The sequence below is a fragment of the Amaranthus tricolor genome, chromosome 2 (genome assembly GCF_026212465.1).
Source record: "Amaranthus tricolor cultivar Red isolate AtriRed21 chromosome 2, ASM2621246v1, whole genome shotgun sequence".
Taxonomy (NCBI): domain Eukaryota; kingdom Viridiplantae; phylum Streptophyta; class Magnoliopsida; order Caryophyllales; family Amaranthaceae; genus Amaranthus; species Amaranthus tricolor.
The window spans coordinates 36,124,315-36,196,403 of NC_080048.1; the positions used below are offsets into that span (position 1 = coordinate 36,124,315).

Here is a 72,089-nt window from a genome sequence, read left to right on the forward strand (position 1 = left end):
AAACAATTAACGTACAAGAAACTTTTGCTATTGTTATTTAAAAAGAGCAAATGGTAGTATCTTATATAAGTAAATAACAAAATGTAGTAAATAAATCGTTAGGTGCGTTTAATTTTACACTCCACTTATCATTTATTTTACATTATTAATATTATGAAAAAAAAAATTTGAAAATGAGTGCGATACAAGAATATAGTTATAACATGAGAACTTGAGAAATAAAGAATAAGGTGTCCTGTGTGGCTTATATGTCTATGACTCAATAGCTAACTATTTAATTTACATTAATTTTTATTTAGGTCAGTTTATTTTGTAATTTTTTTTAATAATAATTTTTAGAAATTTAAATTTTCTTTTAATCTCATTTATTCAATTTTATACCTACTACACTTTAGTCTCACCAACTAAAAATTAATTTTTACAGAATTATAAAAAAAAAAAAAACAAATCAAATACAACCCAATAACCACAAAATGCTTTTTTTATTAGTGGCGTTACTTGTGTTACATTTAAGCCTAAATATATTTTAATAAAACAAGTTTTGCTCATTTCTCACTCCATTATTGAAAGAGACGACCAACTTCATATCATTTTTTTACTAACTGGAATAATAAAAGTACCATTTAAAATTACGCATCCTTTAGAGTTGCATGCATATGTACGTATTATATATGTAGCTTTTAGCTTTTGCCATTAACAAATTGAGGATATAAATGAATTTCAAGTATCAATTTTTTTTTAAATTTTAATACATTATTTAAAATAGCATTAATTTAAGAACTTATCATTAAATCCAACATCAAAATATATTATTCTCTCTAATACATTAAAATTTCAAATCAAATGTCTTATTTAATTTTTGCACACTTATTAATAATACAATATTTCAATTAAATAAAAAAAGATAGTGGGAAGTCCTTTTCCTTGCTTAATGGGAAATCAAAAATCCAAATAAACTTTTTCTTTCCCTAATATGATTTCTCCCCTTTAAGGTTCACATGATTTGTGCCAAGAGATGAGTTGTTAATTGCAACCCAAATCTTGACAAATTACAAGGGGCCTCTAAGAAGTATATAGAAATATACCACCAAAAAAGTGGTTGTATAATTAATCATATCACACATCAAATTATTTTATTACATAATGTATATTTCTATTTGCATTTTCTTTTTGCATCTTTGTAACACAAATGATAATTTTTTTTATGCTACTCATTTCACTATTTAGTGCCTAAGAAGCAAACCTTATTATATCAACAAGTCTCGTATGAGATCGTTTCATCATAAGACGAGTCTAATAGAGATAATTATATTAGTGTAACTGTGTGAGATCGTATCACCTTGAAATCGTCTCATTTTAGAATTTATCCCTTCTTATTTATTCTTGTAATAGTACTAGGTAAGATGTGGAAAGGGAAAGAAACATCGAATATTTAATCTAGAATCTTATTTAGAGAAAATTATATTTATTTCAATATAATTGAGATAAACTCTTATTCTCATTTGTTGTGAATTTTAATTTTATTATTAGAGATCATGACGCACCTCATTTTTATTTTTCAATTCACATGGAAATAATTTAATAATGTCGAAGGTTTGTCTCTGAACTGATTAATCTACTAAGTTTAGCAATATAGGCCCTGCATGTCCTCGTCATCTTTAAATTAAAGGCTCTGGATCAACCAAGAACAAACAAAAAAAATGTGAAAAAATTCAATTAATTTCGAAAAGAGTGAATTATCATCATTTGTAAAAATAATTTTAATATTTATCTGTAAATTTTTTAGACAAAATAAATTTGATTATTATCTGTAAGTTAGACATGATAATAATATAATAATAAATTAGAATTTCAGCAGGTTTTATATGAGACCGTCTCACTTATGCTAATCCTACTTTGTGTGTTTTGCTACAATTTTCTTTTTAGACGTCTTATAAATTAAAAAATAATCGCATCACAAATATAGACTTCCATTTTTTTTGGGTTAAACATCCTTGATTAGGGAAATTTTTTTAATTTACTACTTTTATTTAATAGTCGATTTCGTTTTTTTTCTTCAATTAATGTTTTCTTTTATATTTTCATGTTGTAGTTTTGTTCTAATATTAAAGGGTAAAACTTTAAGATTTATTTCATAATATATATATATATATATATATATATATATATATATATATATATATATATATATATATATATATATATATATATATATATATATATATATATATATATATATATATATATATATATATATATATATATATATATATTATGACTAATGCTCACATATTGTCTTAGGATAGTATATATGTTAAATAAATCCTTTAATACGTTAATTTAGGGTTTATTGTTTGATTACTTTAAGATTAGGTTGTTAGATCATTTAAAGCAAGTGCCAATAATTTTAATGATCATGTTCACTTTGAACATATAGTCGAACATGCTTTGTCTTGCACTTTAGAGAGGGTCAACAAAAATGTGTCGTACTGCGATGATTTAAGGTTTGGAACCACCGATGAAGTGGTCGATATGAGACAAATGAAGCTTCATTAGAGGTGTGAACCATGCCTTGAACGAGTCAAGGCATGGCTTGAGGGGTCGGTTGATCAAAGCAACAATAAAAGAAGCATTTGGAGTAGCTCGACTAGGCTGGTCGTTCGAGCAGCAGGTGAATCAGCAAACAGTGTGGTTTTGATCTCAGTGCTTGTTTGAGCATGGTGTGGCTCATTCGAGCACATTAGCGTAGGATTCCTCTGGGCACTTTTGTGGTCGTGTATAGCATTGAAAGTGGTTTAATGCCTTGTTTATTGCTTGTTTATTGTGTTATTTATGATCACACTAAGGGGGTGTTTGGTATATTTATTATAATGGAAAGGGAAAGGTATCCAATGAGAGGATGAAAAGGAAATTAATTGTGTTACTTTAAAAAGTTGTTTTGTTTAGATAATTAATGGAAACAAATCATTCTAATTGTTGCAGTGGAAAGGGTATTCATGAGCTTTTTCAATTAGGGAAGATGATGAGCTTTTGTTTCCACTACTTCATAAGGAGTAACAAAGTAACGGATTCCAATACTCTATGATAACCAATTCCATTACTTTCCATGTCAAACAAACAAGTAGAAAGGGTATTCATTGATTGTTTTCATTACCTACATGAAATTTTAATAAACCAAACATCCCCTAATCGTGATGGTTAATTATGGGGTGTTTAATTGTGTTTGAATGGTGCATTGAGTGTGGCACTAAGCAAGATGTTTTTCTTCCAATACAAAAGGGAGCATTATTCGTAGAACAAAGTACCACAAACACAAACTTATTGAGAGAGCTATACTTTGTTGAAACTTAAGTGTTCATTTAGTATTAGGCTATTAGCATTTTGTGATCTTGAGAGAATTGTTCTCAAGATAAGGGGTTGTTCGTTTATTATACTTGCAATTGTTGAATTCAATATAATAAAACTACATTTAAGGGGGAGGTATCCAAGATACCCAATAAATACTTGTGTTCATCTTTGTTCATTGTCTTCATTTTGTTTTTCATTGTTGAATCTCGTTGAGGCTTTCATTTTCAGATCATGAAATACATTCAGTTAACTTTTAACTGTGATATTTTTAATATACAATTAATTATTCCTGAGATAATTCATATATTTTGATCTCTAATCTGTGATGATATATAATATCTTCTTATTGATATCCCTAACATTCTATATTTGTTGTTTATAGTTATTTTTTTCGAGTTGAGTCAGTCTAAAGTCTCCATATTATATCTTAATCTCTACCTAACAATCATATTTGCATTATCAGCCATCTAAATTTGCACATAAGAGAGTTAGATTTTCCTATGTTCGACCCGTACTTACTCTAAATCCCAATGTACTTTTAATTTTCAAATTATACCTGTTATGATTGGTGTGACTTGAGTGCACATTTGGTGTAACACCTCAGAATTTCCGACCCCTTAACGAAACCAAAACCGTAAAGGACGGGAGGAAATTCGGGTGTTACATAAAAGAAAAAGGAAAAGAATTTAGATAAACTTTAATTATTAACTTTTAAAAGGTGAGTGGAAATTTTGGCAGCATCTGCCTTAAAACTGTGCGCCTTTATAGAAAAACAAAAGTTAATTAAGAAGCTAATAAAGTAAAGGCACTAACGGCTTATCAAAACTATATCACGGCAGAATGATTCGTCGCCGGCTTCTCAAATCAACATGCCAAACATGGATCGTGGTTCCAGTGTCGACGTTTGCGTTTTTTAAAAAGACTTAACTACTCAAAACCATACAGAGTTATAAACTACGCAGCGGAAATACAAATACACGTGGGAGGACACAAGGCCTCATAACAGAACATATACAACCGAAATTTACAAAAGATAACAAGAGATACAAAATCGAAAGATAGGGTAATGACACAAGTTATGCTTCGCCCTCATCACTTTCCCCAAATGCAATGCAATGCATAAGAAGCTCCAGTACCTGCTATGCTGGTCTATGATCCCCCTGCTGCTCGACATTAGACCAAGGGCCAATGTGTCATAGCAGGACAATCATAGAAAGTCAACAAACAAACACAAACACAAACACATACACGTCAGTAACTAACATCAAATAGAATAAGGCCAACTACTAGATAGCATTATATCATAAAACAAATAAGATGATTTCATAAAACGCAAGCACGGATAGTAACCGTTTATCGGCCTGTAACGGCCCGGTTAAAGTGACCCGGAAAATCATGTGAAAACATGAATCCGGTTCACTTACGGACACAAATAAACACATCCTTACTCGGATCGTCAACGTTCCAACGGTAAAGGAATATGGTCAACAAAGAAAACAGCGCCAAACAAAACAAAACCAAACAAAACAGCGGAAGTCTTTACATACAACTCGAGAGCCCACCGGCCTCTAGACTAGCTAAAAGTTGTACGAAATAAAAAGAAAACATCATAAACTTTGTTTACATAAACTGAGGTATTTAGACTCATTACAAAGTAAGTCTAGACTTGATAGTTACGGGTTCTAAGCTGAATCCTCACTCCAGCCCCCTCCTGCAGTTAACCTGCTGCACGTCATATGATAACACGTAGCAGGTTCCAAAGAACAACCAATACACGTCAGAGACTTCATACATATACAAAACAGGTTGAATACAAGCATTGTGTTTACCCTAGCATGCAAAGGCTCTATTATGTAATCTTTATTCATTATTTCCAAACCTTGTAACGTTGCCCGTCCTGTTCGGGTCGTACAAGTCATATTCCAAATTTGTTTTGGTGGAATACACTTGGGAGAGCAAATCCCAAGGCAACCACCTACCTAAGACGTTGCCCGTCCTGTTCGGGTCGCCAAAGGCTAAGTATGCATACCCCCATGGTGACCATAAAGATCCCTGAATGCCATGGGAAAAATAGTTGATAGTTTTCCAATTTATTTGTTAACCCTTCTGGGTAACATATCCATAAATTCTCAATTTCCACATAATCATTTCATATTATTTGAGGTGTCTAAACCTTATGTGATTACAATGCCTTGATTAGGAATAAAACAACATTACTTGCACAACCATATAAACAGTATGGTCTAAGCGTGTACCTTTAAACACTGCAAATCCAAACGACGTTTAAGCACGACAGGAATTTCACCCTCTTATGAATCGAGGTCCTAATTAACAAACACACAGAACGACCACGTTTAACGGGTTTACACACACAATCCACTCCATACTACTAAAATATCACAAAAACTTGATAATTTCAAATGTTTTCATCCAACTCATGATTGCTCCAAAATTCCCATTCTGACCAGAAACTTTTATGGCCAAATCGGACAGTTTAGAAAATTCAAATTAAAAATCCGACTTCACCGCTGCGTCCGGAACGCATCAATTACCTTGGGTACCAATTTTCATAATTTCTAGCATCCGATTACTATTTTTAATCATTTTAAGCGTTTTAACGAGTTTTAAAGCGCATCGATTAGATAAAACAACAACGAAACATACCCAACACTCGGATCGGGGCGCCACTACCGAGGCAGCAGCAGCTGTCCGAAACTCCTTCTACTTAAATTATTTTTATTTTATATATATTTTTTTCTATTTAAATTATTTGATCCTTTTTAAATCTCCATACCAAAATACACCTAACCAAAAATCGAATTTACATTTTACTAAGATAAAACAAATAAAACCAAATCTCCTATCACACAATCCACTTGATATTTCCACACATCTAACAATACATCAAATCCCATCAACGATCTAAACCATCATCAAAACATAAACTAACAACTTTAGTCATACTCATCCTCAAGATCTTCAAGAACATTTAAAATTTCATAACCATGATAAGTAAATTAAATATTTGATCCTCTTATCAAATTTAAATTTTGTAGAGAATCATAAACCAACATTTTTTTTAATTTTAAACCGAACATATATATATAAGGACAATCCTTTAAACAAATCAAATTTTGTTAAAGGATTTGTAAACTCATGGATACTTACATCACTTAATCCACACACTTAAAATTTCATCTAACAAACTAAAATCTTGTTAGAGAAATATAAATCGTAAAATAAATTCAATTTAACATTTGAATAGACTTTATTCTTATAACAAATTTAAACTTTGTTAAAGAATGTAAATCAAGGAAAATTTTGCATAACAGAAATATGATTTAACCCTTTTAACAAATCAATTTTATCAAAGGATTATTAAAGAAAACTTATATAAAATACTCAATCCTCCTAATAAGTCATAGGATATCATCATATTGAAAGAAATATTATATAATCTCATACTAGAATTTCTTATAAATAAAATTTATAAATAACAACTCAACTTACTTACCCTTTGATTTGAAGATTGGATTGAACAAAGTTTTTTTTTTTTTTTTTCTTGAATACCGAAACAAGAGCAAGAAAAGAGGAAAATTTTCTGAATTTTGTTCACTTTGAAAGCTTAGGAAAAGTGAGGAAACTCAAATGATGCTTAAGGATTAATAGGCACTTAAGAGGTGAGCTTAATGTGCCATAATACTCACTTATGAGAGGAGTTACAAACTCCTCCCATTCCTCCTCACCACAACCGGCCACCCCTTCACTCCCCTCTCAATTTTTATTTATTTGTTTTTTATTTAATTTAATTAATTAATTAAGTCATTATTATATTATTGTTAAAATAGAAAGAACCGTTACGCGATAGCCTCGTACGCGATAAAACTCGTTACCGTTAAAATTTAACTCACTTTATTTCTTAAAATTATCTATGTGGAATAATATAATTTAATAATACGTATTTATTTTATTTTATTATATTATTTCTTAAACCCGATAAATTACGGGGTGTTACAAACTACCCCCCTTAAAAGAAGTTACGTCCTCGTAACTTATGTGACAACGGAAAACATAGAACACATCTGCTATCACAATTAACTCCACATCATAACTCATGAGTAAAACACGACTACCAAAACAAAGATTTAACATTCCTCGCGCGAAATTCCTATCGCCCTCTACCCCCCTTAAGAAGTTACGTCCCCGTAACGCTACTAACCTGAAAAAGGTGAGGGTACTTTTCTCGGATAGCGTCTTCTGTTTCCCAAGTAGCCGCTTCACGCTCGTGATTTGACCACAGGACTTTTACCATAATTATATCCTTCCGTCGAGTGCTACGGACCTTTTTATCCAAGATTCGAACCGGTTGTTCAGGGTATGACAAAGATGCATCCAAATCTAAAGGTTCAGGGTCTAATACATGAGTGGCTGCGGCATGATACCGCTTTAACTGAGACACATGAAATACATCATGTACCTTTTCTAAAGAGTTTGGAAGAGCTAACCGATAAGCCACTTTACCCACACGTTCCAAAACTTCATATGGCCCAATGAACCGAGGGCTCAACTTTCCCCGAGCACCAAAACGTACTACTCCGCGCATGGGTGATACGCGAAGTAATACCTGTTCTCCCACGGTGAACTCCTCTGGCCGTCGTTTCAAATCAGCATACGACTTTTGGCGATCCTGTGCCGCTTTCAAACGATCCCTTATCAATCGTACCTTCTCATTCATCTGAAACAACAATTCAGGTCCTAAGGTCACCGCTTCAGTAAAATCGTCCCAATAAACCGGACTACGACAACGACGCCCATACAAAGCCTCGAATGGAGCCATCTGTATAGAAGCTTGATAACTGTTGTTATGAGAAAACTCAACTAGATCCAAATGTTCATCCCATGACCCTTGCCACTCCATGGCAATAGCACGTAACATATCCTCCAATACCTGATTCGTTCGTTCTGTCTGTCCATCCGTCTGCGGATGAAACGACGTACTATAGAGCAACGTTGTACCCATGGCCTGTTGCAAGGTTTGCCAAAACTGTGACAGATATCGTGTGTCTCTATCTGACACAATAGTACGGGGTACACCGTGGAATCGTACGACATACTTAATGTAGGCTCGTGCCAAATGTTCCATTTCCCAGCGACAGTTCATAGGGATGAAACGTGCCGACTTAGTCAAACGATCAACTATAACCCATAGTGCATCGTTACCTGCTTTCGTTCGAGGTAAACCCACAACGAAATCCATAGAGATATCATCCCACTTCCACACTGGTATCTCTAACGGTTGCAATAACCCTCCTGGTCTCTTGTGCTCGCTTTTAACCTTCTGACATGTCAGACAGCGTGAGACATATTCTGCAATATCCCTCTTCATCCCAGACCACCAAAACATTAACTTGAGGTCTTGGTACATCTTGTCACCACCCGGATGTACTGAAAATTTCGTACAATGGGCTTCATCCAGGATACGTTCCTTCAAAGATTCCTCCCCTGTCGGTAAACACCAACGACCCTTGAACCTCAAGCTTCCATCTTCATGGACAAGGAATCCCTCTGATGTTCCTTCCCGTGCTTGGTCCTTTAATTTCAAGAGTTTCGGGTCTTTATCCTGAGAATTCAAAATTTCCTCAAAGAACGAAGGTCGTATAGCCAAGGCATTCAAACATCCCTGTAGTTCGCCTTTACGTACTACTTCCAAGTTCAGCCTAGCAAAATCCCGATGCAACTCTTCTACTCCGTCCAAGGCAGACAGCGAGTGACTAGACTTTCTACTTAAAGCATCGGCCACCAAATTCGCCCGCCCCTCATGATATACGAACTCCAGATCATAATCTGTCATCAACTCTAACCACCGACGTTGTCGCATGTTTAAGTCAGGTTGTGTATAGAGATATTTCAGACTCTGATGATCAGTGTAAATCCTACACTTAACGCCATACAAGTAATGCCGCCATATCTTGAGAGCGAAAACTATAGCGGCTAATTCCAGATCATGGGTCGGATAATTAACTTCATGTACCTTCAGTTGTCGTGATGCATAAGCAATCACCTTACCGTCCTGCATTAGAACACAACCCAACCCTTTCTTTGATGCGTCACTGTAAACAGTATAATCCAACTTAGGGTCAGGTAGAGTAAGAACAGGGGCCGTAGTTAACCTTTCCTTCAAAGTCATGAAGGCCTGTTCACATTCATCCGTCCATTCGAACTTCTTCTCTTTCTTCATTAACGAGGTCATGGGCCGAGCAATACGCGAGAAATCCTTAACAAAACGACGGTAATACCCGGCCAAACCTAGGAAACTTCGTACCTCGGTGACGTTCTTAGGTGACGGCCAACTTCGAACTGCCTCCACCTTTACCGGATCCACCGAAATACCTTCCTTAGAGACAAAATGACCCAAAAACGATACCTTATCCAACCAAAATTCACACTTTGACAACTTCGCGTACAACTTATTTTCTCGCAGGGTTTGCAGGACAAATCGTAGATGTTCCTGATGTTCTTCTCGGTCTTTCGAATAGACCAATATATCATCGATAAAGATAACGACGAATTTATCCAAGTATGCACTAAACACTTGGTTCATTAAGCACATGAACGCGGCTGGAGCATTTGTCAACCCAAACGGCATCACTGTGAACTCATAATGCCCATATCGTGTTCTGAAAGCGGTTTTATGTATATCCCCTTCAGCTATTCTTAGCTGATGATAACCTGATCTTAAGTCAATCTTCGAAAAGATCCCGGCTCCTCTCAATTGATCAAACAAGTCATCTATCCGGGGCAACGGGTATTTATTCTTAACTGTTACCTTGTTTAACTCTCTGTAATCAATGCATAACCTTAAACTACCATCTTTCTTTCTCACAAACAGAACTGGAGCGCCCCAAGGTGAAACACTAGGTCGAATATAACCTTTATCCAACAATTCTTCAAGTTGAGACTTCAATTCCTCCATCTCCTTTGGAGCCATACGATAAGGGGCCTTAGAAACCGGTCCAGTCCCCGGTACCAAGTCGATCGTGAAATCAATTTCCCGTTGTGGTGGCATTCCGGGAATCTCGTCAGGAAAAACATCCAAAAATTCATTCACCACAGCAATATCCTGGGGATTCCCCTCTTTCTTATCCCCCTGGCTGATATGACATAAATACAAAGGGTGTCCTTGCCTCACAAGCCTTTGCAACTCTAAGGTCGACACCAAATTCGTCCTGGGTCCCTTGGGAAACTTCCTGTATCTAACGCTTTCACCTCTTGGTCCTTCCAACAAAACTCTCTGCTCTCTGCATTCAATAGTGGCCTTATACCTTCCCAGCCAATCCATCCCCAAAATTACTTCTAAACCTTCCATATCTAACACATACAAGTCGCTAAGAAAGACAACCTTTCCTATCCTTAAGGGTACATCCCTATACAGTTTTTCACAACTGTACAATTTTCCCGATGGTACAGCCACCGTATAAGAAACTTTTTCAAAGGTCTCCAAATTCAACTCGTTCACCTTACTCTTTGCAAGAAATGAGCATGTAGCTCCCGAATCAAACAATACATTCACAGCTATAGAATGAATGGCGAACGTACCTGTAACCACATCTGCTGCCTGGTCAGCTTCTCTTGCACTGACCGCAGATACCCTTCCGCTCGCCGGCTGTACATTATTTCCTCCCACGTGATTTCCCCCGCGCTGCATTTCTGACCCTTCTACTCGATTTCCATCTACCCGGCCTTGCCTGCCATAAAAAGGTCGCTGGAATCTCTGATCAGCATTACCACGATTTCCATTCCCGTGCTGTTGACTGGCTTGACTACCAGCGTTGTTTAAATTTTGTTGCCGGTTTTGACCATTCGGATGTTGACTTCTCCCCCCTTTCTTTATGTAGCATTCAAACTCTCTATGCCCTCTTTTGTGGCAAAAGTTACATTCGATCAGATTTCCTTCGCAATCTTTTGCCGGATGATTTTTCTTGCACCTCTTACAAAAATACTTCCTCTCATTGCCATCTCTGTCCAATAATGGCTTAGTAACCTTCACGTTGTTCCTAATTCCTGAATTCGAATTAGACCCGCCTCCCTGAAAATTTCCAAAATTCCTTGCTTTCTTCTGATAGAAGCCCGACACATTCTCCAAAGCCTGGCCAGAAACTTCTTTCCTTTTCTCAGGGACATTACCCTTCTCTTTTTCCTTTTCTTTCCTCAAAATATTCCCTATTTGTGACGCTCGCTTGTACATCTGCTCCAGTGTGTTATATCGGTCACTCTCAATATGCTTTTGAATATCGAAAGATAAACCTAGCTCAAAACGTTGCATCTTTTTCTCCTCAGTGGGTACATCATCAGGACAATACTTGAGGTATTCCATAAATTTGTGATAATATTCGTCTACCGTCATACTACCCATTTCCAATCGCGCAAACTCGTTCGATTTATCCTTTCTAACATGCAGCGGATAAAATTTCTCTCGCATAGCTCTTTTGAACAAATCCCAATCAAAGTCTCCCTCAGCTTGCTCTAATAACCCCGATCTACTGTTTGCCCACCAGTAGTCGGCTTCCCCCACCAAATAAAAGGCAGCTTGATTGACTTTTAATTCTTCTGGGCACTCGACGACATCGAAAAGTTTGTCAAATTCTCTTAACCAAAGTTCCAGTTCTGACGGTTCTCCCTTACCATCAAAGGTCGAGGGTTTGCTCTGACTAATCCTTTTGCTCATTTCAGAGGCTAATTCCGACAAAGACTTCTCTCGGGGGTGCATTTACATTTGTTAACGCTTTCACCAGATTTCTTATCGTACGGTTAGCATCACTTCGAGACAGTCTCTTCCTAGAAATTGGAGGCATCTTCTGCAAGCGAAAGAAAGGTACAAATCAAAAGAAAGTCCTAAGATTCATAACCTTTGGAGAAAGAACAAGGTTTGCTGGGTAAACCTAACAGTCGCTTACTTGTTTGTTTATCCCTAAATATATATACATATATATATAGGTATTGTTATTTTCATTATTCGTTATTTTTACTGTTATTGTTATTAATATTATTATTATTATTATTTTTTTTTTTTTTTTTTTTTTTTTTTTTTTGAGTTGAATAGCTTACAAAAGGAGAATTACATGTATAATACACGAACTTACAACACCAAAAGAAACAGCAAACACACCTCAATATTTTATAGATATCTGTTGATACATCAAAAGTTGTCTCATACAAGAGTTTACATTATTACCTTATCGTTTATTTGATTAAAAAGATACAACTAAAAAGAAAAATAACTCAAGGAAAGATGCGAAAACAAAACAAAAGGAATAGAACATCTAGCGCCAAGCATCCCAAGTGTCAGCACCCTCATCGTAACTTGCTATATCGAAGTCCTCATCTTCCCCGTCTTCTCCAGAATCAGAGCTGGAATCCGAATACGATTCTTCTGATTCACTACCACTATCTCTAGGGCTGCTTAATTGTAAATCTTCTACCTCTTCCTCAGGATCTTCCTCATCAAACCACCCCCTATCAAACCCAACCTCAAAGCCATATAAGTCGTAATGCGATCCCCAGTTCTCTCTCTCATCATCATCGCTGGAAATTTCTATATAAATAGGCGGTTCACGACTAGGCTCCCACATCTCAATATCACTCTCTGTCTGAGCCTCGGTTTCCACCAGTGGGGAATCCGGAAGGACCCGCTCTCTTAGTGGTTCCATGGTCCCATTGGTGCCGCCCGATATTGGAGGCTCGCCCTTCCTCTCAGGGGTTACACTCTTCCTAGATTCAGACAAACGGTGTAACCTATTTAGGTCCAAATCTAAGTCGTAACATACTCTATCGGCTTTTTCCTTAACCATAAGCATCCTTTCCCTATAATCTTGGATACTTTCACCACTCCTTATTTTCCATATGTCAGCGTTGGAAACTTCCCTCCAGACAGATTCAGGGTCAAACCTCGGTACCTCTCTTGATTCACTGGGGGTGCGTGGGTCCATAGGTGTCTTTCCCGTATACATAATCCTGAACACATACACATAACGAAAAGGAATCAAGTAAGAAAAATTGTTAACTAAGGACACCTAGACACTTTATAACCTAATGGTCCAAAGCCAGCTACATCACAACAAATACATTCAATGTTGTTTTTTTTTTTTTTTTTTTTTTTTTATCACATTCGACCATTCCCCGTCTCTCATTCCTAAGGTCTGATATTCCTTTATCTCCTAGAGAACGTTGGCTCTGATACCAATTGTAACGGCCCGGTTAAAGTGACCCGGAAAATCATGTGAAAACATGAATCCGGTTCACTTACGGACACAAATAAACACATCCTTACTCGGATCGTCAACGTTCCAACGGTAAAGGAATATGGTCAACAAAGAAAACAGCGCCAAACAAAACAAAACCAAACAAAACAGCGGAAGTCTTTACATACAACTCGAGAGCCCACCGGCCTCTAGACTAGCTAAAAGTTGTACGAAATAAAAAGAAAACATCATAAACTTTGTTTACATAAACTGAGGTATTTAGACTCATTACAAAGTAAGTCTAGACTTGATAGTTACGGGTTCTAAGCTGAATCCTCACTCCAGCCCCCTCCTGCAGTTAACCTGCTGCACGTCATATGATAACACGTAGCAGGTTCCAAAGAACAACCAATACACGTCAGAGACTTCATACATATACAAAACAGGTTGAATACAAGCATTGTGTTTACCCTAGCATGCAAAGGCTCTATTATGTAATCTTTATTCATTATTTCCAAACCTTGTAACGTTGCCCGTCCTGTTCGGGTCGTACAAGTCATATTCCAAATTTGTTTTGGTGGAATACACTTGGGAGAGCAAATCCCAAGGCAACCACCTACCTAAGACGTTGCCCGTCCTGTTCGGGTCGCCAAAGGCTAAGTATGCATACCCCCATGGTGACCATAAAGATCCCTGAATGCCATGGGAAAAATAGTTGATAGTTTTCCAATTTATTTGTTAACCCTTCTGGGTAACATATCCATAAATTCTCAATTTCCACATAATCATTTCATATTATTTGAGGTGTCTAAACCTTATGTGATTACAATGCCTTGATTAGGAATAAAACAACATTACTTGCACAACCATATAAACAGTATGGTCTAAGCGTGTACCTTTAAACACTGCAAATCCAAACGACGTTTAAGCACGACAGGAATTTCACCCTCTTATGAATCGAGGTCCTAATTAACAAACACACAGAACGACCACGTTTAACGGGTTTACACACACAATCCACTCCATACTACTAAAATATCACAAAAACTTGATAATTTCAAATGTTTTCATCCAACTCATGATTGCTCCAAAATTCCCATTCTGACCAGAAACTTTTATGGCCAAATCGGACAGTTTAGAAAATTCAAATTAAAAATCCGACTTCACCGCTGCGTCCGGAACGCATCAATTACCTTGGGTACCAATTTTCATAATTTATAGCATCCGATTACTATTTTTAATCATTTTAAGCGTTTTAACGAGTTTTAAAGCGCATCGATTAGATAAAACAACAACGAAACATACCCAACACTCGGATCGGGGCGCCACTACCGAGGCAGCAGCAGCTGTCCGAAACTCCTTCTACTTAAATTATTTTTATTTTATATATATTTTTTTCTATTTAAATTATTTGATCCTTTTTAAATCTCCATACCAAAATACACCTAACCAAAAATCGAATTTACATTTTACTAAGATAAAACAAATAAAACCAAATCTCCTATCACACAATCCACTTGATATTTCCACACATCTAACAATACATCAAATCCCATCAACGATCTAAACCATCATCAAAACATAAACTAACAACTTTAGTCATACTCATCCTCAAGATCTTCAAGAACATTTAAAATTTCATAACCATGATAAGTAAATTAAATATTTGATCCTCTTATCAAATTTAAATTTTGTAGAGAATCATAAACCAACATTTTTTTTAATTTTAAACCGAACATATATATATAAGGACAATCCTTTAAACAAATCAAATTTTGTTAAAGGATTTGTAAACTCATGGATACTTACATCACTTAATCCACACACTTAAAATTTCATCTAACAAACTAAAATCTTGTTAGAGAAATATAAATCGTAAAATAAATTCAATTTAACATTTGAATAGACTTTATTCTTATAACAAATTTAAACTTTGTTAAAGAATGTAAATCAAGGAAAATTTTGCATAACAGAAATATGATTTAACCCTTTTAACAAATCAATTTTATCAAAGGATTATTAAAGAAAACTTATATAAAATACTCAATCCTCCTAATAAGTCATAGGATATCATCATATTGAAAGAAATATTATATAATCTCATACTAGAATTTCTTATAAATAAAATTTATAAATAACAACTCAACTTACTTACCCTTTGATTTGAAGATTGGATTGAACAAAGTTTTTTTTTTTTTTTTTTCTTGAATACCGAAACAAGAGCAAGAAAAGAGGAAAATTTTCTGAATTTTGTTCACTTTGAAAGCTTAGGAAAAGTGAGGAAACTCAAATGATGCTTAAGGATTAATAGGCACTTAAGAGGTGAGCTTAATGTGCCATAATACTCACTTATGAGAGGAGTTACAAACTCCTCCCATTCCTCCTCACCACAACCGGCCACCCCTTCACTCCCCTCTCAATTTTTATTTATTTGTTTTTTATTTAATTTAATTAATTAATTAAGTCATTATTATATTATTGTTAAAATAGAAAGAACCGTTACGCGATAGCCTCGTACGCGATAAAACTCGTTACCGTTAAAATTTAACTCACTTTATTTCTTAAAATTATCTATGTGGAATAATATAATTTAATAATACGTATTTATTTTATTTTATTATATTATTTCTTAAACCCGATAAATTACGGGGTGTTACACGGCCACTTATACTTCTTAATTTCATTACGTGCTTTCCAACCCGAACCATGTGCTCTCGGGTAGAATGCAGGTCTTCACGTTCCTCTCTTCAAACATAAACTCTTGCAAAACACGCATAGATTAACTCGACCTAGGCATTAACAGAATACCTAACTCATATCCTTATAGATCTTGTCTATCTTAAGGTAAGCGTGATCATAGTTCGTAATACCCTTGAAGTAACTTAACTTAGGCACACTTCTCACTAGCATAAACTATTCTATCAATAATAAGTATACGTTCTATCAATGAGTAAATATTCTACCAAAGAATGAACCTTCTATCATTACATAACTTTCGATCAATGAATAAACTTTCTATCACTGAATAGTTTTCTATCAGTGGATCTTTTCTCTACTTCCTGGCATAGTGACACTCCAAAAGGCGTTATCGGCCTCCCGGCGCCCAATGGCAAAGTATGAGCTCATGCCCCCTCCAGCTGACCCTCTCGGGTCCTACCTTCGGGCTAAACCTAACACACTGGGGTACTAAACCAGTGAAGAGGCCACCATATTGGGGTTTGCAAGGCCCGCATGGTAACACCTCGGTCAAGGGGCGTTATCGGCCTCCCGGCGCCCAATGACCCAAGCATGCTCATACCCCCCTTACGGTGGTCCCGTCGAACCTCACCTAGGGGACTAATAAAACAACCGGACATAATCCAGTTAAGTCACGCCAGCTATTCATAATATAGTACCTTATCAGATGGGAATAACTTCCACTCTCAACTATTAATGAGCGCCCTGGGATAGCAGCGCGCTAAAACCCACTGAGCCACTCAATAGAATATGAAATTCACCTATAAAGGAGTCATTCTAACTCCAATTAGGCATAATCTAATTCTTAAATAAATAAGGGGTAGTTCTCGCTCTCTATTAACTCTCATTCTCTAAACTATTCTAAGCGCAAGGATTTCATAGTCGATAGCTCTTCATGTAAAGTGTACTCAATAGTATCTCATAGTTTCAATGCAATGTATATTATCACAATAAACAATAATGTCTTAAAGCAAATTGCGTATAAGGGTTAGTTACTGCGTGTACGTACCTGTAAGCGTCACCGCACGATCAAAAGTCACAAAATCACCCAACTAAGGCTCTACTTTCCTCTTACGTAATAGGCACCTATATAAGTTATGAGTAGAACTATTAAGTTCCCTTAACTACTTTGACATACCAAACTAAATACCAATTTAACCGCTATCACCCATTCAACATGAGTTTCCGATTACTCTAGCACGCACACAACCTATTCAATACAAGTCAAAAATTATTAACTCAATACAACATAAGTCTTTCCATCAATTTAAAGTAGAAGTATGTGTGAATAGTTTCTTTACATTAATCAACTTGAGTTATAGCGATCCACGTTACTTTAGGATAACATATCAATTCACACTTAAATCTTGCGATGTTCATGTAGTGCTAATATGACGACAATGACGAATCTTAAGTTTATCACATCGCAATATCATCCATTATATTCTTCAAGGTTAGGAAGAACTACAATCACGACATCATAACTAGTAACTTTAGCAACTCTCAACAATAAGTTAGACACTATGCTCATGACTTATTGAAATTACGTATTTACAACATCAATAACAACCTAATAAGGTAGTAGTAATTCTCTACAATTAAATCAATAACAATTAGCAACTCCTACTTCCAATTAACAACCAAAACCATTTCTATAGTCAATTGTAATCAAAATATTACTAATTGCCACCACGATAATCAACAAAGTCTCAACTACTTATAAGATTATTGAATAAATCATCACATCACCAAAGTAGCATACAAACACACACACACTACTAGTAATCACATCTCTAAATAAAACCCTAATCATTTCATTTCAATGACAATGCTTTTAACTACTACCCATACTAGAATTCAATGAGACTAATACAATACACAATCAACACACAACTCATGAACATGGTAGATTCTAATTAAAATTAGTAAATTAATCAATTGGAAAGTGAGATGCTTACAAAGATTAAAACTAGTAAGAATGGTGAAGAGGAGGATGAAGGTCGTGGTGGTGGTGCACGAAAGCCAAGAAGGGCTGGAGAGGGCCTTAAATCGAACAGCAATTGGCGGTTGTTCGTGGGTCTGCTGCCGGCCAGCCACAGCGAGGGAGGAGGGAGTGTGCTGCGGTGGCGAGAAGAAAACGCAGCTGCTGGTCAGAGGAGAACGCAGCCTTGCTGTTGCTGCTTGCGGGAAGGAGAAGGCGGGCTGCTGCTGGTCGTTCACTGGTGGCGCAGGGGAGAAAAGGGGTTGCTGGTGTCCTCGTGGCTGCCGGGCTGCTGTGCGGGAAGGGGGAAAATGCGGGAGTGAGGGAGGAAGGAAGAAGAAGAGAAAGAAGGAGGAGAAGAAGGAAAGAAGTGACGGCTCCCTCTTGAGTGTTTAGGGTTTCAACGTTTTTATACTCGTTATTTCTATTATTATGATTATTATTATTATTATTATTATTATATATTTATTTATTTATTTTTTCATCTCGATTTGTTTTCTTACGAGACCCAACTAAGAGACTCACCTTCGAGGGCTCACACATTTTAATAAATAATCATTTCGATTCAAACCTCTTTATTGGAGAAGTCGTAACTATATTTTTAATATATATATAAGTCGACATTTAAATCCGTATATGAAAGAAATTTATTAAAACTAATTCGGAAATAATTAAATAATAATTGTAAAATCTTTAAAAACTATTAAAATATTAAATAATTACGTCATTAAAATCTCAGGGTGTTACATTTGGTGTGTGCATTCATGTGGTGACTCTTGGGATGGAATCCCATAAGTTTGTCATGAATGGGTGTATTAAGATGAGTCTTAATATTTGTGGTTTATGATGATGATTAAGGTATGAATTAATGAGTTAATCAAGGGAGTTATGGGACTTAATGAAGAAGTTCAAAGGTTTGATTCAAGATGCTCAACTATGCAAGTCGAGCAATACTGTTAGAAGCCCTCTGAAGTACCGCTTGACCAGCTCGCTCGACCGAGCGAGCTTCAGAATGGGTCGAGCGAGCAGACAGAACGCAACCAGAAACTTTCTATAGTCCGCTCGACCAGGCCGCTCGACCGAGCGAGCCTCTGCTTTGGTCGAGCGATGTCTCTGATGCTCCTAAGATGCTGTTTTTAACTCTTCAAGTTCTTGGGATGTTTTATTATCATTTATTCATAGCTTTAATATACTTAATGTTACTTAGTGTGATCTCTCCTATAAATAGAGAGCTCTCATTGTAATGATATAAATCCACAAAATACTCCCCAAGCCAAACACTAGCCTATATCTCTTCTCTATTGTAATTCTCCATATTTGAGAGTATTTTGAACTCCTTTGATAATATAAGAGATACTACACACCGGAGGACGTAGCCTAAGTTGGGTGAACCTCGTTAAATTTTTGTGTCGTTTTATTGCATTATTTTCTCCTACAAACATCGATATCGTTGATAGCGTAATTTGTTTGTCACAAAACCTCATACACTCGATCTTGGCAATATTGGAGTTTGAAACACATTGTTCGAACTCTAATACATCATCGTTCTCAATACCTTTAACCCCAAAGTTCACGAGGATCCCCATCAATTTCTATACTACAATTTACTTTAAATTAAAATAATTAAAATAATTAAAATAACCAAAAGCGCTTGTGGCTCAATGGATAAAGCATCTGCATGTGGAGCAGAAGGTTTGGGGTTTGACCCTTACTAGACGCAATTATCAATTGAGGGGTTTTTTGATTGCGCGCATCTCTCTTTACACCCTTTTTGGGGAAACAGGTATGATTTGTCCACATCTTTTAGAAAAAAGAACACCCTCCACCCGGACCCTGCCTTGTGCGGGATACTAAGAGTGTCCTTTACCTTTACCTTTTTTTGCCTATAATAATCTCAATTTTTAATAAACCATTAATATTCTCAATTTTAGGATCACTTACCGACTAAGAGCATTGTTGCTAAAATGGTGACCGATTTTTGCATGTTAATTGCTAAAAAAAAAAAATCAAAAATCAAAAATACTAAAAATTAAAAGTTATAATTAAAAAATAAACTTACTTGATTCTCTTTTTCATTTTTTCAAATGTTTTAATTTTTTTTATAATTTGATTTTGTATTTTTTTTATTTTTTATTCAAAATGACTTGTTTTATAGGTCAGAGGTTACCTTGGTGCATTTTAGCAAGCACTTCTATAGTTGGGATTATTCATGTTTAATTAAAAGTTAAGATTATTATAAAAAAATTAATAAATTATTGAATTATTTTGAATAATTTTTTCTTTTATATTTATTTATTATAGTTTGTCATTAACAACAACAATAAATCAATTACAACAACAACAACAACAACAACAACAACAACAACAACAATAATAATAATAATAATAATAATAATAATAAAATAAATTGAGAAAAACGCACACAAATTGCATTTTTGGCCAATGAAAATATAATTGAGCCAAAACATTTAAAACATGGATTGTCACAGAAAATCTCACATAATTATATTTTTGTTACACATAAAGAATAAGAAAAAAATATGAATTGATGAAATCAAATAAGATACTAACATTCGACATCATTTGAGTAGCTTTTATTCACAATTTATTGGTTCATTCAAAAGCTGTCAATATATTATTTTTAGATAAAACAAAACTTTACAATCAAAAGAGCGACAAAACAACCAAAATGAAGAAAGACAAACCATTTAGAATGGATCTCTTTCCTTATCAAAATGGGACAAGTATAATAAACCATTAAGGATAGGAAAAGAAAAACTCCTATCAAACCCAGACAGAATCAATTTAATATGTTTAAGTATATCCTATTAAATTTATCTTATTTCTATTTTTATCATGATAAACACTTTTTTTTTGTTTCTCATTTATAAATTTAACTTGTCTTTTTTTTTTCTTCTAAAATCACAAAATTTTCAATCTTTTTATGTAGTGTACCTTTAACTATTTTTATTCAATTTTTCGAATTTTCACCCTTTTTACATGAGTTTAGAACAGTAATAGGCTCCAAATTTCATGTTTTTCTGCCAATGGAAAAATAGGCGAATATTCCCTTTTGTTTCTGCGGACTTATTTTTCCGCTTTTACCTTTTCTTTTGGGTCACACACATTAGGTCCAAGGCCTCAAAAGTCAAAATCCTTAGTAGCCCAAAAGTAAGGCAAGTTACAACGGGCCCTTTTCAGATGTTTACCGATCAGCTAATTTTTTAAGAAATCGTCTCTTTGTGATATGTATTTTAAGCCCAATTTATTAAGTTTAATGGCTATCTATCGTATTTTTAATGGCTACTTACATTCTCCTTAATGTTTACTTACTGTATTCTTAATGTCTACTTTCAATATCTTAAATTTCTAATTACATCATTCTTAATGTCTACTTAAAATATTTTTAAAAATATATAATGGGTCAGCTCAATTAGAGATGGTCTCTTAAAGAAATCGTCTCTCAAAAGAATCACAAATTCTTTTATCATCTGCAAACTTTGTTTATTCAGGTTGATCCTCCATAACAAGTATTATTAGCAAGGTCAACTCCAAATTTGGAGTCGGATATACGGTAGCTGACCTTGCTTATAATAATTAAGTGCTTCATTCAGGTTGACCCTCGATAAGAAATATTATTTTCACTTTCATATAAATAAGAAGTGCTCATAATTAAATAAATCATTTTAATACTATTCATTATGGTTCGGAACTAAAAAATTATAAATTCTTAACCTATTAAAATAAAACGATGATTTTAAATTAGAAAAATAAAAACAATGTGCTACTCATTTATAGAAATTGTTTAAAGTTACTTGAAAAGCAAATAATATCATGGATTTTGTAATTTGTCGGCTATCGTGGTCTGTGGATTCGTAAAGAAGACTAAATATTATTGAAAGGTCAATATCAATTAGCATGCTTTATAAAATATAATAAAATCAAGGACCTAATTAAACCAAAAAAAATATTGTAAATTGTCTAAAAATGAATTTACAATAATTCAAAACCGATCTGAAGACCACAAATAAACACTGATATTATTAATTTCATCCGTTTCATTATACTTGCAATTAATAATGACATTTTTTAACACAACATGTCATAATCAGATAAAAATATTTCAAATCGAAGGTATTATAAAATATTGTACCCTTATATATCGGAAATTTCTCTAAATAAATCCAACCAAGTACAACTTATCAATTAGTAGTTTGTCTTTCTTATTTTGCTACAATTTTTTGCTTTGTGTGTACTTAAATTGTTGCAAAAATGGTTATCACCATCTTTTTATTGTAAGTCTGTGTTAGTTAAATAGTTTGTCTAGCCTTTCAATTTACATCACTTTTATTTTGACTATCCTATTAATTTTACGTTCTATTTTTTTTCAATAATCTCACTTTCATCTACAAATTTATTTTATTTTCTCATTTTAACTACTTATGTTTATATTGCAATTATTTATTTTATTGTATTATTGTCCAACCTAATTCATTTTTTTCCTAATTTTTACCAATAAAAATAATATATTATATATTAAAAAGACAGAAAAAGTACTACTATAATAAAATTCATGAATCATGACCCATTGGTTCTCATGTTTGCTTCACAAACTTTAAGGAAATCTTTCTAGTAGTAATACAAGGTACAATGTAGTAAGCCCTTCGTTTTCTCATCATATTGGTAGACTACTAGATTGCCTCTCTATCTTACTAAATTTACCTTATAAATATTTGATGAAAAAATTAGTAAAAAAATTTGTGTGAGTAATATGTAGATGAAATGAGGATTTAAGTTAAATGTGTGCAAGAGAATTAATAGAAGAATATGAGTAACGACTTTATATAGAAATAATACAAATTTAATGAAATGGACTAAAAAAATTAGACAAATTTTATAGGATATAGAAAGTAGTAATTTTATTTGGTGTAATAGACTATTAGCGAGTAATATTTAACAAAAACTTAGTCAACTCAATTGGTAAACTAAATTATTATTGTGAGAGACGCGTTTATTGGGTCGGTCTAATATTTTATTAAAAAAATAAAATTAACATATGCATGCATCATTACATGTGTTAACATATTTGGAGTTTGTGTTATAATATATTGAAGTTGGTATTTTAACATATTTGAGTTGGTGTTTTATCCTATTAAAGTTGGTTGTTAATTTTTTTGGAATTCGTATACTTTTAACTTGTTAAGTTGTTAATCTATTAAAGTTAATATTTTTAACATATTGAAGTTGGTATTTTAACCTGTGGAAGTTGGTATTTTAAAGTTAGTATTTTAACCTATTTGGTGTGGTTTTTATTTTGTTAAATTGTTAACATATTAAAGTTGGTATTTAACCTACTAAAGTTGATATTTTAACCTGTTAAAGTTGGTATGTTAACATGTTTAAATTGGCGTTTTATGCTGCTTAAGTTGTTATTTTGACTTATTTAAGATGGTGTTTTAGCCTATTAAAGTTGGTGTTTTAACTTGTTGAAGTTGATAGGTTAACCTGTTGAAGTTGGTATTTTATAATTGTTGTTTTAACCAACTATAACAGGTTAAAACCCCTACTTCAATAGGTTAAAATATAACCTTTAATAGGTGAACAACTTAACAGGTTAAAACAATTTAATAGGTCAAAACACCAACTCCAAAGACCAACTTTAATAAGTTAAAATACCAATTTGAATAGATTAAAACACCAATTTTAAATAGGTTAAAACAGGTATTGCGCACGTTTGTTTTTAATTTTTTTTTAATCGTAAAATGTTAGTGGGTGGGTTTGAAAAGCTGTCTCTAAAGAGACAACCTCTCAAAAGACGATCTTTCAAGAGACTAACTATTTTATTTATTATTGATACTTGTCAGTAATAAGTTATTTGCCAAGTGGGTAAGTGAAGTAATATCCTAATGTAACCCCAAATAATTCTTCCTAACCTACCTGAAACCCAACAAGAAACCCAACTTAAAAGCCTAAATCAGCTTACCCAAAATTACCCAACATAACCCATCTTAAAACCCATAATACCCTTCTAAAAGAAAAATAAACTATAACATAAGCTTTTTAAACAAAAAGAATCTCCAAAATAAGCTACAGAAATTCGAATTTCCAAAATAAGCGTCTTCGTGTAAGAGTCTAAGGTTAGGATTTTTGTTCACTGTTAGTAACAACGAACAAAAGAAAAAAAATTTAATTTGTTCGTTGTTAATAACAACATACAAAGAGGGACAATGTCATAACATTTAAAGGAAAAAAAAATAATCAATAGTTTGTTAGCTGTTGATAACAACGAACAAGCTTGTTTGTAATTTTTTTGTCCTTTTAAACGTTATGACATTGTCCCTTTTTGTTCGTTGTTACTAACAGCGAACAAAGTATTTTTTTTTGTTCGCTGTTAATCATAGCGAACAAACCGTGACTTAAGGCTCGAACACGAAGACGTTTATTTTGAGAATTAAAATTTCTTGAAGCTTATTTTGGGGATTTTTTTGTTTAGGAAGCTTATTTTATAGTTTATTTCTAAGAAAAACTTATGTCCAAAAGAAATTTAAAAAGCGGGTAACCTTGAATTTTCGGCTTTTTCACATGGTAGACAAACCTTTTTTTTAATCCCCGTGGTGATCTTGACCTTCCAATTTTTCCACATGGTAGACAAAATATAACTTTTTTTTGTTAACTTTATGCTATTTTTACCCAACGTAATGATTTTTTTTCAAAAAATAGATATCGTGATCACCCTAATAAACCACATATTTCAAAATCCAATTGAAATAAGTACTTAATTTAATAAAAAACTTAACATTTTGTCTACCACATGGAAAAATTGAAAGTTCAAGGTCACCACGTGAATTATGAAAAACATTGTGGAAAAGTAAAAAAAAAAACTCAGGGTCACCACACAAAATTTCCCATATAAATTTAATAAAACCTCATATTCAAACCACCAATAGAAAATGTGTATAGGTAGAGAAAGCAAAAAATGTCAAAATATCTTCGATGAATTGATTTAAAAAAAATATCTTCTTATTCCTAGTTAATTTCATAAATTCATATTTATTAGTCAATTAATGAAGGAATTAAATTTCACTGTTTTAATAAATTCTAATGATTGTATTGTGTAAAATGCTCAGACAGCTTACTACTTAACAGGGAAGTCTTTATTATGTTTGATGAGATAGTTCAAAATGACTGTGTAATTCTTAGTTATAAACATGTATTTCCTTCTTTAAAATTGTATACATCTCTTTAGATTGTGAAGCATGTGCATTAGTTAAAAGTTATAAACATGCATATTATTCTAGTTTTTCTCATAATGAAAACTATGTTAATTCAATATGACATTTGGATTTCCACATCTGAACTTAATACAATTGACTTTTCTTGCTTTATGACTTTTATAAATAATTGTATTCGTATAAATAAGGTATATATGTAATTTTTGAGTAAATTCTTATAATGAACCCAAAGTTAGTAAATTTTGACGATTATATTCGTTTTTGAAAGTAATGCCATTGCAAGTCATATGATTGACAACTCATAATCTATTATCCTATTATTTAATTGAATTTTTCTCTAATAACACTACAAAAAACTATTGAATTGACGACACACATTTTCGTCGCCATTTGATAGCTAAATGGTCAAAAAGTAGCCTTGGCGACGGGCGGGCGACGGGCTTCGTGGTGGTCGCCTTTTTGTTCGTCGCTAACACCAAAATGGACGCCATTTCCTCGCCATTTTTAAGGAAAAGTTGGCGACCACGGGGCGACGAGAAGGCCATCGCCAAAAACGTGTCTGACATGGCGACAAGAATCTCCTCGCCATCATTCTCGCCAGAGTCGGCGACCAAGTGGCGACCATAGCCTCGTCGCCAACTTGACGACCAAAATCTGATAGCTTTTTCGTCGCCTGCTGCTAGCGACCACATGTTAATGCTTTTTGGTCGCCGTGTATATATATATATATATATATATATATATATATATATATATATATATATATATATATATATATATATATATATATATATATATATATATATATATATATATTTATATATATATTATATTTATATATATTTTGTATTAGTTATAATATTAAGATAAAAATATATACACATAAAACAAATAATTAAAAATAAAAGAGCTGGAAATATTATATATAAAACTAAAGTCTATTTACAAAGTCACAAAAATTACATATATTTAATCATTCATTTGGAGGAGGTGGAGGAGGGGGTTGATTCAAATTGAAATGCGATTCAATGAATTTCAAAAAGAGTTCTCGTTCTCTTGTTATTTGTTACATATATAATCAGGTTGTGCAGGCTGAGAAAACAGAATATCCGTTGGCTCAGGAGGATAGATAATTTGAGAGGCGGACCCAACCCCAAATACCTCTTTGCTTTTTTTTTTGTTTGAACCGCTTTCTACGTTTTTTATAGCATCCAACCAAATTTAACTTAGGTCGCGAGTTGGATGCTCCTCCAACAAAGAACGATATTCATCCTTCAATAAAACAAAGAAATCAATTACCAATAAACAAAGTATTAATTGATACTAAAAATAAATAAATAAACAAGTTTAATAGATTATTACGTTAACTTTGTGTGACTTGCTATTCGTCCATTGGGAACAATCCCCTGTTTCATTGTCAAAGACCCCATGTGTTCGTGTAAATATTTCATAGGCCGTGGGTCTTTGACCTTTTGATTGTTCCTGAAATATTAAAAAAAAAATGACTTAAAATTAAATAATAAAAAAATTCAATATAATACTACTTAATTGACTAAATACTCACCAAATCCCGCATTGTTCTGGCGTGCAGGATTGAGCCACCTATATGGGTGGCTTCATCTTTGTCTCTTCCTCCACGTCTATTGGAGGAATTCCTAGCCGAAACGGCTTTATTATCTGGGCGTTCCCAATCAGCCTTCCATCGCGCCCATGTCTCATTATCGATGGAAGGAGGTTTAAATTCAGGCTTGCTTTTCAACGTCCTGCGCCATTTGAAAAGCATATCCGCATAGCGCTTTGCGGCTTTTTCCTCCCATGACCTTCGAACGAAATGTTCGAGGCGAGGGTCCCATTTGTATTGTTTCTAAATACATAAATGTTTCATCAAATAAATAATTAAAATAATTTATATATAAAAAAGTCTAAAAATAAACAACAAAATAATAATTTTACCTTAAATTCATTAAAATAAAAATCTTTGGTGGGTTTGGTCACACCCTTCCAACAACTACCTTCGACATTTTGCCTATAATTAAAGGTAGCCCTTATTTTGGATGCAATGGTGTTCCCGGATATCGGATTAAATCTTACAATAATTAACAAAATTATTATTATTATTATTATTATTATTATTATTATTATTATTATTATTATTATTATTATTATTATTATTACTGTTATTATTATTAATTTTATATATATATATTGTTTTTTAAGAATTTATATAAAAAATTTAATTATTATTATTATTATTATTATTATTATAAATAAGAAATTTGAAATGAGTGGCACAATTATAATTTTTTAAAAATCAGGGGCAAATTTGTAATATCCTTAAGGAGGGGTGGCGATAAAATGAAAAAGGGTGGCGAAATTTAGCAACATCCATTGATCTTCTTCTAAGATCAATAACTTAAAATAAAGCTTAAAATAATCAAATTTAAAACAAAAATATTTTTTTAATACATCACATTCAACTGTTTTTTTTCCAAATATAAAATCTCAATCACTATAATCAAATTTATTTACTTACTATTTTATATTTCTTCCCCAAGAGTACTGGCCTAAATATTATAACAAATAATATGTATGAATGAAAAATGATCATATTATAATTAAATCTAAAATAAATTTGTAAAAAATTTGAATTTTAGATTTTGAAGATGTTCAAATACAAATTGTTTAAAAATTTAAATGAAAAGTTTAGGTGTACATTAAAAATTGAAATATTTTTAGTTGCATCTTAATCTTTAACAATATTTCTACCATATTTATTTTTGATGTGTGTTTGTTGAAATCGAAAAGAAATGAAAAATCAAACGTACGATGAATAAAAATTAAGAGTAACATATAACAACTTTTTCTTTAGTCATTCACGTATGTTAATTCTATACACACTTATCATAAGACAAGTGAAGTTTTTTCTCATGTGAATAATTTTCATGTACTAAAAAAAATTAATAGCAAGAAGAGGAAAAGCGTTTTCCATAAAATCTTGATTAAATTGTGTATTAAGAACTCTCTCTCCACGAGTTAATTGTACAAATAACCCTAAAAGTATATATAAGCCTTAAGAGCTTGCTAGATATTTTAACCTCTTTGATCAAGGGCTAAGATTATGTTACATATCCTCATCCTTAATTTTCTAATAAAATACCTAAGCTATTTTTTATAATAATATCTAAGATATTTACAAAGATAAATCTAAAACATCCTTCCAGATTAATATTCTAGGAATTTTCTAATTATCCTATTGCTACAGTAATTTGTAGCAAATATTATTCATTAATTGATCTTATTTAATATATTTTTTCTATATTCAAATGAGATGTTTGATTCATCTTAATACATATTTTTATAATATTATCTTTTTTTAACTTTTTATCATACAAAAGTAATATTAAGACGTAAAATTGCGCGTTATATAGCGTGAAAAACAAAAGTGTAACAACTATTAAAAACCAGAAGAAATAGATGAATATATTTACAGTCAGATGGCATAATATGTGATGTCGGAGGTGAACCGTGACAACGTGCTACCTTTGGCTGTTATGTACATCCGCCATTGGACGTATAGCTTTCTGAATGGGATGGAAGAGTATTGTTATATGGAGAAAGGATTTCAGCTATGATACTATGTTTAATATGTATGCCACCTAATGCCTTGAAATTCACAGAATGATAGATGTCTTGGGTTTTTACAAGAGATGAAAATTGTTACAATGTAGTATCGTATCTGAGATAGAGAAGGAAAGTGTGCGTTATCCTTGTTATAGTTCATAACGTATTTATGGTGCATGTAGTCTACTCAAAATCCCCAAACATCGAGCAATTGCTAACAACGATAGCACTCCATGACCCCGCATATGGTAACTAAAAAGGTAAAGGTAGAGGACACTTTCAATATTTCGTTCAAGGTAGGATTCGGGTGAATTTTTTTTTTTTCTTGAAAGATGCAGACAAACCATACTTATTCCCTTCAAGGAGGGAGTAAATAGGGTGCGCGCAGTCAAAAACCCCCCAATTGATACCTGTGCCCAATAAAAGTTGAATTCCAAACCTTCTGCTCAATATCCAGATGCTTTATCTATTGAGCCACAAGCGCTTTTGGTAACTATTCATAAAAATTGTAGACCGACCATAAGTTTTTTCTGACAAAATTTGCCTCATTCGTGAACACCCTGTGACTCTCATGAGGATACATATTATTAAGAGTTAACCCTACACCAAACACGTTTAATCAATTCCTAAAAAATAAGCTTACTTGAAAGAAATTTAATTTATTGATATAAATAGTACTATCCGTTACTTTAAAGCTCACTTAAAAAAATTTAAAGCTCAACCCAAGGTACTTCTATCTATATACATCTAGTTATTCATTAAAACTCCTTTTCCTTTCAATTTGTATACTTTCTATTTAATTTATTTCACTAGTTTTACATCCCTTCTTTTTTTTAGCAATTATCTATCTTTTTATCTTAATTACTCATTTATATCATCCATTTGTTTTTTTTTTTATCTTATTTTCTATTTTGTATCAATATATTCAAATTTATATTAATCAATAAATGACAACAAATAATGACCATGAAGAAATAATAGATGCTTCAATAAATAAAACTTTTTAAAGCCAAAAAACAGAGGAAAAACTTATTCAAGTATTGAGGCAGAGCTGGATGAAAATACAAATGTTAATAACAAGTATGAGTTAGTTTTGGATGTATTCCAAAACAGCAATTATTTTGGCCTTCTAACTCGGATTCGAAGGTTATGTAACCTTAATAAATAATCTTACATAGCAATCTCAAAAAAGGTTTAACCTAAATTTTTCTGCATATGTAATACAGCAAAAGAATGCACCTGTACTAAGAATGCATCAGTAGTCGTAGCAAAATCCGCAACTTCAACTGATTCTCGACACACGTCACCTAAACCCGCAATAGATCTCGATCGTTTATTTATTTATCTATTTATCATTTTCCTTTCCTTCAGAAGCTTCTGATTCCAGATCATTGCGAAATCCAAGCTCGGACATGTCTTGTTTTGCCATTAAGTTCCTGTGCCATACCAATCACATTCATCAGAAAGTTTCTGATAAAATACACCATACGGGGTAAAGAACAAGGAAAGAATCGAGAACTCACTTCTCCATTCGACATTGCAGATATTTCTTTGAAAATTCTTTACATTTTCCTGACGTATGGCCAGCGATTTTTAGACAGTTGAGGTAATCTTTTTTCTCCTGCAAGAAAACCCAAACACGAACTAAGCTGACCAGCAGGGAGACAGTTCAACAGAGGAGGTAGAAGTAAACAGTTTACGTGAGTTACCAAGTCGCATTCATGCATGTGATCCAGTGGGAAGACTCCTTTTTCTGGTGGGACTGGTCTCGCACCTCGGGTTCCACCAAATGCACCACCTGCGAAGAATAACTAGCATTGGGAATAAGGGAAGTCCAAATATCGGGTTAAAAAGTTGCTTTAAGTTTCAGGTGAAGTCACATTCTGTCCACATCGATATTACCTCAATGCCTCTAGGAGGCTTCCGCCACTGACGTAGAGGATAGGTGTATGTAAACCTGTCCTTGCAATTTGAAAATAACAAAGAGGCGGTCCACTATTGACCTCTGACCTGTTATGCAATTATTGTCTACTAATTTCACGACAAATATGAAGTATATACAATTTGATGAGCCAATTTTTGACAAATTCGTTGCAGTCAACATTAAAACATTAATTAATGGTCAATCAATCCATAAGTCGTCAATCATGTAAAAAGACATAGCAGACCGCAAGAGATATTTTGCTCTCGCATCTCGGTTATTCAGTCCAAAATTAGCATCAATTGATAAGAGCACAAAATGTAAAAGTCATTACAGTCTCACAGGCTAAAAGTTATAGAATAAAATCCTATTAGGGAAATCTTCTTGGATGATTATTATTAGAATAATGTGCTATACTTCAAATCAAAATTCAAGAATCAAAAAAACAGAAAAATAAACATTCAGTTGAAGCAGCTGATTACGTAGATTCTGTATGCATATTTTTCCTCTTCAAAGTTCTGTCAACAAGATGACAGTTCAGATTTTAAGATCATTGATCATTGCTTAAATGCTGAAGAGTAATCACAGCTGACAAAGTTGAAGCAGAAGCTAATCTCATATTTGTTGTGTAGCTTCACAAACATGTCTTCCTATACGCTCTCTTCACAGAAATAGAAAAAACAAAGTGAAAAACATGGTCAGCAAGACTCCTAAATGAAGAGGATTTGTAAATCTTCAACTTGTATCTTTTCTATTTAAAAGAAACAAAAAAGGGAAGAAAAGAGGATGTCATCTCAGCCAACGTATACCGACTAACAAAAGAAATACAAGGCTAATGAATGTTGTAGTCTCACGTTTCATTGGCAGTACTAAATGATAGCTGGATTAAGGATTTTGTATGTAATTTTGCAGGGAAAGTCTGATGACATGTACGGGAATGCTTCACCATCCAAGTATGTACTATGTACTATTCTCATAACAAGTAATGTGCTATAAAATGAGAGAATTCTGAGAAGTGGGAGTTTCATTGAAGATTTGAGGTTTTCATATTTGTTCCATCTCACCGAATTTTCCTCAACTAATTAAGAGTCTACGAAATAGTAATACTAAAATTAATGAAATTAGAAAAAATGGAAAAGTTGAATGATTACTTACCAGCACTCATTTGTAATCTTGCTTTCCTGTATTTCCACTGCCTAACCTGCAAGACCCAATGAACAATGAGATATTTAGAGAATTTTAAAAGAGGTCAATATATAATTTATTGACCCTGAAGGGAATTTGCATGAACAGAAGATGTCTATAACCTAAGATAATGTTTTAAAAAAATGTTACTTCACGGTGTCATCATCCTTTTTTGACGGAAGAAAAATCTCACATCATAGGTCTAGATAAGAACACCAAATATGAGAATAAACGGATCACTTATGCTCCTAACAAACTATGAATAATCATAAAACCTCCTGAACCCTTAGCATGCTTGGATATGCTTGTCCTATCATCTAGACGAGAGGGGAAGGAGGTGCATACCTAGTCCAAAACAAAGCCAACAGCCCAAGAGCCGATCAGCAACTCCTTCCCTAAAGTGCTGCTCGAACCAAAGATAACTTTAAATGTTACAGATCTAGAAAGCCCACCCTAATGAAGAAAGCTAAAAGAATTTCAACACTGAAAGTGAAGCAAATGGTTCATTTTTACTCTTATTGTAGCTTTCCAGCAATCAATCAAAATCATTTTGCAGTCTTTTGGGAAGAAAGAATCCAAGGGAAACACTAGAGAGATTCTTTAGCAATGCCTTGCCAACGGAAGAAGTAAACTCATTAAATTTAAGGCTAAGTTGACAGCAATCATCAAACAAAAGGGAACAAGAAGATGCTGTCCAGGAAACAATAGAATAGCATTTTATTCAATTTCATTGATGAGCCATTTACCCTTACACTTATAACTTATTCAGGAACAATATTTACTATTATCAAGAAACTGACTAGCACAGCTTCTAAAATCTCACTCCCTCGAACGCCCCAGGTACAAACTTCAAGTCCTCTGTCTATATTCTAGATATACCCTAGCTAGAATATTCTAGACTATAAACCTAAATTTACAAGAATGCTCTAGAGTCAATCTACAGAATTTAAATTAAATCTTCACAGAACCCTCCAAGGTCTACATATTTCCAATGCTTCCACAAATTTTATGCCCACCGAAGGCCGGCCCAGCATCATATGCCCTCATCGCGTCCACTAGGGTCATAGGAGGAAATCATATTGACCTATTAAATAGGGAAGTGTTTAAATTTTCAGTGGTCAAGCTTGGAGCACAGAGGCACCCCCTTAGTTTCAAAAAGCGCGCCTCACTTTGCACCTTGTGCGCCTCGAGCTCAGGCTCGGCTGAAAACGCCTCGGTTGGGTGAGGCAAAGCCCACTACAAGAGGCGTGCGCCCGGTGCGCCTCCTTGTTGGGTTGGGTAACTAACTTATCCTTGCTTGTTCGAAAATGAAGTAAAACTCAAAACTCAAATTTACTTGAATATGAAGTTCAAAAAATCGTTCCTTCTTCAAGAAAAACAAAAAGCATGCAAACAAGAAAATATTCTCTGTATTCTCATTATAATAGTTTTGTGTTAAAGTGGTGTTTGACGCAAGAATAATAAATGTTTTCAAGTTTGTTGATACTAAAATATGAATGTCATGTTGTTTGAAGTATTATATATGTATTAAAATTGAATTTTAAGCTTTAGCGAAAAAGTGCGCCTCACATACAAAAAGCTCGCACCTTCGCCCTACGCTTTGCGCCTAAGCTCTAAGGGCCTTTAGCACCTCGGTGCGCCTCGCGCTTTTTAAAACTAAGGGCAACCCTATGTGCATCATTGTTCAGCCCTACCAATGTGGTGTTTTGGTCCTACTTCTAAAGCCACTGGATTGTAGACCTTTGCCACAAGTAGCATTTAAGGTCAAGACTAAAGCTAAAGCTCATATCTGCAAATATCTCATCATAAGCAAGCCATACATTTTGAGGAACTTTTAAAGAAGCTTTGCTTGTAACTCCATCAATTTATCCCTAGCTTCGCACACTTGATTCTCAATATCAGAAAAAGAAATCTGAAAGTGCACCTGCTCCCAAGCCCCTTTGTCCAAAAAACCAAGCCTTTTTTTACCACATATTAGGATATCTAAAAACACGTATACCAGGAGAAACAAACACCTAATCGAACACTACCAGATTCCTGATCAAGCAAACTACATTGGAAAATTACACTATCCAAACTAATTCACCTCAGAAAAAATCAAAATAGAACCCTCCATATATCTAGATTTAGATAGTTATTGTGTTACAAACCAACTGAATAGCAAAAATATTATGTTAGATGAGTGGCTTGAAGAGGAAGGTATAGAAATAATTAGTTGGAGGAAAAGAATGCAAATAGGAGATGAAGATTGAGAGCTGACCAGATAATTGTTAAATATTATTCAAATTTCTTGTTATTTTGAAGGTTCCAAGCCTCTCGAAAAGCTTGCAGTGCCCTATCACATTTCCTTTGTATACAAACTTAGCTTGGATGTTTTCTACCATTAATGAACATGAATGATTACTCATTATCTAACATTTTCTTCCATCAGCCCATAAAATTCAATGCTGATGGCTTATCAGTAAACTTCCCTTACTTCTTATTAAGTTCTTTTAACTTATCCTCAACATTGAAATTATAAAATTACAGTTCCTCCCTTCATTTAAATTGTACCATTTCTTCTACACATGTGAGCTTCTTTAGAGAATTGGCCTGACTAAAAGAGAAATGACGTGTTGGAGCAAGCACAACATCCAAAAGCAAGGAATCACGAATGAGCAATTGTTATGCTCAAATGAGTAAGGGCAAGCCCGATGCTCATCTAGTTGTGTTGATTGAGCTCAGACGCGCAAATGAGATGCCTGGGACAACAAGTGTGTCTATAGAAAATTAAAGAGAATTTTTCAAAACCCTTGAGCATTTGACAAGCCTTTTAAAGGCAAAAACTGGAGAGAAAATCTAGGAGGGTAGCTTTCAAGAGCTTTCTAAAAAGGAGATAGCATAAAGGAAAAACCACAATGGAAGAGGATTTGAGGATAACTCATATGAGAGCTAGTTCAATGCCCAAAACTATGAGGATTAGAGAGAGCAAATACTAAGTGAGTTTGAGAACCAAAAAGTGTTACCAAAACTATGAGGATAACTCATTTGAGTAGTTTTTTTGGTTGAGGAAAGATAAGAAAGTTACTATAATTTATTGTGTGTTGCTGTCTTTATGAAAATTTTGCTATAATTGTTGCTCTAGATGCTTGTTTGTTCCTCTCAACCCTAATTTTCTCCCAAATTCTTAGCAAGGGAACATAAAAAATCCTCACATCTTACGTTTTACAAACCACCATAACTAATAATCATAATATCAAATTCATATTACTACATGGAAAACTTAAAAACTGAATCAAAAAATGAAACTCACATCTCACAATTACAAGAAGTTCACAACTGATTTAGAAAAATTACAATCAATGATTCTAAATAAGTTAGGTTCACTAAATCAAATAAAATTAATTATAGTTCTAACAATTTCAAAGCAAATTAAAGTGAAGACTTGATGAATTCAGGATGAAACTTGATAATCTAACAAACACAATCAATAATATTACAAAACCTTCAAACATATAATTAAAGTCCATTTACAGTGAAAACAAAACACAATAAAAAATAACACATTTGCAAATCCTAAAGCACAAATATCCAATCAACAAAAAAACTAAAAATCTTTCATCCAAAAATACAAATAAGAGGGGGCTTTATCCTAAAAAAAAAAGAGCCCTTCAGATAATAAAAAAATCACTTTATACACTATCTCCAACTTCAACCATGCATCAAAGATGAAAAATAAAAATCCAAAAGCAGAAACTGCTGATCATTATAGAACAGAAAATACAGCAAGAGACTGAAAAAGAAAGGAAAGGAAAGGGAAAGCAGTAAAGTACCAAGAAAATGGTGGAGATGAGCGTTTATGGACGGTAAGATTAGCGATTTTCCGGCGATCAGCTGGAAAGTAGATGGAAAACCGACGAACTATGAATGAATAGACTGGGAAGAGACGCGATGGGGTTTTTTTGATTCAAAGATTGAAACCTAAAAACACGAGTACACAACGTTACGTATATAATGCAATTACAACATTAACCTTTTTTAAAAAATAGATAGAAGTATATCGGTGGAATCCGCAACTACTAATTTTTTTACTGTACATTTAAATTTTTTGTTTTCACCCTAGCCTACAAAGAATTACGAATGGTTAAATTTGTCGAGAGCTTATATCTAGATCTAGCAATATCAGGTGTCTTGTCCAGGATCTGATTATAAATTTTTATAAATATTAAATTGTGTAAGAGACGCCTTAGCCCTCACTTCTCCCTCCTATTAAGCCTATGTTTCTCATTTTTTCTTACGCTATTTATCAATAATATTTATTTGTTACTAAAACAGTAAATAAATATTTGACTTTTTTTTATCATTTCTTTGTTCGCTATTACTAACAACAAAAAGCTTTTTGATTTTTTTTTACTTGCACTTCTATTTGCTGATACCAATAGCGAATTAATAGCTTACCTCAGATTTAAGTTGAAGACACTTATTTTGCAATTTAAAATTTCCCAAGACTTGTTTGGAAAAAAAGCTCATTTTGTTTAAATTTCCTTTTTATTTGTGGTTGATTTTAATTGGGTTAATCGGGACTCGATCAAACAACCCGTTTGCCCGCTAAACGGGCTGGGTATAGAAGAAGCGGCTTAACTTATTAACGAGCCAGGCTAACGGAGATAGAAAGAGGACAAATTCTTTAGAGAAATCAGAAAAACATGAAAGTGAGGAATTCAGCTTAGCAACAATGGCTGAGCCTGATTTCCTACTTCTAATGGAAAACTAACTATCCACGCTTTCAATGGCGAAGAAGAAATCAAACGGCCGCTCTCTATTTACTTCTTCCTAAGTCTTGCAACAAATTTAGGTTTTCTTCTGTATTTTTTTTTTCCATTTCATTATAATGGCATTTTTTTCACATCCTAATTTCTTTTCTTCTATATTCAGGCAAAAACTAAAATCCCCACTATATTTGTTCATTAATCGAATGAATTTTTCAACTGCAAAACAATTATATACCCATTTCCTAAATCACCCCAAAAACCCTGAAAAAACATTAGCTAGTATTGTTCCTCAATTGAATTTGAATGCACCATTTGTTAGTGAGGTTTTGCATAAATTTTCCCCAAATCATCCTCAATTGGGTCTTCGTTTCTTCATCTGGGCTGGTCTTCAGCCCAAGTATAGGCACTCTCAATATATGTATGGTTTAGCTTGTAAGTTGCTTGGAATTCGTCGAAATCCGGTAAGGATTAAAGAGATTGTTGAGTGTTATAAGATTGAAGGCTGTCCAACTAATTTGAAATTGTTTAAAATTATTCTAAATTTGTGTAGACAAGCTAGGATTGCTGATGAGGGTTTATCGGTATTAAGATACATGGATGATTTTAGGTGTAGGCCGGATTCAACTATGTATAATGTGGTTATTGGATTGTTTTGTGAACGGGAAGATCTTGATGTAGCAATGGGGTTGATGAGAGAGATGGAATCATTTGATCTTTGCCCTGATATGGTTACTTATATGTCAGTACTTAAGGGTCTTTGCTATGGTGGTAGATTGGAGGATGCTTGTCAGTTGCTTAAGGCTATGAAGATTCATGGATGTGCTCCAAATTCAGTAATATACTCTGCTCTTCTCGATGGGCTTTGTAGGGTTGGTAGTTTTGAAAAAGCTTTTGAGCTGTTAGCAGAGATGGAGAAGGAGGGCGGGGAGTGTACACCCAATGTCATTACATATACATCAGTAATTCAGAGCTTGTGTGATAATGGTAAGTCAATCAAAGCATTGTCGATATTGGAGCGTATGGAGGGCTTTAAGTGTCATCCTAATAGGATAACAATGGTTGTGGTGGTCCAAGGACTTTGTGTTGAAGGGTACATAGACAAGGCTTTTGAACTGGTCCGCAATGTGATTAGTGGTGGTCATGTTTCGAGCAGTGACTGCTATAGTTCTCTAGTGATTTCTATGATGATGATCAAAAGACTTGAGGAGGCACAAAAGCTTTTTAGGTGGATGCTAGATAATGATGTGAGGCCTGATGGGTTGGCTTGTAGCATTTTGATTAAGGCGATGTGTCTGAAAGAAAGATTTGTTGATGCATTTAACCTATATGAAGTTGTTGAAAAGAAGGGCTTCGTATCGACAATTGATTCTGATATATTTTCAACTCTACTTGTTGGCCTTTGCCAACAAAAACACGCAGCAGAGGTGACGAAGCTTGGTCGTTTAATGGTTAATAAAAAGATTAAAATAGATCCTTCTTACATTGATGATATTCATAAACATCTAGAAGGATCAATTGAGATGGAGTCTCTTTCGCTATTGTGTAAGGTGAAAAGTTAAAGTTGAACTACATAGTGTTTTGTTAGAGTGGTATTGGTTGAATTATCTGGTTAGATGTGTTAATCAACTGATGTAGAGTTTTTGTGTTGATATATATTAAATTATCTTGATGAAGTTGATGAGCAATGGAAGAAAGTAGCAATATCAATTGAGAATTAGAAGCTGGTATAGTGACATTATAGATAGATTTACAGCCATTTGAGAAATTTGATTAGCTCTGAAGGATTTAAGAAGCTCAACTTGTGCCACACACTCTGCTATCTCTATTTGTGTAGAATTTTGATTCCCGTTTTCATTCTCTCTTCTACAAGATACATGTTACCAGAATTACAATGTCATCACCAACATTGCATGGTATCCCTATTTGAGCGAATCAGCTTATCAAATATTTTCATCTTTGTTTCTTTGAAGCAAGTGGAATCATTGCACGTCTTTAACTTCAGGTAATTTTAGGTTAGAAGTTATAATTTTTTCGAATAGAACTTTTAAATTCAACTTTGAAATGTTGTTTTAAATCAAGTTGAAGGTACTCTTTGTTTTTTTTTTTTGGAGTTATCATGTGAAAAACACTGGAAATTGGTTCCTTTTTTTCCTATTCTTTGGGAGGTGGAATCATAAGATTAGAGGGATGCCTGTGGTTTATGTAGGTTTGGTCATCTGCAAAGAACACTTAAAACTTAACCGGTTAGAGGAGTGAAAGTATGAAATTGTGAAGCTTAGAATAGAAAGAGGTAGGTTGAAGATTGACCCGGATGATAGGAGGAAAAATTAGCATGAACAAATTTAGAATTTAGTTTGCATAAGACAATACATAAGAGTGAATGAAGGAAGAAAATATATGTGGATGATTATTGGAATTGATTTTGTTAGTTGTAGATTAGTCTTAGATATCATTACTAATGTTAGGCAATGTCAAACAATTTTTATTAGAGACGATTACCTATACTAATTTGTTTTGTTTCATATAGCCTACCTCATAATGTTGGAATCAAGGCGTTGGCATTGTTTTTGTTGGTCTTTAGTGAGTACTTAGAGGTTCACTTATTAGTTGTTACTAATGACTAATTTTATTGGTTTTCGATTTTCGAGTAATTTGAAGTCTGTGAATTTTTTGTTTTGATTTTGATTATGGATGTTTAGGTTTCTTTTTGGGTTTTTTTGGAGGTAATTGCTTTGAGGTAAATTCAGCTTTTCAGAGAGATGGAATTTAATTATGGATGATGGGTTTCCCAGAAAATTTATTATCAGGATGGTGTATTATTTGAATGACTTTATTTGGTGAAATATTTAGTTTTAAAAAGCACACCTCGCTTTATACCTTGCGTGACTCAAGCTCAGGCTCAGCTGAAAACGCCTCGACTAGGTGAGGCAAAGCCCACTACAAGAGGCGTGCGCCTCGATGCACTTCACGCCTTGTGCGCCCAGTGTGCCTCCTTGTTAGGCTGGCTAATTAACTAATGCTTGTTTGTTGGAAAAAGAATTAGAACTCAAAACTCAAATTTACTTGAATATGAACTTTAAATAACCGTTGCTTCTTAAAGAAAAACAAAAAGCAAAGCATGCGAAGAAGAAAATAATTGTGGGAAATTCTTCATATTCTCATTACAATAGTTTTGTGCTAAAGTGGTGTTTACCGCAAGGATAATGAATGTTTTCAAACTTGTCGATACTAAAATATGAATATCATATTGTTTGAAGTAATATACGTTTTAAAATTGATTTTTAAACTTTAGTTAAAAAGTGCGCCTCGCCTACAAAAAGCTCACGCCTTTGCTCTGCGCTTTGTGCTTTGCACCTAGGCTCTAAGGACCTTTTGCGCTTTGGTGGACCTCGTACTTTTTATACTAAGGTGAAATAGTAGCTATCTAAAATATCTTGAAGTTTGTTCCAAAATGCAAAATTTTGGTTTCAATCACGGTCATGAAACAATTTTGCGGTCAATGTGGATACTTAACAGTTGTCACGGTATATTGATCACGGCTTACATTACAAAAAATTTGCAATATGGTTGCGATAACGAGATGCGAGCGATATTTTGCTCTATGGTTTGTGTTGTGAGTTTACCTTTTTAATGTAACTTACGACTGAGATACTTATGTTTGCCATGCATTGTGTTCACAGGTAAATATTGTTTAGGCTTAGAAGGGAGCTATTTAAAAAGATCAACATGGTGAAATAAATGGTTTAGTTCACTGTAGTTCGACTTTTGAATGTTACTTTTTTTGGGTTGGATCAGAGTCTTATATAACGACAGCAAGTCGAGGTGCTGGATATTCTATTTCTTTTTGCAGATGCAGAAACTATAGAAATACTACATTGCTCATACCGTTACGTATTCTCAAGGAGTTCAGTAGATTATCATTGTTCCAGCTTTTTAACATAAGACAATATACCAAGCTTTTCTGCAAAGAATCACAGTGCAAAACAAGGTCGCATCACCATACCCTAAAGGTTTTGGAGTTTATTACGACTAAAATACAGGTCAAGACAACTGCAATACCATTCGTATTAATGGCAAATCGTTTTGTTTACCGCTACCAGGACCGAAACCGTATGTTGGGATGCTCCCTGTCAGGTTTGAGCTGTGCATATTCTCCTAATCTGTGGATGACTATGTACTTTTATTGAAACATGGAACAGTAAATAACGTGTCTTGATTTTGACTGCAACATGCTCCAGTTTTTCCGCTATTGGTGGGTTCGAATGATGGTGATTCGAGGCCATTAATCAAATATTATGATTGTTTGTGATTTAGGATAAAAAGATCCATGCCCCCCTATTGTCGAGATGCATCCTTGCTGTTTAGAAAATCTATGAATGCTAGTGATGTTATTGAAAAAAAAGATGATCAATGTATTGCAACTCTTTCTTTGATGCTATTGAAAAAGTTTGGCAAATACAAGGTTGCTACTTAATGCTTACATATCATGGACACTGAGTGCTCGTTCCATGAGGTGCTCGTTTGAACATCTTGTGCTCGTTTGAGCACATGCAGTTATCTTTAGGTTTTGTTATCTTTAGGTGGTCTATTGGTCTTCACCGAAGAAGGACTTGATAGCAAAGACATACAAACTCCAACCAACGTTCATATTAATCGCATCCTTAAACCCTAGTACAAATCAAGTTTTGTGCTATCCTTAATTGTGTCCAATCCTTAATAGGAACAAAGATGAAGATTATAAGATTCGGGTGTTCTAATGATGTGTAGTTTCTAAATTCAAAGGCTTGGATATTTTATCCCTGACCATCTGATATGAAAATTAAATATATAATCAATTCGAGATTTTTTAGGAGTATAAGCTTTAAATATGTTAAAATTAATATAATTAAGACTATATACATCTAATAAATGAAAAATAGAAACATCAAATAAGAATAAATGGAGTATAAGATTAACATTTTAAACATTATGTTTATATTAATGATAGTTAAAATATCAATGATCAAATTTATTTAAATTTGACTTTTAAATTAAAATAAATTAACAATACATAAACAAACGGAATCAATACTAATTAAAAAAAAAAACTCCTGGTATAAACATTTGAATTGCAGGCAAGACGAAAAGAGCTCATCATTCCCATGAATATGAAAAATCAAACCTCTGTCATAAAAGTGAAAGAGAAAACTGTAAACCATTCAACTAACCTATAATTTATCTTATAAACATGAAAAACTACTTCCTAATTAGAAGCAAGGGAGTAAAGTAATGGCATGAACTTGTCAAAACTAATAATATAGTCCATTGTTAGTAGAGCATGCTTGAAGGAAGGGAAAGCACCAAGTTAAGTACATAAATTTACCATCTTCCACTACATTTATTAGTGTTTTGCTAACAAGGAGCTAAACATAAAGGCTACACGTAACCTTTTGCAAGATTTAGAAATTATGGATTTTGAAGCATTCTATTTATCGATTATATTGTTAGTGGAATAAATTAATGAATGATAATGTGAATCTTTTTTTAATTAGTTCAAACTAACATAGTGAAATCTACTAGATCAACTATTTCATAAAATTTTTGGTACCATTATTAATTTATAAAGAATAATTTTAAAACAATATCATTATTATTATATTTAATTTTGAGAATCAGATTTTGTCTTAGTTAAAGACCAAATTCTAACCTAATCCTCAACCTTCCTTAACATTTCCTATAATAAAAAAAACTAATTTCATTTGTATATCCAAATTCCTCACGATCAGTTTGTACACGATCTTAAAACATAATAATGGTAATAAAATTTATTTTTGTTAAGAAAGTATGTTCATGTTCATGCTTGTTCGTCCGAATTAGATTTTTGACTTTAATTTTTTTATTTTTAGGTGATAATTAATGTAAATTTGTGAAAAAAAAAAACATATTTGAGAATTGAGAAGCTTCATTCCAATGAAAATGATATAGTACTTTTCATTAAAAAATTACATTAAAAATAATTTGTATCGTTAATTTGTTAATGTAATTTATTACTTGTCATCAAACAGAACGTAAAAATTATAACTGAACGAACAATGTAGAAGTACAAATCTAGAAATGGATAAGAGTAGATCGAAACAAGTTACTTAATCTAAATTTGACTCGAATTAAGCGATTTAGTTTATTTTTTCGATCAATTAACTAAATGAGTTGACACTTCTTGATTAGTTTTTTGATTATATTGGTTTAGATCAAGATTTTCTACCTAAACATAACTTGGTAGGACTTTTTTATGAGTAAAAATTCAAAGAACTAATTTGATAAATATGAGATCTGGAAAAAATTAAGAATGAGATATATTTTAATCATAATAATTTTAGACAACAATCAAAGGTATTTATTCTATGGTGAAATATTCTTTTATCTTTTAAAATCTTCAAAAGGTTCAAAAAAATTTGTTAAAATTTAATATCAAATGAATTAAGTGGATGACTTGTTTTGTATAAGAATTAAGATCGAATATTTTGTCAATTTAATAACACAAAAATTTCAATTAAGACGGTTTCACAACAATAAAATCTTTAAGTGAGTTAAATAGCCAACTAAATTGATTAAAATACCAACTTTTATACGTAAATTATATTTAATTCAATTATTCAATGTTTAACATGTCATTTTAAATATTAAAAATTAACACTTTAAATATATAAAATACTTAAATTAATTGTTTAAAAGAGCCACCGTATGAACATATATCAGCATAAAACGATATAATATAAAAATTACTCATTTAATCTAAATGTGGTATATTTTATTACTTGTCATACAAACCAATTTTATTTGCAAGCCCTATATAAATCCCCAAGAGCCTCAAACCCTAAAGCATCCTTCAAAACTCTAATTTCCCTCCAACACCAAATTTTCTATAATGTCACATTTTTATTGCATAATAATTTTCCTAGCTCTCTTCATTTCCCTATCTCACATTACAATAGGAGAAACCCACAACCAAGAAACAACACAAACTTACATTGTCAAAACAAATAATGACCTTAAGCCCCTTGATTTTTCTAACATTGAGGAATGGTACAAGTTTATTCTTAAGAAAACAAATTCTAATCCCAATACTTCTTTGCTTCATGTTTACAAAACAGTCTTCCAAGGGTTCTCGGCCCGACTTACACCCGAACAAACCCGCTCATTGCGAGCTCAGATTGAGGTTAATGAGATCATCCAAGACACAATTTACCAATTACACACCACAAGATCACCTCACTTTCTTGGCCTTGATTCATACAATAAGCCCATGGGCTTACTAAAAGAGAGTGAATTGGGCTCAAATATTGTAGTTGGAGTCATTGACACGGGTATTTGGCCCGAAAACCTTAGCTTTAAAGATGATGACCTTGGCCCAATCCCGGCCCATTTCAAAGGAGAATGTGTTGGAGGGGAAGATTTCCCATCCACCCTTTGTAACAAGAAACTAGTTGGTGTAAGATACTTTGGTTCAGGGTTATTGAATAATGAAGCTAAATCAGCTAGAGATACTTCTGGCCATGGCACTCATACTGCATCCACAATTGCAGGTAGAGTAATTTTTGTATGGACTGCACGATATCAATTATATTTTCACTTAAAACTTTTCATTTCTAGAGAAAAAACTTAATTTTTTAAACAAGTAATTGATTTTCTTCTCATGTAAAACATAACTAGGTGAATATCCGTGCTAAAGCATGAGTTATCTAACAATCGATGTGTCATAAAAAAAAAAAGAAAATTTAATATGGTAATCCTAAATGTTTTGCTTTTCCACATAGTAGACAAAAGTTTTTTTAATATGTGTGGTACGCCTAAGCTTTTAATTTTTTCACTCGGTAGATAAAAGACTAAGATTTTGGTTAAATTTATGTTATTATTACTCATCATAAAGAGTTTTTTTTCATAAAAACAAACATTGCGATCACCTTTAGGCCTTATGGGACACATTTTTCAAAAATATGTTTGAAATGAGTACTTAATTTAATTTAGCAAAAATGTTAATGTTTTGTCTACCATATAGAAAAGTTGAAAGCACGGAGGCACTATGCAAATTAAAAATATGCTTGTCTACCATATGGAAGAGTCGAAAACTCAAGAATAGCACGTAAAATTTCTCAAAAATATTTGATACGTAATGCTTCCTTATCATAATGAAATTCATCAGCGATAAGCTTATTGAAGTTATGCCTACCAATTACATGGTCCCGGCATAACTTACAATTGTAGTCACATAAAGAGCACCCATTTCTATGTAAAAGTATTCCAACCTCTATAAGCGGTATATCTGTTGTTCAGAATAGATTGCTTTAATCAAATTTATAATTCAATAAAATAATATATCTTATATCTAAATAAATTATTAATCTTAATTTCCGTAAATATTTCTTATGAAAACTTCATTAAAAAATGGAGGGAGTACTCGCTCTGTGTCCATAAGTACAATTGTAACAGACTTTTTGACGGAGTCCATATCAACATCCCTATCAATAAAATATACTAATAAAGACGACTTGAAACACGTGTTACACTGTCATTAAAAATTTCCAGCATTTTTTCTATCATTGATAGAGAAAGTTTTGATATTTGACTTAATATTTAAGAAAACATTCAACTCATTAAAACATGTAATATTTGTTGATTGACTATAATTGTATGTGACGATCTATTGAAATACTATATTTTCTTATATAAACCAAAAGAAAATATACATATAAATCTTCATTTTAACTTAGATAATAAATCATTATCACATAATGGATAAACAAACTAATTTGACTATTTTTTCAACTAAATCCTCCCTCCTATTTATCATGATTGAAGACTTTTAAAGTTTATTTGTCTTAATTATCAATAATTACTATGAGATTATGTTTTAGATATTGGTGTATAATAAATTTATTTAATAATTTAATAATTATCGTAATTAAATGTCAACATTTTCACACTCCTTAATTACAGTCTTTGTGAAAAAAAAAATGTATGGCTATGCTTTGGTTGTTTTATAATCTTCATCATTTTTATAAACCAAGAATAATCTTTCAATCTGATATATCTTTTCCAGCTTGATTTTGTGAGCTTCATCAACGTAAACTCCTTTTGGTGTTGTTGCATACATGCATGTCTCTTGTCATTCTGCAAAACGTAATATTACAATTCTTTTATTTTCTTCATTTTCATTTGTTATTCCCGTGATCACTTTTTATATATATAGATCTCAATGCCAATTTAAAAATTAAATAATTTTAATTACGAGTTTTTTAAAATTAGATGTTTAGATAGTATATATTGAAAATGTGAGACAAAATTATCAAGATTCTACATGAATATGTTTTTTCATGTAAATTAATAAGAAATCGTAATTAAAATTTGACACAAAAATTTATAAATTCTATTTAAGAAGAATATAAAAAAAATAGAGAGTAATAAACAATGTTAAACTTTGGACTTTATATAAACCATGAATCTTATGGATGTATAAAATCGTAACCTTGCGCCATACTAGATCAATTATGTTTATCTTAGTTGGTGATTAAAATATTCAATATTAAAAGATGTGGTTTTTTTATTTCTTTAGTATTGAGAACAAAAATTGATCTATTTTTTTTATCTAAAATCGTGCCAATATTTTTTGATGTTATGTGTAATACTTCTTAAAATATAGGCTTGTGTTTAAACGAATATCATCTTCATAGACATCACTCCTCTTTTAAATTCATTATATTGAACCTAATATTTTTTGTGAATTGAAGTTATAATTAAGTTTAATATTTTTTGACTCATTATAGATATGATAGTGCATATTGGAATATAAGTGGAGACATAATTACTTGCAATGGTTAAAGCTGTTTTTAATATGTTTTTCTCTAATAGAATTTACGAATTTTATTGTTAAATTTTAATTATAATTTTTCATCAATCTATAAAAAAAATATATTTATGTGAAATCTTAATAGATTTGTCTAAAAATATTTTCTAATTGTATTGAGTACTACATAATAGAATAATGATGTTTATTAAAACTAATGATTAATTCATATGCACAAATAGATAACACTGATTTTCTACTTTGGCGGAGGAAGTTATAACCCGCCATTATTATGAAGTGAAAGGGCTAACGGGTCGGATGAAAGTGCACATTGAAGAGTGGGTTAATTGTCTATTTATAATGTCAAGGATATTCAAAGTAAATGCATTATTTTATACTTAAAAAGGAAAAATATCAAAAAGGTTGATATAAAAAAAGGAAAAATTAACATTTATAATTCAATATTTCATCCATTTATGGTGAATAATTTTAAATTTAGATTATTTTTTAATAAACCAATCTTTGTCTTTAATTTGCTGTCAGCATAATAGGGTATGCTGATAGCAAATTAAGGATAAAAGTTGAATTATATTATAAATGTTAGATTTAAAAAAAAAATAATCTAAATGTGGAGTTATTCATAATTTACCCACTTCTTATAAGATAGAGTTTATATATGCGTTATAAAACTAGTGCACATTAATTTTATTGTAAACTAAATCTATACCCGCAGGTAATATTCGCGAAAATGTGTCCTTTTTCGGGTATGCTAAGGGTGAAGGGACAGGGATTGCACCAAAAGCAAGGCTATCCATATACAAAGTGTGTTGGGAATACGGGTGCTTTGGATCCGATGTATTAGCTGCCATTGATAAAGCTGTTGAAGACGGTGTAGATGTAATATCCATCTCCTTAGGTGGAGCCTCTAGCAGGTACTGATATATTGAATATCCGATGACTTTCCATCTTATAATTAATAGGTGTAGCCCATCAAGTTTATATGTTAGTCAATTTCTGTTTGATTATTTGATGTGAGATCACATGTGAGTTATTTTTCCAACGCTCTTTTTCACATGTGAACCCATTTTTTAATTGAGTAGAAAAGCGGAAACCGTCGGCTCTGATACCATAATAAATTTTTCATTGGGCTTGTACGTTACAAGAACCACGCAAGAGAAGAGTTGACTCACGACTACATAATTTGCTTTTAGTGAAATATACTTAGTGACATTAAATAAACCATTTAGCAACACAATAAAAAATCATACTAAAACTTTTTGCGGCATAGAATCTAGTAATATTTCTCATAAATGTCACTATAGACTATAGTAACAATTACATATGTCATTAAAGACCAAATAAAGTGTCACTACATCACTTTATAGTGACACTTATAGTGAAACTTAAAATAAAAATCAATTATTATTACCCTAAAAATATAAATCAGCGGTATTTTTTTAATGTCATTACGAAAAGTTAAATTTGTTGTAGTGACACACAAGTCTTCTATTCTAAAACCAATTGGTAATAAGAAGAGTAGTCCATCAAACTTATATGTTAATCAACTTCTCTCCAATTGTTTTACGTGAAATTAGATGTGGCTTATTTTTCCACAGGTACAACTTAGACCCGCTTGCCATTGGATCATTCGGAGCATTAACGAAAGGGGTGTTTGTATCAGCATCAGCTGGTAATTTAGGACCAAACCCGAGTTCCTTATCAAACGAAGCTCCATGGATCGCCACAATCGGAGCAAGTACCATTGACAGAAAATTCTTAGCTGATGTAGTACTAGATAATGGTGTAGTTTTAACTGGTGCTTCTCTTTATACAGGGGGACCATTACCTAAAAACAAAACATATCCTTTGGTGTACTTTTCATCAGATTTCTCTAAGCAACTTTGTATGCCTGAATCATTTGATCAAAAACTAGTCGAGGGGAAAATCGTGATTTGTTCTATAGGAATGATTAGCCCGATTGAGAAAGGAATAGTTGTAAAAAAAGCCGGTGGTGTAGGTGTTATTGTCGTTATCAACAATCCTATAATAGGCCCGAATGATACCGTAAAAAGCGATCCCTTTCTGTACCCTGGTGTCACACTTCCTTACGGGCCCACAAAAAGTCTTCTCGATTACATACATAAACGCAAAGTTAAACAAGGGACTATTCTGTTTCGAGGTACTGAAACAGGCAAAAGTATAATTGCTCCGATGATGGCTGTGTTTTCATCTCGAGGCCCAAATAGGCAGTCGATATATGTGCTTAAACCTGATGTTATCGCACCAGGAGTCGACATTCTAGCTGGTTGGCCCGATAACATGCCACCATCTTTTATACAGGAAGACCCAAGAAGATCAGAGTTTAATATCTTATCAGGAACCTCAATGTCCTGCCCACATGTATCAGGGGTAGCCGCCTTACTTAAGGCGGCTAACCCTGATTGGACTCCCCCTATGATTCGGTCTGCCTTGATGACAACCGCGTATAAGGGGTACCATGAAGAAACAATGAAAATTAGTACCCCACCTACATTTTGGGACGAGGGTGCAGGACATGTGAATCCAGAAAAGGCTAATAATCCGGGTTTAGTTTTTAACATAACCGAAAATGATTATATTGATTTTCTTTGTGCTTCGGGTTATAATAAAACCGAAATATCAACAATAGCAAAAACATCGAATCGTTGCGAAGAGAAGAAGGTAAAGGAATGGGATTTGAATTACCCTGCAATTATTGTGACATCTGATTTACAAGGTAGGATGATTTTAAGGACACTAACAAGTGTAGAGTCACAAGAAAGTAGGTATAGTGTTTTTGTTGTTGAACCTAAAGGGATGAAAATAAGGGTAAGTCCCTTAAATATGAGTTTTAAGGGCAAAGGGGATAAGCAAAGTTTTTCTGTTGAAGTTTTTGGTATGAAAGAGGCAGGAAGTCATGCTGTTGGTACTGTCACTTGGACTGATGGTAGCCATAATGTTACCATACCTGTGGTGCTCACATGAAAAATATTATTTTATGTGTTGTTTTTAATATTTTAAATAATTTGGCTAGTTTTATGAAGAAAGAAATTTGTGTTATACTTAAATAATTTGTTGTTGTATGTATGTCATTTCGTATGTCATGAATTGATCTTATCACTATTAACTTCCTAAATGATCACTTTAAGATAAGGAGTGTATATTAGGCCAACCCAATAGAACTGGTCTAACTGTAAGACCGTCTCATTTAAGAATTAGTGAATATATATAAATATAATATAAAAATTACAAAAGCTTCAAAATTGCCATTGCAATCAACTTATTAATTTCACCATCCTTGTAATTTGATACTCTTACAGATTGTTAGACTATAGAAATAACTTATATGTGACTCTAAGCAATACAATAAATACATCCATCAAAATGCTATTAAATGACTCTTATTTATAATGAAATTTAGGGGTCCGATTAATAACTTCACTCTTGTTACTGATACTACATATAAAAAAATTATTTTCGATTAATTATTAATAACAATGCAATAAATAGAAATATAATAATCGTATGCTAAGATTCAAATTACAATATTTAAATTTCTTCATCTCCATAATAGTTTTATTTTTTAAGAGAAAATTGTCAATTATAAATTAATTTTCTTTAATCTACTGAAAATAAATTTAGCTATTATGGAGTATTTTAAATAAATCATCTTTAAAATCTTTGTAAATCAAACAATTAGGAATAAATATACTGGTCGGTGAATTCATAATCATTGTCTCGTTGAATTTATTTTCAACAAATAAAAATAAGAATTTATTTTAACAATTTCCCTTATTAAATATAGCAATATAACTCGAAGGAAATAATAAAACTGTCCCGTTGAAATGGCTATAATATTGATTCCTTTCTTTACGTTTGGTTTAATTTCGGAGAAAACAAGACAAAAGCATGAAATGTATTGATATTAAGAAAACCAGATCAAGTGTACTTTCGATCAGAATTTGTTGACTTAATAATTAAAAACATTTCATTTTATTATCAACCGACTGTTAGGTGATTTTTATGGTAATGAATGTTGATCCAAAAAATGTTTTCTTTATAACTTTTTATTACCATTTCATATCGCATTTTTAAATATTAATAATGAATTTTATGAAAAAAATAAGATAATTGAAAGAGAACAATACTGAAAGAGAACAATTATAACTATAAAAATTGTCAAGGTATTTTCTATCAGAATTACATTAATTTTTCATAACGACTAGCACTATTTAATACTGACTATCAAGCATACGAAGAAACAATCCCAAATTAATGTCATTGATTTAAATAAAAATACAAAAACAACAATACAACAAATTTATTTGCTCCCTTTCACTCATTTTAGATCAAAGAAAATATATTTAAAAAAGTAAATATTGATAATAAGTGAAATGAAAAGATAAATTGCGTGGATGAAATTAAAAGACGGGGTGTTCGACAATCGATTGTTTGTTAGTTGGCTTTCAAGATGGGTGTTATTATTTATCGCCACCTTTTTCATTTTATCGTCACCCCTTAATGAAATTACGAATTTGCCCCTGGACTTTAAAAAATTACGAAATTGTCACTGGACTTAAAACATGTTTAACAAATGTAACTTGTACTTAATAAAACTATTATCACTTAATAACATTATTATCGAGACTCTATATATATTGAATTTTTAGAAGCGTTCTTGTAGTATATACGAATTCAAACACGGTACTATCTCTCTAAAAACTCTCTAAAAACACTACGTTAACTTAAACAAGCTAAAATCGTACATCGAACAACAATGGCATACGAAAACGAGCATGATAATGATTCGGTAAGTAATTAATCGATTCGAAATTTTTTAAAAAAGAAATTTCCAGACAGGCCAGTCGCACAAAAATTACGACCAGACCTAGGCTGAGTCGCACAAAAAGTGCGACTGGACCTAGGCTGAGTCGCACAAAAAGTGCGACTGTACCTAGGTCGAGTCGCACTTTTTATGCGACTCTACCTAGGTACAGTCGCACATTGGTTCAATTTTTTTTTTATATTTTTTTGAATTTCGAATTATAAAATTTCTTTTGTTTAATTAATTTATTTTTTAAGTTATTGTAATTTAATAAATGTTGTAATAAATTATTTTATTTTTATATATTATTATATTATGATAATTTTATTATAATAATTAGTGTTGAATTTTTTTAATTCGAAAATTTTTTTTTAAAAAAAATAATAATAATACCAGTCGCACAAAAAGTGCGACTGTACCTAGGTCGAGTCGCACAAAAAGTGCGACTGCACCTAGGTAGAGTCGCACTTTTTGTGCGACTGTTATAATTTTTTTTTTTTTTTTTGAAATTCGAATAATAAATTTTATTTTGTTTAATTAATTTATTTTTTAAGTTATTGTTATTTCATAAATGTTGTAATATATTATTTTATTTTAATATATTATTATATTATGATAATGTTATAATAATAATTAGATCTGAATTTAAATAATTTATTTTAATGTTTAATTATTTTTTTAAAAAATTATTTCTTCTTATTTATTATAATTATTTATTAAATATTATAATAAATGATTTTATTTACTCATATATTTTAATATATTATTATATTACGATAATGTTATTATAATTATTATTTTCAGGACTTTGAAAACTTAGGGGAAGATGTAGATTATTCTGATAGATTTGTTACCGATAGAGAATTTGATTCTGTAGATGATTTACATGCTTGGGCTGATGAGATAGCGCTAACAATTGGTTTTCAATTTACACGTGCTTCATATAAACAAAAGGAAGGACATTCTAGAGTGAGTTTGTACTTAAGATGTCACCACTACGGAAATATAAGGGGTGATTTGCATAACTTAGACAATGTTGCCCGACCTGGTTGCAAAAGTAGGGCTTATGGGTGTAAATTTATGATTATAGGAAGTAGTTGTAAACCAGGGGAAAGACCTTGGACGGTTAGAGTGTTTCCTGGTGAAAAAGGAAGACATAACCACCCGTTCTTCATGTACAGAGATGGTCAAATAAGAGTAAATAGGATGACTGTCGATATTAGGCAGCACATACGAGATCTCAGTGCAACTGGCATGCAACCAGCGTTTACAATGACTTTAATTAGAAGGAATTTTCCTGGTTTTATTGCTAGTATGAATCAAATTTACAATGTAAGACAATCAATAAGGAGAGAAGAGATGGATGGTAGGACTCCTCTTCAACACTGTCTATATATGGCCACGGAGCATAATTATGTAGTCTGGACAGACTTGGATAGTGAGGGGCAGTTGAGCAGATTATTGATTGCGAATCCAACATCTATCCAGATGATACGTTCGTGGCCCCATGTTGTGTTGATAGACACAACGTACAAAACGAATAAGCAAAAGTGACCCCTTTGCGAAATCATTGGAATGAAGCCAAAGAATCATAACTTCTTGGTTGTGTTCTGTTTGATGCGAGATGAGGCGGTTGTGTCTTATTATTGCGTGCTGGAGAGGTTGAGGGATATTTACGGCAGAGTCCAGACGCCCGATGTAATCGTAATGGATCGGGATGAGGGTTTGTCTGCAGCTATTCGTGCTGTCTTTCCAGGTAAACAGGTTTTAATTATTAATTATTGTCGATCTATATATATATATATATATATATATATATATATATATATATATATATATATATATATATATATATATATATATATATATATATGTATATATATATATATATATATGTATATATATATATATATGTATATATATATATATATATATGTATATATATATATATATATATATATATATATGTATATATATATATATATATATATATATATATATATATATATATATATATATATATATATATATATATATATATATATATATATATATATATATATATATATATATATCTCAATTAATTTTAAATTTATGTTTAATGCAGATGTACGACATTTATTATGTGTATGGCATATTGGCAATGACGTGGAAAACATGGTCGATAAATTGTGCGGCGGCAAGAAAAATCAACAGGGGCAGATATTCAGGCAAACAAAATGGAACCCCTTGGTTAACAATCTGACGATCCCTGAATTTGAAAACAGATGGGAAGGGATTGTGTCTACTTGGTCGACTAGGAACAGAAGGGTCGTGTAATATTTGGCTGGAACATGGATTCCTCACACAGAGAAATTTGTGCGTGCATAAACGAATAATTGTATGCACTTGGGTAACCAGACTACCAGTAGAGTTGAAAGCCAACACTCTTCCTTCAAGTACTACTTGGGTAGCGGTAACAGCTCATTCGATACGCTCTATAAAAGGGTACACGCACAAATAACGAATCAGCAATCGAGGATAATACAAGCTCTGGAGGAATCTATGAATTCCATTTCAAGGACGTCGCGACTTAATTTTCTAAGACCATTGTATCGTCATGTTTCCATATTTTCCTTGGAACAATTGATGATGGAGTACAACCGGATGTTAAACTTGGGTAGTTGTCTTTTTGAAAAATGCGGTTGTGTCATTCAAAAAACCCACGGATTACCATGCGCGTGTTACTGTTACTTGTCAATCAAGTCTCATGGTGCTTTGTACTTGGACGATATACATCCATTCTGGAAAACGTTAAAGTACTTAGAGGCAGAAGAAGACGCCAACGAAAAAGTACGGCACGCAAACGCCGATGATAAAGAGTACTTTCAATCGTTGGTGGATGATGTTTTAAAAGTCGACCCCTCAGTTGTAAGACGCGTGTCTCAAGTACTTGAACATGAACTACACCCTGATATTAACGATATACCTGAGCCACAAGAAAGTCCACCGAGGAAGGGAAGACCAATGACAACCAGAACCCTGAGGAGAAACAAAAGTGCATTTGAGTACAATAGATCGTCCTCAAGGGGGTCGCGGATCCAGATCTTCCTCACGCGGGAGAACTAGTGGTAGATCTAGCAGCCGGTCGCATCAATCGTCAGTTGGAATTAACTTTAGTTTCAACTTATCTGGTTACCTTATTTCTTTTCATATAATCATATATGTTTTAGATCAATTGAATGATATTAATATACTGTTATTTTCAGATGGTTCAGCAGGTCGTGATTTTTAACTGTTTTCGTGGTCAAATCACATTCCGTTTATTCTTCTGCCGTATCTGTTTGATTGGATTGAAGTTATAGGTGACGGTAATTGTGGATTTAGAGCTATTGTCGTCACAGAGTTAGGGGCGAGAAAACATGGCCTCTTTTATGACGTGCAATGAGTTTGGAAATGGAAACGCATAGAGACCAATATGCACGCGTGTATATATCAGCAGATTTGGTGGAGGAAACTATATACAGAATTGGTGCCCACAGCAAAGGACCTACTCCGTACAGTCACTGGATGGAAATGACAGCATTATATTCTGCAGCAACGTTTCTCAACATTGCAATTGCATATTATGGCTCTCCTGATGGTAATCCAATGTATAACTGTTTAGTGCTTCCGTTAAGGAGAACAGGGGGAATGCATGGCGTAAACAAAATTGTACATATTCTTTGGGTTAACGGGAATCAATATGTTCAGCTTTTAATGAACGATGATTCATCTCCACTGCCGCCAGTCCAGCAAAATTGGAGAGCAGCAACTAACAATTCATGTATAGATTTAGAGAGACAGTATCGCAACAGGATATCACTTTGGAATAGACTGTGACGGCGTACAATGACGACAACAAAATAACACCACAAAAGACGCGGTCAATTTAGATACTCCATAGTGTTTATTGTACTGATTATACTTAGTGTTATCATTTTATTAATTTTATTCATTCTAGTAATTATATTTATAGTATTCATTCCATAATTAAGTTAGTGAATAAATTTTTAAATGAATCAAACGCAACACGTAATACTACAAATTTTTCATCAATACAGGTCAAAAAAATTTGTTCATCAATACAAAATCCACAAATGTCTATTAAGGGTTGTGCCCTCTAAACGCTTGCCATTCGGCAAACAACTCTCTAAGTTCATCTAGATACATATCAGCAGTATGTCTTTCCCGAGGCTTCATTTGCACAATAGATGGCATCCTGAGCAATGGCGCAAGTCTACATAGAAATTCAGCTGCAAACTGTAAAAATAAAACAATTGCATTGTCAAAAAATTAGACAGTCAATTCTGGTAATGACACATTAAAATGAAATAGACAAACAGAAACACTAACATATTCGACTCTGTTATCCGCTACATCGAACGCAGTAGCAGGTCCTTCACCTGGGATGAGAAATGAGTGGGAAGACACTCTAAACCGATTAATGTACTCAGGGGCAGCCTCTGATGGAACCGATGCCCGACGCAGTGCCTGCTCAACTACGTGGGCACAATAAGGGAACCTACTCCACATCTCCGTGTACATAGACGGAGAAGTGAATGTCACTGAGTAGGAACCCTGTGCCGATCGCAAAGCTTGGGTAGGTCTCAGCGGCGAGGGAAAAATGGCCTGTGCAAAACAGAGTTGTCTGACTGTCCTCTCAGGCAAATAGATTTCCACGATATCAAAACAGGTGATACCACCGATATAGGCGGTGCGTGGGTGCTCGTTCAATAAAGCCCTAGCAGAAGTCATGTACGGATTCCACTCCATCTGCTTACAATGAAAATTAACATAAACAACATACTATAAAATTAAAATAATTAGTATAATGATGTGTGAGGTCATGTACAAAACCTGTGTCTCTGTCATGGTGTCCAGTATGCTCCTACAGTTTCTCAGTCTGCTTAGCTAACGAATTGGCTTCTGCGCTGCCTTAGTCTTGTTCGGCATGTCAGCTTGAAGCGGGGGGGGGGAAGGTTGGGAAGTATTCGTAAATCCATGTCTGCAACAGTGTCAGACAACGGGCAATAGTCTTGCACCCAGTCCTTGTCGCCATACCCAGTTGACGATACATGTTAGCAAGCATCACTGCACCCCAAGCAATGTCATCCTGATCAGCAGTGACAGCAACAACTGGGTGAGGCTGCATCCCAACTCTAGTCTTATCCACGAGCAATGTGAAACCCACTATAGCCATGTAGTATGCAGCAGCCTGAGTCTCCATAGACTGAGAACGGTGGCATAACTGCAACAGTGCACCAACGTTAATGCTACCGCTAGTGAAGTGCCCCTTCCCACGTAACTCCGACAATGGCTCCCCAAACAGGCCGGCCAGGCCAAGCTGCCAGTCACAATCAGCAGGTTCAACGGGAAGTGAACCGTCAATGCCAAGTCCTAAGATGCGTTGCACATCGTGCAACATTATGGTCATCTCCCCCCACGGCATGTGGAAGGTGTTGGTATCACGCTGCCACCTTTCCACAAATGCCGTAATGAGAGCACTATCAATGTGCTGGTGCATTATATACGACAGATGACCAAGAGGAGTGGCAGGTAACACCCCGTTCAGACATGTCCTGAAGTCTGATGATTGCATCCAACGTCCTCTTCCTAGGACGACATTCCAAAATCGGAGGGGTGCGCTCGGATCCCTCAAATATAACCTTTGCTACGTGCCCACCATAGCTGGGTATTAAAGTGGTACCAACAGGGCCCCCGGGCTGGGGTGATGTGATCAACCAGTCCATATCCGCGGATTGTGAGCGCCTCCTCCCCCGTTGAGCCGCATCCTCAACCTGGCTGACTCCTGCGTGATCAGAAGTGCCAGCCGCGCTATGCCCTCTAATCCTAAACTGACCGGCATGCCCTCTGACGAGCGTCCAATCAACTGGATGATCGGCAGATTCATCCTGACCGACAAACTCTTCCCGACTGATAGAATCGTCGTAATCAGTATCATCGTCACCTGAGCCTACCGTATGACTATGCAGGCTAATCTGGCGCTCAAAGCGACTACGCACATGGTCTAGGGTAGTTGAACGTTGGGCCTGACTATGTCTGGCCGCCTGTTCTTGCGTTGCTCGCCTTGCAGATCCCGTAACCCCCCTCTCAAGGGGATCCCCTCTCAGTAAAGTCGGCCTAGAGCTATTGCCGCTCAATAAACATCTAAAAAACCCTTTTTCTTTTCCTTGATTTCCAGCCATTTACTACAATTTTCATATTTTAATTACTATTAATAAAAAATTAAAAGCATAAAAAATTAAATTAAGTTATATTCATGTTAATTACACTTACAATATTAATTTAATAAACATTTAAGTTAATTTAATATAAACACTTACAATCATATAAATTATTAACAACCAAAATAATTCACAATTACAAAAAAATCAACAATTATTATATTCATAAATATTTAAACAACTAAAATTTAATAAATTTATTAAACAAAAAAAATTCATTCGAAATTCAAAAAAAAAATTAGAAAAAAAATTAAATCTAGTCGCACAAAAAGTGCGACTGTAAGGTACAGTCGCACTTTTTCTGCGACTGGAATTAATTTTTTTTTTTTTTCCTTTTTCTCAAATTTAAATTAAAAACTACTTCTTACAATAACATAATCATAATATAATGCATTACAACATTTGTTAAATAACAATAACTTAAAAATTAAATTAATTAAACAAAACAAATTTATTCGAAATTAAAAAAAAAATTTTAAACCAGTCGCACAAAAAGTGCGACTGGTTTGAACTTTTTTTTCTTTTTTCTTTTAATTTCGAATTTAAATTCAAAAATGCTTCTTATAAAAACATTATCATAATATAACGTATTACAACATTTATTAAATAACAATAACTAAAAAATAAATTATTTAAACAAAACAAATTTATTCGAATTTAAAATTAAAAAAAAAATTGTTCACACCAGTCGCATAAAAAGTGCGACTGTACCTAGGTTGAGTCGCACAAAAAGTGCAACTCAACCTGAGTACAGTCGCACTTTTTGTGCGACTGAAATTTTTTTTTTTAATTTCGAATGAATTTGTTTAGAAATTAGCTCGATTTTTTTGTTAACGACTTCAAATTCAAAGCTTTAGCTCCGATTAATTTTATGTGAAGATTTTGAGTTTTTAGAAGTAATAAGAGTGTTATTGAGTGAATTTAAAGTGTTTTACAGAGGTTTTAAGTGCAGTGTCAACTTCGTAAATTTTTAAAATCTAGAGATAAATTCGTAATTTCATTAGGGGGTGGCGATAAAATGAGAAAGGCAACGAAAAATAAAAATTGGTTAATTATAATTGAATTTTAATTGCTGTTGTGAAGATTTTGCAGGTGTAGGCCCCAAGCACGAACCCCAAGATGATACTTACCAACAAATGCCAAAAACTTTAAACACTGGCGCACACTAAGAATATCCATTACCTTAATCACCGTTTTCCTCCTCAAATTATCAGCATTTTGAACAATTGTAGCTAAATCAATCTTCCATCTCTCCATTGCCTCATCAAAATCCCCCATTTCCCCATCAACTAACCTCCCATACTTCTTAAAATTACTCATTAATGGCTGAAATCCCACACTTTCCTGAACATTTGCAAAATCATCCACAATCATTCTCTCTTCCCGTCCAATTTCACCCTTCAAAACCCTAATTTTCGACACTTGTTCTTCTTCCAATTCAATAAAATTACCCACAAAGAAAAATGCTAATGAGGGTTTAAACCCACCAACCCAAATAAATGTTTTTTCAAAACTACTCAACCATGGTGGGGATAATACAAGCAGAATGTCCTGCCATATAACTCTAGATTTCGCATCGTAGTACTCGGCGTAATGATCCAGTACTCGCTCGATCAAATCCCCATTGTTATTGTTGTTGTCGTTTTCGGGTTGGGTTACGATGAGAAGTTGATCGAGAAATGATTGTTGTCGAACAAGCCATCCGGTGAAGAAAACAGAGAAAGATGAAGCTGCTGCCATGGATGATTGTTTGAAGGAACTAATGTTGTGTAGGTAGGTTAGGGGGAGGGGTATAGTTGAATTTGGGTGAAGGGTATTTATACCGGCGAGTGTTTGGTCGGAGAGTCGGTGTACATGCATACATTTTCGAATAAATTGGAGTTGGTGGGTTAAGTCGGTGTAGTGTGCTAAAAAAGTAGGTCGGGTATAGGAAATTCTTCCTACGTCCGATATTATTCGGTATAAAAATTTAATATTATGAAAATGTGCGAACAGAATTATATTTTTTCTCGTATAATAATCGAAATATATAAATTACTATTGAATAATGAATAATGCATAAATTGCTTTAATGTAAGTAATATGGAATAGAGGAAATACAAAATAAACAACTTAAACAAAAAATTTTAAATTAAGGCTGAAAAAATTAGATGTAATCAATGTTAAAACTATAAAATAAAAACAAAAAAATTTAAGTAGGTTAAGTGGATGAAATCAGGTCAACCTGATCTGTTGCAAGTTGGATTAGGATTGTGATATTTGACCCAATTAATTAAACAAAATGGGTTTGAGTCAAAAGATTTTTAACCTATTTATATATAATTTAAACTTATTCCAACCTAATCTGTTTGATAGCCTAAAAAATTAGGGGTGGAAAGATTTTGTTGGAGTGATTTATTGGATTTTGATTTAAACGAGGACAAGTTGTGTTATGGACGTGTACGGCTTTCTTCACCCGTTAGCTTACTTCACAGTTCACCGTAGAGAATACAGTTGAAAATGATCTTATGAAATATGGTGGTTGTAGTTGTATCTTTGCACATGACGGTTACCTTATTTTATGGTAGTTTGAAAAGATGAATGATATTGGATTTGTACAAGACAATACCTGTATAAGAGCGGAATTGATTGCACATAAATTGATGAGGTTTAATCCTAAAATCGGGTACCTGATCGATCTGGATTCGAAAATTCGAATATTTAATTTTTTGAATAGAGAAACTCATGGTCCGGTTTAATTCATATCATATTAAATTCTTTAAGGTTGCGTTTGAGATCAAACATTTCATTTCAATTATAGATTTCAATTATGAAATCTTAAATGAAAAATTTGAGAATAACAAGGTTTGAGAAGTCATCCTCAAATCTTCAGCATTAACTAATTTTATAACAATGGTGAATTTTACTCAAATCTAAATTTAAAAAGTTTTTCATTGGCAAATATTAAATTTGAGTCAATATATATTTAAATGAAATCATCATTCCCAAACATAGCATAGTTTTTGGCCTTTTCAAATAAGTTTACGTTTTTTTAGACATAAATATTTAAACTCACTTCGCCTATTTTTTTCTTTAGTCAAGCTTATTTTTAAACTGTTTCATTTTGGGAACATGATTGAATTTTCAAAGAACTATATGTCTATATTAGTTAACAATAAATTAGTTATGCAACTTAATTATAATTAAAAATTTGTACATATTAGTGAATTCAACAACCTAAACAAATTCTTTTATCAAAAAATATATAATATTTTTTTAAAAAAATAAAAAATAAAAAATGGAAATCGGATATTCGGTTATGCCAATATTCGATCCGTATTAGGATTCGATATCCGGTTTAAAATCGAATATCTGGTCCAATTATCCATTTTCAAAAATCAGATCGAATATCCGGTTTAACATCGAATAGCGGATATTTCAGATCGAATATTTTGAACATCCCTACCTAAAGCTTATATTCCAGAAGAGTAGTTCATCAAGCTTATATGTCATACAACTTCTCTTGAATTTTTCAATGTGGGTCACAAATGAGCTATTTTAAATAGGCATACTATCTATTGACCATGTTGAATAATCAAAAGTTTGAGCTATGACTATGGTTTTATAACGGATTAAAATGTTATGAGTGTCGTTGTTAGTTTTTTAAGTAGTTGTACTTGTGAGTAGATGTACAAATATTATACTATTCGATAAATGTAGCAATTATGATAGTTGTTAGAATACAATATGTTGAGAAAAATAGTAGAAAAAATATATCATTGTTGTTTTTAATGTTATGAACACTACAAGCTGTAACATTTTAAAAACAACTACATGTCAAATCGTGGGTGCATTTTGCATCAAACGACTTTAATTCAATTTTATTTCATGTGTTGGGTCGAGTTAGGTCCAATTGATTTCGAATAAAAGAAAAACTAATCTAAATAATCCCACCTATTGCCTATTTGCTGCAAATAATCTCAACTATTGATTATTTTTAAATAATCCAATCTTTGTAATTTTTTTGCTGACAACATGCCTTGTCGTATTTTAAGCAGCTATTGTAAGTACCTATCAAGCTACCACCAAAGAGGAGAGTAGGGATAGACCAACGAAAAAACATAGAGAGGAAGAAGAAGTGAGTGTAGCGACTAGTATGTGCCTATAATAGCCGGTTAAAATGTACTGTGACAATGGGTGTTGACAATAAAAAATATACAAAGATTATCTTAAATTATTTAGAAATAATCAATATTAAGGATTATTCACAACAAATGGACAAAAAATAAAAGTATTTAGAACAATTTTTCCTCCAATAATTGTCCATGTTTAATCTCTACTCTTGTAACAATTGCTTTCATACGAATTAAAAAACTCTATTGTTGAAGTGAATCAAAAAATAAGAAAATTTAAAGATCAATAACCATTGGAATTTGAAATAAACGCAAAGGATGGAGATCATATTGTACAAGACTCTAGAATGTCATTAGTATGAGTGTAACTGTGTAAGACTGTATGAGATGGAGGTTTGCTAGGTAAATAATCGTGATTTATAAATTTGACAAATTATGTGCAAAATATATATAAGTCTATGCTTTTAATGATTCTTTTTTCTTTTTTTGTTCTGATTATTTTATTTTTTTCATTTGTCGTTTATAGTGATTTAGAAATCACCATGATTAAATTAAATTTTTTAGTATGAGATATCGATGTACCAACTTAACCAACACTAAACAAGTAAATATGTGGTGATTTGTGGCGGTATAATTGTTCCTGTTGTGAATTGACACAATTAAGTAAAGACTAAATTAGAATTAGTTAAGAGTTTGTCTTAAAGGAATATTATGTTGGTTTGAGAATTTGTCCTTACTATCTAGCCAACATTGCAATAAGATCACCCCGACTCCTGCACATGTAACAAGAGTTAGGACTTAGAAGAGCCTGAATGGTTTTTCGGAGACCTTTTTGGATGTTCAAATCAGTAAGTGTTCTTTGTCTAATATACCGTTGCCCAATTGCACATTTACTCTTAGTTTGTAGAATTAATATTAGAGCTTTTTAACGGCGTGAGGCCTAAGTAATGTAAACAAATTCTTTTTTGTCTTATAAAATAAATGTGTTGTTCTAGAAAAATAATTAAAGAGAATTAATAAAGTTCGTTCTCAATAAATATTGCTTGAAAATCAATAAATATTTAAAAGCAAATGCTGGATTGTTGAAGATTATATATATATATATATATATATATATATATATATATATATATATATATATATATATATATATATATATATATAAAAGTTTGCTTCTATAATAATCTAAACGTTGCTGCGATCATTTATAATTAATGATTCTGATTTAAAAAAAATAACTCTCCTTCTGTTCGCCGATGATACTTTCATTTACCATTATAGATCATTCCATTTCTTGTTTCATTGAAGAATTTTTATTTTTATATTTATATCATAGATTTGAATATAATCAACCCTATTCTTTCTAATTTTAATATTTTATCAAATTTATTGGTCATAACATATCTTCATTAACTTTATTTTAATACTTTTATATTGCTTATGATTTCACGTATATCTAACTATTAATTAAATATATTTTAATAATTATTTATATTTTTTTCACTAAATTTATTTTAATATTTTTAATAATCTTTATTTTTCTTCATTAACTTTATTTATTCAATAAAATAATCATCAATCATCTAAAAAAATTATTTCTTTTTAATTCCATAATCATTTTGGCATGAAAACAAGAACCGAGAGACTAATCCCGAGGGAAAAAACTGCAAATCGTCAACCACTTCCAGTCTTTCTCGTTCGTCGTTCTTTCTTTCTTACTACTATATGATTCCCAAAAGAACCCATTTTTCTTTTAATTTATCAATTTTGGAACAACAATCCTTTATCCTTTCATATTTACTCTTGATTTTGTTGGAGATCACCCAAATCACTTCCCCTTTTCATCCATTTCCCCATCTTTCTGAACTCAGATCAATCATATTAATCCATTTTAATTTCTTTACCCTTTTTAATCACTCTCTTTCAAATAAATAAGACAATTTTCTCCGATTTTAAGCAATTTTATCTTGTTGGTCGTTAGATTTTGACAATTTTAAGTCAAAATTCGAGTTGGGTTATTAGAAATTTAGAACCTTTTCTTGTCTTTATTAAAAAGAGAAGAGAAGGATGGATACTAGCAGAAGAGCTGTGGAATCATACTGGAGATCTCGGATGATAGATGCAGCCACTTCTGATGAAGATAAGGTTAGCCCTGTTTACAAATTGGAAGAACTTTGTGAGCTTTTTAGATCTTCTCCTTCTGGTATAGTCAAGGAAGTTTCTGAATTTTTGTTAAAAAGGCTTGATCATAAGAGCCCTATTGTCAAACAGAAGGTAATTTTTAGTCCTTTTTTGTGCATTGTTTTAGAATTAGATGAATTTGTTGGAAATACCTCTCGTGTGAGGAAGATTATGGTCATTATTCGTGGGCTTGGGGGCCCGAGCCTACGGGTGCCTCATGAGTTTATCTACATGAGTGGGCACATGGGGTGATGTGATAATGTGATGAATTGTCACGGCTTGACATAATTTTTGTAGGTTTTAATTCAAGTTCATAGTTTTTCTGTTAGTTTGTGGTAAGTGTCTGTTGTATTGTGGAGTTTTGATTGATAAAATTGACTTACTCATATTGTACATACATTTCAGAAAATTAACTAGATTTTTTTGATTACTTGATGAACAAGAACATTTTATTACAATAATTCCATTATCCCAATGTCAAAACCAATCTCCTACCTAGGTGGAGTTTGGGGGTGGAATATACACATTCGTAGAGTCTATATAGCAAGTGGCTGTTGGCCGGAGCCGTTTCGAATAACTCTTTGCTGCAGTGGTGGATTCAGGGTTTGAAGTCCAAGTGGCACCAACTAATGGACGAAATTTCGGCAACAACTATTTTACCCTTACTTGTTAAAGTTTTAAATACGGCATACCATAAAAGAAAATAGAACAAAATAAATCAACTGACCTAATAAAAAATGAGACAAAATAAATAAATAAGAGAAAATTACTAAAATGAGGGAGTATTTATCAGAAGACTTCAACTCTTACCAATAGAAAAGTCTACTTTGAATTACTTTGAATTTTTTTGAAAAAACGCCTAGGAGCACGTGACCCCGTGGGGTCCAATATACATCCGCCACTGCTTTGCTGTAGCTGTTAGCTGTTAGCTGGTCTGACTAGCCGAAAGTATTAGCAAATAGTAACGGCTGTTATGTTGGTGTTAGCTAAAAATTAATTGTCAGTTGTTGGTTGTATATATTATTTAAAAAATGGGTAAAACCCAAAAGACAACTTTTACTTTTTCTAGTTGTTTGACTTCCAAAAAGCCAAAATCCAACAAAGATCCCCAGGGTAAAGCCATTTGCCAAACACCCCTTTAAACTTGTTAGTGATAACAAACATGTTGCTTGCGAATTGCGATTGACTCTTGATATCAAACTTCATTTGCAAAGAGATTTTAGTATATTTCATAATTTTGTAGTAGTTTAGATTTATTTTTAGAAAGTTGCAAAGGTTGATTTTGGTAGTAGATTGCTTTTTGATGATTTTCTCTTGATTGATGTTTATTATAGGCTTTGAGGGTCATCAAGTATTCCGTTGGGAAGTCAGGTCCAGAGTTCAGGAGAGAAATGCAAAGGCATTCAGTGGTTGTGAAGCAGCTACTTCATTATAAGGGGCAACTTGATCCTCTAAAGGGGGATGCTTTGAACAAAGCGGTCAGGGAAACAGCTCAAGACGCTCTTTCAGCTATATTTTCGACTGATGACAACAAACCTGCTGCAACCGAGACAGCCCACAAGAGGATGGAAGGTTTTGGGAATACAAATTTTGTGAGGCCATCAGATGAGAAAAAGTCATTTCTTAGCGAGGTAGTCGATATTGGAAGTGCCTCCATAAAACAAGGTTTGAGTAACTTGGCTCAAGCGCATTCACATTCGTTCAATAAAAATGATACTGGAAGTTATAGGGGTCCTACGCTGAATAGGTCATTGACAAATGACTCGGATAAGTATGATAAAATGGGTTATCATGGTGGTAGTCAAGGTAGCTCATCGAGTTCACGGAATATGACGTCTGGACCTTGGGGACAAGATTCAAGCACAGTTACTGCTAATACTAATTCAAGTAACACTGAGAGTAAGACACGGGAGGAGAGGCTTCTAGAGACAATTGTGACTTCTGGCGGTGTACGGCTGCAGCCTACACGTGATGCTCTACAAGCTTTCTTGATGGAGGCTTCTAAGATGGATGCATTGGCTTTAAGTCAAGCACTTGAACTAAAACTTCAATCTCCTCATTGGCAGGTATTATAGCTATTTCTTTATGCGTCTTTTTCTTGTTTGATAGAAGATGTATGATAATTTGGTTAATTTGGACATGGATTTTAAATTTGAATATTAAAAGCTAATCAAACAACCAACATGGGATACTAATGTGCCACATAAACACCCTCCAATATTTTTATTTTTTTTTGTGTGGGGGGGTGGGGGGTGTGTGGTGGGTGGGTGGGGAGGGAGGTAGAGAGTTGGGATATTAATGTATACAGCCTTATTTATGCTCTTGTTTAGTTCTTCCAATGGTCAGTTTCTTCTCTACTTGATAAAGGACTGCTTGAATATGCTAATAAGTTGTAATTTTTCTTTGAGCGAAATACTTTTGGCTGTCTTTTGTGTAGACCTTATTCTTCAATTTGTGACTATTTTTGCCAGGTTCGAGTTAAAGCAATTTGTGTCCTTGAAGCAATCTTGAGAAAAAAAGATGATGATCATTTTTCCAGTATGGCTTCATACTTGGTTGACCGCATAGATCTAGTGATCAAATGTTCCGAGTCTCCACAGTCTTCATTGAGAGAGAAGGCAAACAAAGTAAGTATCTAGGTTTCCACGCTTTGAGCTAGCTATCTTTCTCAAATCAATTCCTTTGTCATTATTGTTATTGTAGTTTGTTTTCTCTTTAATGTTAATTGGTTGGTTGTGTGGATGCGTTGGAAGTCTTATATAGTTATATGTAATAAGATAAGAGTTCTTTTTGTGTCCTAAGACCAAAAGCTGCCTTGTTGAGTGTTGTTGAGCATGAAGAACAATTAATGTTAGTTGCCATTGTTTTCTCTTTATTCACAAATGACTTAAAATAAGATGTCCATTCCACTTATTCTAATTTAGGAAGTATGGGGTGTACGGGTTGTGTGCCTTGGCTCATCACTTGGGAGTTGGAAAAAAACTTTTGAAATTCCAGCAAGGCACAATCCAATAGGGGCAATGGGAGGTGCACAAGGTGTTCTTTGGGTAAGGCACAAGATTTGAAGAAATTCAAAAAATTACGTGTTTTGGTATGTGCATTTTTTCGAAAAGCACCCTGATGTAGCGTGCAATGGTGAGGCACAACCCTTTTACACCTATGAGGACTTTTTTTGTCATGTTGTTCTTTGATTGTTTGTTTCATCCTAGCATTAGTTTGAGGTTGTTTCCTATGCAGTAATAGATTATATATCCAAAGTTGGGAAGTATTGGTTAGATGCAGTGGTGTATCGAATTCTACCAAATGGGTTCGAAGCATAGTGCAAAAATGTGGTAATGTTTGCTATCACTATAACGAAAAAGGTGATGCGGTAATGGAAGTGATGCAGTTATCATGACGCCTAATTATTGGTGGATTGGTGGAAAGGATGAGATATCCATTACGGTCCAAAATGCGTTTTTTGTTCACCTTTACAATACGTGAAATATCGGTTCACTTTTTTTGAAATTTCACAATGCAGCTAATGCGATACAATTTGCACTATGTTTTGAAGTTTGAACACAAGACAGATAGCAATGAACACTTTTTCCCTTGTAATTGAGTTGCAAATTAGTCACCAAGATATAGGTTCTAATTTCTATGGCCAACTTGTGCTCGACTAAAATTCAATTTTTGTGAGTTTTTATGGATTTTGTGGTACCTTTTAAGTTCATTAGTAAAATAATTTTTTTTTATTTTTTTTGTCTTTGCAAATGGGTTCAACTGAACTATACTAAGCATGCCACTGCTTAGATGATAATAGTCTTGCACTTGTCTTCTATGCCAAGAGAAAATGTAAGGATAAAACTCATTTCTAGAATGTGTTTCACTCTTATCCGCATCATTCATCACCCTGTTTATCTCTTAGTAATTAGGGTTCATATGGTGACCCTATATTGTTGGAATTAAGGCTTTGACATTGTTGGCTTGTTGCTTGCCTTTTAGTAATGTATAATGATTTATTAAATTATTTTTCATTAACTTAGGGTTTGTTGCATTGTAAGCTCAAATCACGTTAGAGATTCTTGCATTTTCCTTTCTTTTTGGCAGATCTTTTGTTAGTTAAGAATAAGAGTGAGGGGCTTCTGTTTTTTGTAGATTACCAATTTTAGATTTGAAGTTGAGAAAAAATATTAAGATTCTATTATTCTGACAATTTTGGACATATTTATGTAAACTTGTTTTGTTAATTCATCTAGTGTTTCTGTCCCACGGAAAATGGAAGTATATCCATATTGTGGTTTTTGGTTGAGCTTCTATATGGAGGAACTTTGTTGTCCTTGAGTGAAGTGAATGTCTTAATTAACAATTTGGTTTGGACTACTTGCCATTTTTATGCCAAATATTGGTTAAAACTTTTCTATTGAGAATCTCTAGCAAATCAGATAACGTGGTTATTGCCTTATGAATTGATGGTGGGATAAAGGCGTTACATACATCAAGATCACTCCTTTCCCCATCACCCTTGTGCTGTGTGCCTTCTGTATGATAAACTGAGGTAGCCTTTTTTGTGGTAGGCAAGAAAAAATAGAAGACCTCAAAATGATAGAAAATGTTAATAATGGAAGAAAATAAAAAGATAATTACAAGCTTTTCGAGAGGCTTTTTCTCTCACAAAAGCGTTTTGAAACTTAAATTTCTCATTTTCATGTCTTTAGTTTATGGCACCCTCATCTTTGTATCTCCTCTGCTTGACTCAGAAACAAGGCCGCATTGCATCGCATCGGCCGCGTTGTAAAGGTTTTATAAATAAATGAACCGATATTTTGCATGTTGTAAAGGTGTAAACAAATTACGTTTTGGGCCACATAAAGGGATATCTAATGGTTTTGATTGATATTTAAGCGCTATGATAACCGCATCACTCTCGTTACCGCATTAGCATTCTGTAACTGTGATCGCTACTGTTACCGCATTTTTACACTATGGTTTTGCCTTTTCTCATCAGTTGATCCTTCCGATACAGCTGCCATTCCTGTCTACCATATCTTTCTTTACATACAAAAAAAGATTGCTCATCAGCTTGGGCTCTCTTTCCCATACCCATATGCCTACTTTCTTTCCAACAGCATACTGATCATCATCAAAGAATCATCTTTCTCCATTCTTGATGATGCCTTTATCTTGGTATGTAGCTGAAGCAGGAAGGGGGGATGAGCAGTTAGCTTGTCTGATGGATGGGAATTGGGATGGATGGTTTGTGGTATTGTGGATGTTTAGATTTTACTATCATTGACACTCTTAATTATGACAATGATTGCTCTTTAGAAGGTCATTCCTTTTGGTTGTTTTTCGTCTTGTATCCGTTAATATTTGTGCAAACTTCAAAATCACTTTGAACTAACACTTTAAAATCAAGGGGAGTAGTAATGATCGCAATAATTGCTTTGTTTGTGGATAAGGAAGCCATGCTCTCTTGATATGGGGTTTAATACGGGTTGACCCTCATAATGACAGGTCTTGAGTCTCTTGGGTAAAGATCAAACTAGAAATACGTCAGAAAAGGATACAAAAATCGAGAGATCTGTAGTTGAGATGCCTAACCTGATAGATACAGGAGATAATGATTTGCTTGGACATGATTTCAAAGACAACCTAAATGACCAACCTTCTGCAAGCAAGCCATTGTCATCCTCTGTCTTAATTGTTGATTTATTGGGGGATGGTGCAAGCAGTGATCTGAGTAAGACCAAACAAAGAACTGATGATGACCCATTTGCTGACGTCTCTTTCCATACGGGCGAGGACAAAGACCAGGAAAATGATCTCTTTTCTGGTATGATTGTTGGAGAAAACTCCAACACTGTTGAAGCGCCTAAGAGCAATGCTCTAGACCCATTTGATATTTTCGGATCCTCAGAACTGGTGCAGACGCAAACGAATCACACAAATGATGTTAACAATCTGATGGCGGGTTTATCCGTCAGTGGAAATGGCTCATTGGCAAATGAGAAAACAAACAACTCTGCCGCCTTTTCTGAATCAATACTCTCGGGTACAAATTCGAATTCTATTTCTCAAGGGTTAAATGGTGCTCTGAGCAATGGATTTGATCCTCATAAATCCAACCCTACTGCAAATAATGTTTTTTCTATGGGTTCTATTCCATCCAGTATACCTCCTGGAATGTTGTATAATCAGTTTTACCCTGCTGTTACCGCTAATGCAAATGCCATGTTTCCTATGGGTGGGTTGCTTGCTCAGCAGCAGTTTATGGCAGCTATGGCTAATTTCCAGTCATTAGGAAACTCGAGTTCCCGTAATGTTGCTGGTGGTGAAGTTGCTGCAAATTTCGGGGGAAGTGCTTCCCCTTTTCCAGATATATTTAATGCGAACATACCTTCACATACATCAACAGTCACCATGAACGCTCCGAAGGAAGATACAAAGGCATTTGATTTTATCATGGTAAGAAAATTTCTACTTTAAATTTTTTTAACCTATGTTGATAGATATCCACTCTTTATTTGGTTTGATTTGTTTTTTTTAATAGTAGTCTCTCTATTTGGTTATTTCCTTATGCTTTGATAGCTGAAATGCTGCAGTAGTGAGTGGTTCATAAAGCACATTCATCAGCCCCTACATGTTTGCCCCCTACTTCTCCAAAATATCTTACGCATATAAGAGGAACGGGGCAAACATCTGGAAGACGGGAGTTTGTGAGTGGAATCTTAGATTTACTTTGCTGCCTTCATCGTTGTGGAAAGTCAAACGGTACTCTAGGATTGTGAAGTTTGTAAGAAATATATACCTCCATTATTTTGGTTCGTGACAATTAGTATTTAGGAGAAAATCAATGAGGTTGATGCTATTGCTTAACTAGTCAAGGGGAGGAGATATAGTCCCATAGAATAGGGGAAAAAAGTAGAAACATTCGTTGGTGGGAGGACTAAGGTTGGGTATGAGAGGATAGAAGTGTCATGAAAGGAAAGATTAAATTTTGGCGAACAACGAAATATGTGCACAGACGGAAACTGGGGAGAATTGAAAATAGAACGAATGAAGTGATTAAAATATCAGCCCCTCTTGTATGAGACTGTCTCACCGTGAGACGAGTCCATACAAAAGGTCTATTATGCTAAAAGTTTCTATTATTGGGCTATTTAACCCAAATATGGGGCACGTCTCATGGTGAGACCGTCTTATACAAGAATTTTTGTAAAAATATAGGTAATGCTCAAAAGTCGCAACTTGGTTATGGTTTTCAATTGGTTGTCCATTAGAAATATGAAGGTATAATAATCTCATGTCTGTTTGATTTGCTAGCATTTTAACTTAAAGTCCTTTGAATTGTGCAAGTTCTCAGAGTTGATAAAGTTTGAAAATTTTGGATCCGTAGTCGCCTCTTTTTTTTACAAATGAATTTAAGTACCCATTTTCATGCGTTAGACGAGGTTGTTTCTGTTGCATCAATTTGATCAGTGTGTTCCTTAATACTTTGGCAGGATCATATGGCACAAGTGCGTGATCCAAAGAGATTGGTTTAGTTTTTTTGATTCAGAGGGCGAAGCTTTTGCTATCAATGCAATCCTATAGCTTGTAGATTGGAGCACCAATAAATTCTTTTCGCAATGAAGTCGTAGTATGGTAAACTCGTACTGGCACGATATTTCTGTGACATGTAGTTAGAAGAACATGTCTTGTAGACTTGTAGTTACTAACGATGAACGCGTTTTGTGTAGTTAGCAATTTTTCTTGATTGATGGAACTTTTTTGGTGGTAGCTTAAAAGATGTATTTTGGTCTGGAATGAGGGTCATATGTGATATGTGAGAATTCTTTCAGGGCCATGCTTCGAGTAAATGTCTGTTACTAA

General features: G+C 33.4%; 5 protein-coding genes across 8 annotated transcripts in view; 3 read left to right on the forward strand and 2 right to left on the reverse strand.

Moving 5' to 3' along the window:
• Positions 1-30,173: 30,173 nt before the first annotated feature.
• LOC130805145 (uncharacterized) lies at positions 30,174-36,287 on the reverse strand. Of its 3 annotated transcripts, XM_057669807.1 has the most exons (6): positions 36,075-36,245; positions 32,608-32,665; positions 32,233-32,278; positions 30,866-30,954; positions 30,680-30,777; positions 30,174-30,592 (listed from the first exon to the last, which is right to left on the reverse strand). In XM_057669807.1, exons 3-6 carry the CDS (start codon positions 32,240-32,242, stop codon positions 30,502-30,504), a joined length of 288 nt encoding a protein of 95 aa, XP_057525790.1. In that variant the 5' UTR covers positions 32,243-32,278; positions 32,608-32,665; positions 36,075-36,245; the 3' UTR covers positions 30,174-30,501. The 3 variants fall into 3 exon arrangements, 2 of the variants coding, with proteins under 2 accessions (XP_057525790.1, XP_057525789.1); XM_057669806.1 differs by lacking the exon at positions 32,608-32,665 and having other exon boundaries at positions 36,075-36,244; XR_009040146.1 differs by lacking the exons at positions 30,174-30,592; positions 32,608-32,665 and having other exon boundaries at positions 30,718-30,777; positions 30,866-31,738; positions 36,075-36,287.
• A 547-nt stretch (positions 36,288-36,834) lies between these two features.
• Positions 36,835-41,493, forward strand: LOC130805144 (pentatricopeptide repeat-containing protein At5g47360-like). Its single transcript, XM_057669805.1, has 2 exons — positions 36,835-39,015; positions 40,694-41,493. The coding sequence occupies exon 1, from the start codon at positions 37,133-37,135 to the stop codon at positions 38,570-38,572; it is 1,440 nt and encodes a 479-aa protein (XP_057525788.1). The 5' UTR covers positions 36,835-37,132; the 3' UTR covers positions 38,573-39,015; positions 40,694-41,493.
• Positions 41,494-43,873: 2,380 nt separating this feature from the next.
• LOC130806243 (subtilisin-like protease SBT1.5) lies at positions 43,874-49,987 on the forward strand. Its single transcript, XM_057671249.1, has 3 exons — positions 43,874-44,575; positions 47,567-47,765; positions 48,450-49,987. The coding sequence occupies exons 1-3, from the start codon at positions 43,918-43,920 to the stop codon at positions 49,834-49,836; spliced, it is 2,244 nt and encodes a 747-aa protein (XP_057527232.1). The 5' UTR covers positions 43,874-43,917; the 3' UTR covers positions 49,837-49,987.
• Positions 49,988-55,801: 5,814 nt separating this feature from the next.
• LOC130806346 (uncharacterized) lies at positions 55,802-57,921 on the reverse strand. Its single transcript, XM_057671377.1, has 3 exons — positions 56,555-57,921; positions 56,051-56,470; positions 55,802-55,957 (listed from the first exon to the last, which is right to left on the reverse strand). Exons 1-3 carry the CDS (start codon positions 56,567-56,569, stop codon positions 55,802-55,804), a joined length of 591 nt encoding a protein of 196 aa, XP_057527360.1. The 5' UTR covers positions 56,570-57,921.
• A 5,740-nt stretch (positions 57,922-63,661) lies between these two features.
• LOC130807030 (protein MODIFIED TRANSPORT TO THE VACUOLE 1-like) overlaps positions 63,662-72,089 on the forward strand; it is an 8,469-nt gene continuing 41 nt past the window's right edge. Inside the window, exons 1-5 of one of the 2 annotated variants that reach the window (XM_057672311.1) lie at positions 63,662-64,328; positions 65,570-66,301; positions 66,707-66,862; positions 69,732-70,682; positions 71,720-72,089. The exon at positions 71,720-72,089 is cut by the window's right edge and continues 41 nt beyond it. In XM_057672311.1, coding sequence (XP_057528294.1) covers positions 64,122-64,328; positions 65,570-66,301; positions 66,707-66,862; positions 69,732-70,682; positions 71,720-71,761 — 2,088 coding nt within the window. In that variant the 5' untranslated portion in view covers positions 63,662-64,121 and the 3' untranslated portion in view covers positions 71,762-72,089. The remainder of the gene's footprint in view (positions 64,329-65,569; positions 66,302-66,706; positions 66,863-69,731; positions 70,683-71,719) is intronic. The other variant, XM_057672312.1, reaches the window with a different exon arrangement.

What these genes read in the sequence shown, in the direction of transcription:
- LOC130806243 (XM_057671249.1), top strand. Translation starts at nt 43,918, where the DNA reads ATGTCACATTTTTATTGCATAATAATTTTCCTAGCTCTCTTCATTTCC. An exon ending in TACTGCATCCACAATTGCAG is followed by an intron (nt 44,576 to 47,566) that starts GTAGAGTAATTT and finishes CTATACCCGCAG; the next exon opens with GTAATATTCGCGAAAATGTG. An exon ending in TTAGGTGGAGCCTCTAGCAG is followed by an intron (nt 47,766 to 48,449) that starts GTACTGATATAT and finishes ATTTTTCCACAG; the next exon opens with GTACAACTTAGACCCGCTTG.
- LOC130805145 (XM_057669807.1), bottom strand. An exon ending in ACATGCATGAATGCGACTTG is followed by an intron (nt 30,778 to 30,865) that starts GTAACTCACGTA and finishes GTTTTCTTGCAG; the next exon opens with GAGAAAAAAGATTACCTCAA. An exon ending in CTGCAATGTCGAATGGAGAA is followed by an intron (nt 30,593 to 30,679) that starts GTGAGTTCTCGA and finishes GGTATGGCACAG; the next exon opens with GAACTTAATGGCAAAACAAG.
- LOC130805144 (XM_057669805.1), top strand. Translation starts at nt 37,133, where the DNA reads ATGGCATTTTTTTCACATCCTAATTTCTTTTCTTCTATATTCAGGCAA.
- LOC130806346 (XM_057671377.1), bottom strand. An exon ending in CGGATAACAGAGTCGAATAT is followed by an intron (nt 55,958 to 56,050) that starts GTTAGTGTTTCT and finishes TTATTTTTACAG; the next exon opens with TTTGCAGCTGAATTTCTATG.